Genomic DNA, 62,144 nt, shown 5'->3' on the forward strand with positions numbered 1-62,144 from the left:
TAGTGGAGGAGGAGTTACATTTGTACCCCTACCTACCCTTCACGAATTGACAAGTCATGATGATAGATAATTGTTATTTTAAATATCTGATAGGACTAACAGTTATCACATGGTGGTAAGATAGCGATATAGTTAAATAATTGCGACTATATTCCTTAACATTTTGCAACCATTTGTGCTTAGTATTGGGATTAGGCAATATTTCAATAAAACATCTTGTTTGATTTCTTATGAAACACGATATAATTCTCCAACTCAAAATAAGCATAACGTCATTTGTCAAATCAACGTAAGACAGACACATAAAAGAAAACAGCGCCTCTATCGGCCGACAACAAAAAGTTCTCATGAACAAACTACTTTATAAAATTATATTTTATTTAACACTTAGTTTATAATCAAAGTAGGATAATGGAATTTTTGCCTAGGTACAAGTGACTATGCTGAAATACTAATCAAGGGATTATAACCAATTATCAGGTAATATTGTGGACTCATTGTTTCACAGCACATTTTACTGATCTGCTAATACGAGGCTTATCTTATTTCACATGCATTTACATACGCGTATGTTTGTCCGATAAGTTAATTGTTTTCCCACAAAAATACACTTGTTATCATTCATTATGGTGATAAACGAATTTAATTTATCAAATGCCGTATTTCGATTTCGACGCATCAAAGTTTTTAGGATCTTACGAAAATTTAATTTATTATGAGCCGTAAGATGTCTCAGGAGACATCATACTGATGAGTATATTGCTGAGTGCTTGACTGCACGGTTGATGCGGTGGCTGGGCAACCGGCTGCCGCGCAACGTGTAGCGGGTTCGATTTCCGCACGGAGCAACTCTTAGAGTGATCCACAAATTATGTTTCGGGTCTGGGTGTCATGTGTATGTGAACTTGTATGTTTGTAAACGCACCTACGACACAGGAGAAATGCTAGAGTAGGGCAACGTTTAAAAAAAAGTAGATTGAACATAAGCCTCTCTCCATTATATTCAGATAGGCCGACACAATATTGAAATTAAAATAAAATGAATATAGAAATCTTTATACATACATCTATCTAATAATAGTTTAAGAAAGTGTCCAGGATATTACATTACATCTGTACCACTTGTTTTTTCAATATCTTCTCCAGCCTTGGGTGAGGCGGGAGGGAGTGTCAGACTCTTACTGATTAAAAACCACCTAGTTCCTTCTCCTGCTTTTGGCCGGAGCCCAGGTAACATGTTACGTTGTCTGCAGCTAAACAAACCAAAGTTAAACAGCACTGAGATTCTTCAAAGAACAGACAACAGTCATCAGTCATCAAAAATCGACCATTTAATCTAGAGAAATTAATCTTTAACGTTAAAATATAAACGCATTTACTCCAAACCATGGAGGATGGAGTAGCCACCGTGTTTGGAGTATAAATCATAAAATTCTGTAATTTTTGTACTTTTCACGATATTTTGACAAAATACTATGCTAATAATAATATCAGTTATCAACAATGTGTGCTCTGAGCTGATAACAGATTAGGTAATACACTACGTGGGGTATATACACGTATACATATTGGAGCAGTTTATCATTACATCTTCTAGAATTTCTTTTAAATGCTTTGTTTTTTATTTCAAATAGGTTATCAACAATGTGTACAACAACAACAACTGATAACAGACACACACACAACGTCACGCCTTTTATCCCCGAAGGGGTAGGCAGAGGTGCACATTACGGCACTTAATGCCGCTATACAATGTACACCCACTTTTCACCATTTGTGTTATAAGTCCCATGTAATAGGGGGTGAGCCTATTGCCATATCCTGGACACAATTCCAGACTTCGTGCTACTACCGAGAAATTTTCGAAAATCCGAAAAAACCCAGTAGTACTTTGCCCGACTCGGGAATCGAACCCGAGACCCCTTGTTGCAGTCGCACTTGCGACCACTCGACCAACGAGGCAGTCACTGATAACAGATTAGATAAAATACTGCGTGGGGTCAATGAACCATTATATAATATCTTCTAGAATTTCTTTTAAAGGCAAAGTCATTTATTTCAAATAGACTGGGAAGGCCGTTTTGAACGTCAAAGCAAATATTACAATATAAAAAATATGTCAGTATGTCGGTCAGTCCTCTACTGAAGCTAGTAGTAGCTCGTTTGAAAGCGTAGATTCTTATGGAGAAGAACGTACAAGAAACTCCATAGGTTACTCATTTACCACAGATATCAAACGTAGTATATTATTATAATAAACCATTGTTTTCATACACAAATACTGTTAATTTTATGTACTTCTTTTTTTTATAAACACATCGGCAAAACTAGAAATAACGAGTGAAAACTAGAATTCACCGTTGATATATTTCATTTTATAGTAGTTAGCCGAACTTTAGTTAAAACTAGTAACTTTCCGACATGGTAGGCAGATAGAATAGAAGTAATAGTTCACTCGCTTATTATAAAAGGAAGGGATATATAATAATCCCTGAAGAAAAAAATACGTTTCTGATGTTTCAAACCAAACGGACATTAAAATAAAATTTAGTCAACATCCCTCTTATATACAGTTCTAATATATCAAACATTCCGCTGACATACATATCCTATACATCGGCGTATACATATTGAAAAACTGTTTTGTTGTCTCAAGGTCGCGGGGTCAGGGTTTTACCAAACTACTACTGCATCAAATAGAAAAATAGTTACCGACTTAAAGAGTCGTTGAAAATGAATTGGGATTTCACCGACTTTTTGTATTGATTCGCAATTTATTTTTGTATTTTGTATGGTTTCCTATGAAACAATAATATGTAATAAACCACTTACTACACGTTAAACAAATTAATATTGTTTAATTTGTAAGTTTATTTGAGTGGAGAACTCATTCTGCACGAGCCCAATAAACAGTTTTAACAATCAAGTATAAAATAATATAGTTTAGGTTACACAAATTTAACAATCGAGCGTTATCTGAATGGACGCGAACTTGAATCATAGATCAATGACTCGAGGCTAGTCTTAAACCAGACACCAATCATGTCGGACGCGGAGCAAACGTTGCGCAGAGTGCTCGACACAGTCGTCGCGAAGCTGCAGTTGCCACATGCAGACATATCCATCAAGAGCCTGACTAGTGGAGGGGCCAACTATACATCAGCTCTGTACTCCGTCACCATCAGCGCGCCAGACCAAGGTGACTTGAAACTCTTCGCCAAAGTAGCTGATGTCAATGTAAATCTCCGAAAGCAGATGAACATAGAATTACTGTACTCGACTGAGCAGATTGTGTACAATCATCTGGTTGGAGTGTACGAGAAAATACAGGACAAGTACGACATCAGCCCTGAGCACAGGTTCGTGTTCCCCAAGTTCTATGGAGGCGAAGATGCGGTGGGACAGGAGACGGTCGTGATGGAGGACATGACGGCGAGCGGCTACTCCCCATACAGCCGGTTCGATAGTATTGATTGGGAGCTCGCAGCCGTAGCAGTGGAGGACTTAGCCAAATTCCATGCGTTATCCTTCGCGTACCAAAAGGAAGATCCAGATAACTTTGCTAAGGACAACGACAGGTTGAGATTTGTGAAGGATAAAATAGACTTTACCAGCATGAAGGACACGTGGGCTCAGATAGGTGCATCAGCTTTGGAGGTAGTAAAGGAAGAACACAAAGACAAATTTTCCAAGATAATAAGTGACTGTGCGACACGGGATGTGTTCTATAAGTTCAGAGGACCTCTGAGCACGAAAGTTCTGTGTCATGGCGACTACAGAGTCAGCAACCTGTTGTTCCGGCGCGTGGTAAGCATCCGTCATATCATTATTGAGTAATAAGCAATTTACAAAAGAAAATATAATTCGTTTTATGCCAAGGTCATGTGTTGTATGTGTGTATCATCGTGGCTTACAGTTGATTGAGCGAGCGTATCCGTGTGCGCCTCGTGGCTGTGTGTACAGTCAGAGCGTTGTGTACACATATTATGTCATCAGTGATAAGAAACCAAAATAAAATTAGTAGTTTGCGCAGGCGTCGAGCAATGATGTCGTGTTTTTGTAGTACAAACTATTTTGTCAGTTTCGTAATGAAGATTTATAATTAGTTTGATTATATACTTATTGTTTGATTATGTAGACTATGTTTAGTAGGGTGAACAGCATCTATAGTGTACTTTTAATAAATATTGTCCACTTTTTGCTTATGTCAATCATTAGCTACAGAACAGCGGACAATTATTGAGATTTTTGAAGTCGAAAGCGGTTCTTTAGACTTCAAAATAGTAACGAATGACTGTACTTTACTTTTGATTTAACCAAAAATAACAGAAAGATTTGTTTTTAAGTCTTCTAAGCTAATGTCGTATATTGTCGTACAATATTAGTAGGTATCTACACATTCTGCGCTATAGTACTCACATACATAAAATTAGTATATTATTTGAATTTTGCACTTCCTACTTGTGAAACGTATTTGCAATATATAATATCGGTCGGTTTGTCAGAATTAGCGCATTTAATGTCAGATATTGCTAATGATATGCTAATATAACAATAGAATCATCATAATGAGGACTCACGAGATGTCTTCTGCTGAACATAATCCTCTCTAATGACTTACCTGATGGTAAGCAATTGCCGCTGCCCATTGACACCCAAAACACCGTTACAAGCGTTACAAGTGCGTGGCCGGCCTTTTAGGGATTACAAATTTAAGGGTTATTGGGGAATCGGGGATTAAGTCGGGTAATTGGGCCTCCGGTAACCTCAATCACGCAACGAAACACATCGCAACATACACCGGTTGGCACTGTTAAAATAAAAGAAAACAATAAGAATCGAAACCTGAATAACTAATAATAGTGTTAAAAAGTATGTCACGTCCATATTATATAATTTCCCTAGCATTGTGGCTCACCGCAAACACACAGAGGACTACTAACAGTTACCTGCAATGTAAAGGCATTTAAACCAAATTCCATTACGATGTTTTAAATACAAATAAAATGAAGATACGAGATATTTGAGTGTACCTAGATAACATAACAAAAATGTTAACGTTATTTGAATCGAACAGCATTTATGGTCATGCTAACTAAATGTGTCATGTCATACAAAATTTCAGCACAATCGGTTGAAGATATCTTCTTTAAATTTAGTTGCAAGATTCCACTTCATACACATACATACTTCTGTATAATTTATTCTTCTGTGTAATTGATATGCAGACACAATTGCATTTTTTTTTTCTTAAAAAAATGTTGCCCCACAATAGAATTTTTTACTGTGTCGTGGGTCTCAACAACAACAACAACAAACAAATATCACACAGATGTCATCCAGACCCGAAACAACAATTTGGGTATCAACCAAATCGTTGCTCCGTGCGGGAATTGAACCCGCTACCCGATGCGTGGCTGCCGGTTGATTCACAATTTTGTCCGCTGGACTTTGCCCAGCCTCCACATCAACCGTGCGGTCAATCAAATTAATTTAATCTTTACAAACAATGCTCAAATTAATGATAGATATAATCACAAATTGTTTTAATTTAAATATTATGTATAATATCACGGTTATTTTTCTCCTAGCCTCTAAAATTTTAAGGAGTTCCTGTATTTTGGCAACTTATTATTTGCTGCTAAAGGTTTAATAAAAAAGTATCCATAAAAGTATTTAGGAAAATCTAGTTCTAACCAGGTAAAACGCGTTCTATCTAATAACTAGTCTCAAATTGTAACATATACGGCATAATTATATTAAACCTATACAATAAATTATTTTCAACATTCTACATAAAAACAATCCTACTTCAACTTCCTTCTTTTTTTGAAGTCGGTTAATAATAAAGTAAGTTATTGTGCTAAACCCTGTTACTGTATTAAGTGTAGCAAAAATTATTCTGGAAACTGCATTAAACTCGGTTCAGCCAATCGCAAGATAATCGTAGACAAGCAAACATACATAGTAAACATATGTACGGAATAAACTGAAACCTTCCTTCTTTTTATAAGTCGTTTGGTAAACTGATTTCTTATCTCAAGGTCACGGGGTCAGGGTCTTACCAAGCAAGGAACTTTGTCAACAACAAATTATTACTTACCTCCTTAAAAAAATTGTTGAGAATATGTTATTTACCCACTTATTTTGATTGATTCGCGTTTTGTTACTGCATGGTATCCTATAAAACAATCACAATGTTTTACACCACTTACTCATTTGTTAAATAACTTATTTTTTTTAATTATGTTTTCTTATAAACATAATAAATATGTGTTTTTTGTATCTCTTCTGAATGGAGAATTTTCTACCTCATCTGCACGAATGGAATAAACAATTATTTATTTAAACAAATAACCATAGACTAATCTAGTTTCGTTTGTGCACTTGGATCATATTTCAATGACCCGAGGTCAGTCTTAGACCAGAAGCCAAACATGTCGCAGCAAATATTGCACAAAGTGCTCGCCAGAGTCGTGAAGAAGCTGCAGCTGCCACGTGCCAACATCTCCATCAAGAACCTGACGAGTGGCGGCGCCAACATAACGTCGGCTCTGTACTCCGTCACCATCAGTGCGCCAGACCAAGGCCACTTGAAACTCTTCGCCAAAGTAGCTGATGTCAACTTAAAGCTCCGAAAGCAGATGAACATAGAATTACTCTATTCAACCGAGCAGATTGTGTACAATCACCTGGTCGGAGTGTACGAGAAAATACAAGACAAATACTACATCAGCCCTGAGCACAGGTTCGTGTTCCCCAAGTTCTATGGAGGCGAAGATGCGGTGGGACAGGAGACGGTCGTGATGGAAGACGTGACGTCGAGCGGCTACTCCCCATACAGCCGGTTCGAGAGTATTGACTGGGAGCACGCAGCTGTAGCAGTGGAGGACTTAGCCAGACTGCATGCGCTATCCTTCGCATACCAAAAGGAAGATATAGAAGGCTTTACCAAGGATACGCAAAGATTAAGATTCGTAAGAGAAAAGATGGACTTTTCAGACATGAGGAAAACGTGGCGTCAGATAGGTGAATCGGCTATGGCGGTAGTAAAAGAAGAACACAGAGAGAAATTTTCAACGATAATAGATGACAATTCGACACAAGAGGTGTTCTTCAGATTCAGGGCACCTCTGAGCACGATAGTTCTGGTTCATGGCGACTACAGAGTCAGCAACCTGATGTTCCGGCGCGTGGTAAGCATCCGTCATGTTATTATCCAGCAATAGACAATTTACAAAAGAAAATATAATTCATTTTCTGCCATGGCGGTAGTTATAACATAGCATCTGAGACATGATGCATTTTTATATTAATGTTATTAGACAGTAACCTAATTTATTTAAAGTTTTGAGTATCATCGTTGTTTACAGTTGATTTAGCGAGCGTATCTGTGTGTACCTCGTGCCTGCTATACATATATACAGTTAGAGCGTCATATACACATATGTCATCGATGATAATTAATTAGCCAAAATAAAGTTAGTTGCTCAGGCGCCGAGGAATGTTCTCGCGTTCTTGTAGTGCAAACTATATTATCTTTATTACTCGTATCTGAAGAAACAATGACATAACCATACAGCTGTACAGTAGTTGAACTAAGTTTTATAAACACCCTCCTAAGAAGAATTAAGTTTACTGTCGCACTCAGTGACAATTTTGCATTGAAAACAATTTGCTAAGAAATGGGTTAAGTAACCATTACATGAATCTGAGTACGGGGGATAGTCTGTTATAATAGGGTAGATAGTACTGAGTGAGTGTACCTTTAATATACCCACTTTTGATTGCCAATGTGAATCTATTATTGCTAAATAATGAACAATTATTGAGAATTTTGTAGACATAAGAACCCTTTTTTTACCAAATACAATTAAAAAGATCAGAAACAATATCATTCAACTACTAACCGCCGTACTCAGAGTCATTTAATGGTTACTTAACCCAGTCCTAAGCAATTGTTTTCAATACAAAGTCGTTACTAAAGAATAGTTTATGTACTCATTCAATAATGTCTCTTAGTAGGACAGTAAGACTATTTGTTCTATACTCTCTCTAAGCTGAATCGAATGGTATATTTACGTTCAATACTAGTATCTACACATTCTACGCTGTAGTATTCACATACATAATATAATTAGCATGTTATTTAATTCTCAGACTTCCTACTTGAAACGTGTTTGCAATATATATTGTGTTAGTCGGTCTGTCGGTATTAGCGCATGTAAATGTTAGATATTGTTAATTATTATACTTGTCTTCATTTGTTGCGTAATTATTGCCAGTAGTCTTCCTTAGCGGCTACCCTATTGATCTTTAGTTTTATTGCATATAATGATTCCATTAGCTATTTGTACCTTTAGTACACGTAAAACAAACGCTTTACGTGTAAATTAATAGAAGCGTGAGCGCATTCGGCGTTCTGATTTGCTGGCTCGAATAAACCATCCAATCACAGCGTCGAACGCGCTTTCATTTCGATCTCCTTAAACGTAAAACCAACTCGTATTAAGGTTACAGTAGAATCATCAGTAGTTATTACTTTTTTCACATATCTTTTGTAGTCTTCTTGAAGGTAGATAGAAAAAATAATTTTTAGTTCTACCTACTCAGTCCGTTACGTTTTGAATTATTCATTTTGAAATACCCAGATTTTTCTTAAAATAGTTTTTTCATTCTCTCTTCTATCATTCCACTGTTTTTTTCGTAATGAATCCTCATTTAAGCCATTCATAGGTTGTTCTTTTCGTCTATCTTTTAAAGCATAGTACTTAGTAAATAAGTATCTGACGAAAAGAGGGTATACGTAATTAATTATCTCACCTCACATACGGTGGAAATGTACATTCATTGTATTAAAACCTTTTTAAATATTAAATGAAGGCTGTTGATTACATATTATGTGTGTACTTAGTATATATTTACACACGTTTTACTGCATTCTGCATATTGCTTGTATGAGCATTAAATTGTTTAAAATTGTTCTGACTTGTTCAAATATACGTATTTGAGGACAACTGTGTATTTCTCAATTGTGTGGTTCTTGCTTCTTCTTACTTATTGTGTGTAAAGATAAAACAGTACGAGTTTAGTACGAGTTTACCTTACGTTAATCGAAAACGAAACGAGAGCGCGTTCGGCGCTCTGATTGGCCGACGCGAATGAACTAACCAATCAAAGCGCCGAACGCGCTCTCGTTTCGATCTCCTTAAACGTAAAACAAACTCGGATTAAGGCTATTGATATTACCATTTTCGATTTACTAAGGATGTTAGTACTGTAAAATGGGGTGAATAGGGATCGAGAGGTGAATAGAGACAGAAGAGGGGTGAATAGGTATAGGGAAATTCTTCATAGTATCTATTCACCCCTCTTCTGTCCTTATTCACCTCTCGATCCCTATTCACCCCGTTTTACTGTAGCGTTTTTTGTGTTTAGACAAAGTACGAAAATATACTGCCAAGGCAGAATTTATGCGGTCTATTGTAGCTGGTCGTTTTCAGACTGTACCTTATAAAAATGTAGTTTAGGTGACAATGAAGTCTATTCGGTGTATCTATTAATGTAGGTAGGTATATAGATGTTTGTTACAAAACGTCAGATGAATAGTAAAAAGCGTGGAGGTAGTTGCAATAATGATGATTCTATATTTTTTGTTTAATTACATCATAACTTATGTCTAGATTAAAGAGAAGTATTATACGTATAGGTACTATATTATAGTATTTTGTGCATACGTCAACATCATAATTTCAACTTTGAGTTTTTTCCTCTCATTAGGTCCCCACAGTGGAAGGTGTTAGACCACAAATAAACGATCGATCGGAACCGTCACCGTACCGTCAGTTTGGTCCGGCGGTCCGGCAGTATCCGTTGAAAATGTGTGGCGGCCCGTGCGCCTCACGATCGAATATGGTTCGGAGCGCACCAAGTTCGTGGACCGGCCCGAACCAAGTTCGATCGTCTGTGAGTACTTTTAAAAATACATTATAGTAGGTAAAGTTTACCCTTGAGATTAAAATAGTATATATTGTATATAGCATATCCAAATTGTAGAATATTATTTTTCCCTATTTAACATCGCGATTGTTATCCTCTAAAGGGCTGGTGATGGATGGACTTATAATATAACGTGGGTTAAAACCATTTCTTGCATGTGTATGTACATTATTACCAACTTAGAATGTCGACAAAAATATGATGTTGATCCGTGTATGTTTTTATTAAGCAAAAAACTCTAGCTTTTATCTTGCGACCTCCAACTTATTAGTAGGTCCATCTATATATAGTCCTCTATTTAGACGACTACAAGATTATACAACTTCTCGGAAGGTAGATCTAAAATAACGTTTGGTAAAAAACTAAACCGAATACCTCTTGTCTCCTTTTCTCACGTGCAGTGCTAGAAAGGGACGGATACATTCCGGTATTTAGGTCAGCGTCTCGTGATTTTTTATTTGTTTTCCTTTGAACGCTTTGAAGAGGAAGCTTTAACTGGATTTTAGAGAGAATAAAAATTGTCGAAACTGCCGAATTACTCGTAGTTGTTGACAAATTGAACAATGGCCATGACAGGTCGTTGTGGCCTGGGCCAACGAGCCCAAGGCCACCGGGGGCCATTGAATCTATTGGCATAATACAATGGAATTAGGGCGCCACAACCTAGCGGAAAATTCTCTGACCGTGGTTGATTTTTTTGTGAAAACAGTCGCATTGTGGTTTCTAATCTATACATTTTTTTTAATTTACGTCATTGAGTACCAATATTTTTACGTGCTTGTGTTACGCACGGGTACCTACACGAGGCTTCAAATTATACAAAATTGCGTTATAAGTATTTGAGGTTAGAATTCGAATTTGAATGCCAATAAGTAGTTATAAGATACCGTTTAAAGTAAAATGTTGAGGGTGGTTATAGGACATAGGACAAAAGGAAATATATTTAAAGAAGGTGGGTTCTGTACTTTCAAATGTGTTATACTAACGACATCTTTAGACTAGTTGGAAAAACTGTAAGGTTTGGATTTAGAATAGTACCCACGGCGTTCGGTTGGGTTTTCACATAACATTTTTTTTAAACATTTTATAACTACATTTTAATAGAGCTATTGAAGAATTTTTATTAAAAAATCTAAAACACTGTAACCGTTTTGTGTGTAATTGAGCATCACACGTTAATGATACAACTAAACTGTATTTATCTTCTGAATACTTAGTACATGTTTGTGGAGTAATTGAAATAAATTGCTCTGGCTTTGACCTTAAACTCTGGTAATGATAGGAAGTGTGTAATGTAGGCGCAGTGGTTAGATTGTAACACGCTAGTACCGTCCTAAGAAGGAACAGCTACATTATTGTCATAATATACTTCGTGTCACTCGTGGAGGCTTGGAGATTTAACACGTTTTTCATGCAAGAAGGCGCGAATTTGAACCATACCAACGTGATTTTTTCTGTGTTATTTATGTACTTTCTAACGCCCGAATACTCAAATGTTACAAAATTTTAAGTTGTACTTAAATATCGTGCTATCACCGTCATTTTATAAATAATTGATAGTGATAAAACTACATTTGACAGCGTCTTAAAATTGAGTAGCGTTTGAGTATTCGGACATAAGATTATTTACACCGCATTGACAAACGATTAAGAAAAATATCTGATGATCTACATAATCTTCGAATTTATCTAGCTAATTTCCTAGAAATAGGTCTGCCGTCATCAGACTTTTACGTTATTTGACGTAAAAGTCTGATGACGGCATAACGCACTATTTCATACAGCAATCATAGAAAATATCGTTTCGACGTTTCGATAAAAGTATTGAATTTTACTAGTAGGAAACTAGACTATTGTCACTTGGTTCTTGATGATGATTAAAAAACTATTATACCTAAGTACTTACCTAGATTATAGATAACTGATAGTTATTTTTCATGACTATAGTAAACATGGTACGTGACAGTTATTAAAGAAGTAATTACATTAACGTGACAAATATTTTACTCGTGTCCCATCTACACATGGGCAATAAAGTTGTAAGTCATGAAAGTCGTGAAAAAAACGACGTGAACTATTAAGTAGAAATAATTTATATACTATGTAACAATTGGATACAAACGTTATCCAAATAAATGTATGAAGACCTTATTGTTTTATAAATACCTATATGTATACATATTTTTACTTAAATGTTGCTTCCCCCACTCAGGTGTGTTATTATCGGTCGATAATGCATTTTGTATCAAAATGTATTATCAGTCATGTAGTTATACACTGCTACGATAATAAGTCAATAATATAAACGTCGCAAGAAGTAGGACGTTGCGTTTTTCCGTCCTGCGATATTCTGATATGCGTTCTAGAATGTTTTGTACTGAAGTATACGTATTCAATTTAAAGGCAGAGATAGCCAAGTCAAGATATTTTAAACCTACAAAAGTTTTCAATATATTTTTAGAAGCATTTAATTAACAGGTAAAGTATAATATGTATAAGTATGTAAATATGTGTGTGTGAAGTGGAATGATACAACCATGAAGTAGATTTTTATCTTCAACCGATTGAGCTGTTTTTTTGCATGACTATAAATGATAAGCTACAGAAAAGTTTGACTTTAAAATGTTTTTAGTAATACAACTTCACTTCAAACGCAATAAAGTATAACCTATCTTCAAAGCCCGAGTGAATAGGTTGCTTATGGGCAGACGTGCTCCATCGTAAGCCGCATCATCACTTGCCATCAGGCGAGAAAGCGGCCAAATGTCGGCCCATTAAACATTTGAAAATCGATTAACATAAAAGTAGTCTATGTGTGTCTGTATCTACGCAGCGAGACATCCCATTAGATATGTAGATATAGTACGAACATTTGTTTGTAGCGCCGCGGTACACGAGTACCGAGTCCGTATTTACTTAAAAAATATACGTTCAAGGCCACGTTGTACAGAGGACTTAGTGCAAGTTTGTGTTACGTAGAGCGAGATTGAAACGAGTTCCCGTTCGGTGCTCTGATTGGCCGGCTGTAAAAGCAACTCGTACTAAGCCCCCTGAACGAGGAGCATGTGATCAGTAGGACAACTCCAGTTCTCGAATGCGAAGTTTCGTTTAACCTTCGGCCGTAAGTTTTATTGATGTACTAATAGAATTACTGGAAATAACGTTTTATTTTCAATATCATAGCATAACCTATATATTTATCTTCATTTCATTCGATCATTTTTGTTCACAAAGGTTCGCAATAAATGGAATTGTAGTACGAAATCTACGAAGTTTCGGACGAAACTTCGTTTTTCATTGAATTAGAGTAGGCCTCCTGACCCGGACGTTATTTGTCAAACACCATTCGTGCTGTCATTGTAACGAAGTTAGATAGTTATCAGCCATTATACAGGTCGGTGTATAGGCATACTAGGTACCTGGAATTGTTATGAAGGTGACATACTGCACCTTCCGTAAGACAAGAGCTGAGGTGCTAGATATCATTAATATTTTTCAGGACAGCCATTTTAAGGTTTTTATAGGAACTTTGGCATATGTAACTCATTTTCGGAAATTTTAGCACTTCGATCCATGTCTTATCGAAAGTGCGATATACTTAAGTATTGATAAGAGTTTTTTTATCGATATGACATTTTAGCACCTAGTAATAAAATGTAAAAGGTTTGTCATCTCAGTGCAATACACAGAGATAGGTTTAGGTATGATCTGAAATAAGTAGATGATGATTGTCATGTATTTTTTATCACAGTGACGCGTGTGAAACAGCTTTTATGTAAATATTTTTTTGGAGTTGCTCATAAAAATAAGTTAATTTGGTTCTGTTTGCATTTTGCGTGGTTTCTGTTATCTCGAAAACGTTACTGTTACGTAAATCCAAAATATGTAATAATAGAGTTTATTGTACAGTGTGATACTGATAAAAGTGTGATTAGATTATTATTTTATATCTGAAGGTTTTATTACTGCATGCCTACATACTACATTGCAACAGTGTGTAAAGTAAAATTTAGTAAGAATTTAATAATTTCAAAGAAATCAATTACAAATATCAATTGAACGTATCTCGGAGCTGCGGACTACCTGGCGTTATCGGGGCTCCGGCTCGAAAAGCAGCAATAGGAAGGAGGTGGTTTTTAGTCCGATGTTTGTGGTTGACTGCACGGTTGGTGCGGTGGCTAGGCAACTGGCTGCCGCGCAACGGGTAGCGGGTTCGATTCCCGCACGTAGCAACTCTTTATGTGATCCACAAATTGTTGTTTCGGGTCTAGGTGTCATGTGCATGTGAACTTGTTTGTTTGTGAACGCACCCACGACACAGGAGAAAATCCTAATGTGGGCAAAAGTTTTTTTTTAACGTTAGAGTCTGACACTCCCTCTCGCCTCGCTCAAGGTGAGAGAAGACATTGGATGATTTTCCTCAAAAAAAAACCATATCTACCCACAAAACACATTTCTCTATACATATACCTACCTCAAACTTTTCATCCCACCAAGTACCTTATGACAGTTAGATTCTGATGGCTTTACCTTATTATTCCAGAATGGCGTCCTGCAGCAGATTGTGGTGGACTACCAGACCGTGCACAGCGGCTGCCCAGTCACCGACCTGCTGTACCTGGAGTTCCTCGGCACAGACCAGGCGTTCCGCAAGAAGCACCACAATCGCCTCTACGACTACTACTTCTCCGAACTCACTAAGGCGTTGGACCGGTTCGACATCGACGTGAACAAGGTCTACCCCAGGGAGACGTTTGAGAAAGAAATTAAGGAAGTAAGTCATTTTTTCCTTTAGTTATGTAGGTACTTGTTTCTCTTCCAAATTATTCCTCTGGTGTTGCGGGTGTCCGAAGCGGGGTTAATCCCTTACCACCAGGGTCATCTGATAATGACCACCTTAAAAAGCCACTTATTCGTAAAAAAAAGCTTGCTGCAATACTGGCGAGAGTATAAAAAGACAAAAATAAACCTTAAATCAATGGCACATAAGTTCTTGTATGTTATAATTGATAATCCATTAGCACAGTCTAGAAAAGATAAAGAAGTCTGTTGTCTGTCGTTCTGTCCAGTTCTTAATAGAAGGTAATCAATCATTCGTACTGACTCTAATAAATAACAAAAAAACTATGGTGTTACCTTGAGCTTGAAAGAGAAGAATATAAAGCGTAACATACAATTATTATAATTGTAATTTCCTGATTATGTAAATCACACTTAGATTTTTCATGAACATGAAATAATATATATATCGTAGCAGTGAATGATTTTGCAGGTTTAATTTTAAACACACTTCCTGCCGTACTCAGAGCCATTAAATGATTACTAAAACTATTCCGTAGTAACGATTTTGTTCCGAACACATTGGCAAGTGACTGTTAAATGACTGTGAGTACGGCGGTTATTCTTCAAACGAGAGAGTGATAATTTTGAAATTGATACACTCACTTTTCACCCGTTGTAATTGGTACATAATATAAGTTCTATCGTAGTAATAACTAGAGGTGACTGTGTTTTGCCAAACAAGAAAAAATGGTTCTACATTACTTGTTACTGATATCTATCTATTGACGTTTCAAAAGTGCCTTATTTGACGTTTCAAAAGTGCCTTATTTAGGATTAATTGAAATAAATGCTTTGACTTTGACTTTGACTAATTATACAATGTTCTAATTCCAGATGTACAGTGTAGCCCTAACTATCGCGATGGTGGTGCTGCCGCTGGTGCTGGTGGACACGGAGCGCGCCCCCCTCATGAGCGAGATCGAAGGAGTCAACGACTTCGCCATCAAGCCCTCGCAGCTGTTCGCCACCCGGTTCAGGGAACTCGTCAGCGACTGCATCGAGTGGGGAGGTCTATAACGACACTTTTAGATAATTTAATGACCAATACTTAACTTTGACATAAAATTATTAATTAATGAATTATAATTCCCAAAATAATTGTTCGTTATACAATATCTTTTGCTAGTATAGTTGATGCACCCATTCTGCTCCATTTGTTAATCAGGTTCCCATTCTATTTCCCATAATGTTGTTTTTTGTCATTTGACATAACTATACAGGTATAATTTTTTTGACATCAATATTTGCTATAATTGACATTTTCTATAATTGACATTTGCTATAATTGTTTTTGGTATAATTTGCTGTACCTTGTCCTTACACATAGCGTTTTAGTAAATATATATCACTATGTGAAATGACTGGGTGTCAGTACGTTAAGCTTATCTACACTTAAATAAACTACGGTTCAAATAAATTATGCCTGTGACTAACTTGTTATGTATATGTTATGTTACACACTTAAATATTAATGTGATTTAATGGGAACCTCGCTAAGTCCATGTTACAGGCTTGCTTTGTGCTTAGGACCTTTTTTAAAATTACGCTCTGGACATATATAATTATTAAATTGACCAATATTTTTTATGTTAATTAGAAATATCATGGCTAAGATAAGGTTTCTTTATTGCTATTTAAATGTATCATATGTAATTAAACGTTATTTCAATGGCAGTTTGGCTCTGGTTAAGCGATAATTTGAAACAATAATAATTATGTGACGAGTATTATTTTAGTTAACATAACAATAGTTTTAAATAATGTATTGATATTTTATTGATTGTGATAATTATAATAATTTATATTTTTCATTCTTTCTGAACGGAAAGAATTAATGATTATAATTAAAACGATATTTAAGGTGGCAGTTGACATAATGTGATCGATTTTAAATCTAAATGTAAGAGTACTGTTTTACTCGTAGAAAACCTTGCAATAGAAGATAAATTTAATTGAAAATAATGGCTTACTCGCGTGAAATATTCGGGATAAAACTATACTAGTTTGGTTCAGGTGAGTGAGACGTAGTTTTCAATTATACAGTACGTATAACATTATTATACAAAAATTAGAGCTGCAAAAATTGTAAAAGAAGAGGAACATTTGAGCACATCATGTATACCAATGAAATGAATATATTTACATATATTGAAAGGTTTTGTACCAATAAAACATATAGTACATAAACTATCACCTAGAAAATAATTTTATTCATATTATACAAACATTTGACTACAATTTTGATTAGTTTTTAAATATTTTAGTTACCATTCTTCTTGACATTACGGCTGGAATCAAATAGATGGACCGTTTTTTTAATTAAATTTTGAAAATTGAACTTTGTGATGAACCTTTTTTGTTTTTTTTTTATGTGATACAGAAAGTTATGCGTCAAACCGACTGGGGTACACATTATACCTGTTTTATGTATTAATATTTTTATTTTAATATCAAAACAAACTAGTAGGTGAGACGCTGATTATTCTGTGAGCCACAAATTAATGTTAGAAGTAAGTTATAAGGAGACGAAATGTGATGTTCACGTTTATTTGTACCTAAATATATTATACATAGTTTAATGTTAATGAATTTCTTGCGATAAATAAATAATTATGATGGTCATTGTTGATTGTTTTATTTTAAGGTTTAGAATTTGTTTTATACTTAATAGGATGGCGTTTGGCAACCATCTCGCCTGGTGGTGAGCTATGATGTGGCCGATGGTGGAGCACGCCTATCTATAAGAACTGGGTCACTAGGCACTTGAAGACAACCAAGTTGTATTTTGTAAGAAACACAGACTCCGGCAAGAAGTTCCATTCTTTAGCGGTTCGCATACGGAAACTTGAAGCAAAACGCTTCGTGCGAATTGGTTGCATTTAACAAGGATTTGTTTTAAATCCATAACACTGGCGTAACTGGAATGTACTTACTAGGGTAATCTCCTCGAAGAGTTACGTGGGTAGGTATAACAGAATTAAATTATACAATAAAATTATCTTGATCCTTATTTTTATTACCCTTTGACAGTATTCATATTTAAAATCGTATTTACTACCTAATTTAAATAATTTAGGCTTGGGGTATAATTAATCCATGAAGATTTATGAAAGTATATTTCCAGAGTAACTTTTAAACACAAATAGCAATATTTATTACGACGAATACTACCGAAAACGGATAGCGCCTGCGTTATGTATCTGCGACTTTTTTATACTGTAGTGATTTTACATATTTTTTATGGCAGGTGTTTTTTAAATGGGGTAAAATCATCCAATGATTTCTCTCACCTTGGGTGAGGCGAGAGAGAGTTTCAGACTCTTACTGAGTAAAGACCACCCCGTTCCTACTCCTTTTCTAGGAGCCGGAGCCCCGGTAAACCCGCTAAGTAGTCTGCACTAAGCAGCAGGTAACCTATTACCTCCTGGGTAGTCCGTAGAAAATAATATGCCTAGGATATTTCTTTCTTTTGACCATGCTACCACACTGGTGAAACGACGTGTAATTGTGCAGATAAATGAATAGGTACAGATATTGTAATTGACTTACGAAAAACCAATAGCAATATGTTGAATGTTGATAAGTTGCGGTTGTTTTTTTCAAGACGGCCGTTATAGTACGTAAATTCAGTTAATATTTCTTTAGTTGTAATTAACCGATTGAGTAAGTATTATTACTTAAAACAAGGAAATAGGTACGGGGTGATGTTTGTGCGATGTAGAACTTGTTTTGTCTATCGTTAAATATGACTAATTTAATGTCAGAAGTCGGACTTCTGGCATTTGTCATGTTAATTTTTGAAAATTAATGTGCGTCGCCACATTATTATTAATTTTCATTTAAATAGAAATATATATTCATAAATTCAGTTAAAAAAAATATCTTGTTGGTTGAGCAGTCATAGAATATTTATTCCATAAATTATAGCGTATCGTTACGCCTTCCTATACCCTATATAGGCGTAGGCAGAGGTGCACATTAACACCCACGTTTCACCAGATATGAGACAGGTCCCATGTAATGTAATGGATGAGCCTTTCGCCTTTTACCGGACACAATTCCAGTGTGCATTGTTAATGAGTGTTTTAAAAACTGGAAAATACACCAACCATCATTTCTTTGTCCGAGCCGAGAATCAAATTCGGGACAATGCTACTGAGCAGTGTACGTACTTAGGTTTTGACCTACCTAAGTAGGTAGGTAGGTAGCCCGGTCACCAAGGTGAGTGGAACCGGCGAGAGATGTCGCGCGGTGTTCCACAGGGTTCGGTTTTGGGGCCGCTCCTGTGGAACATTGGTTACGACTGGGTGCTGCGCACCGACCTCCCGAACGGCGTCAGCGTAGTCTGTTACGCCGACGACACGCTGGTGCTAGCGCACGGGAGGTCGCACCAGGCGGCGGCCAACTTAATGGCGAGAGCGTTTGCGACAGTTGTTGATAGGATCCGGCAATTGGGACTCGAGGTGGCGCTCCACAAGTCCGAGGCCATGTGTTTTCATGGCCGCGGGAACGCACCACCTCCGGATGGGTCCCAAATAACGGCAGGAGGGGTTACCATCGGCGTCGAGACGACGATGAAGTACCTAGGACTCGTCCTCGACAGTCGATGGAACTTCGTGGAGCATTTCCGACGTTTGGCTCCTAAGTTGGAACGGACGGGGGCTGCACTTAAGCGGCTCCTGCCCAACCTCGGGGGCCAAATGCCTCCTGCCGGAGGTTGTACGCGGGGATCGTGCGGTCCATGGCCCTCTACGGAGCCCCTGTGTGGGCGCCGACCCTGATGCGGCGACCAGCTCGGGCGCTGCTCACGTCGCAGAGGGTCATGGCCATCCGGGTGATCCGCGGATATCGCACGATCTCCGGAGAGGCGGCTAACCTCCTTGCCGGACTCCCGCCGTGGGATTTGGAGGCGAAGGTGCTCGCGCGCGTCTTTAGTTTGCGCGCCGACGCGCGTCGCCGGGGCGAAACTCCACTGCCGCGCCAGATTAGTGCGTGGCGGGATGAGCTCCGGCGCGATCTCATGGCGGAATGGCAACAGCGACTGTCGCAACCGAGGGCTGGGCTTGCTGTCATTGCAGCGGTAAGTCCCCTCTTTGAGGAGTGGCTAGAGAGGCGCCACGGCGTCCTCACCTACCGCCTGACGCAGGTGCTTACCGGACATGGAAGCTTCGGTAGGTTCCTGTTTCTGATTGGGCGGGAGGAAACGCCCGGGTGTCATCACTGCGAAGACCGCCCGGAGGACACGGTGGAACATACGCTTGCGGTCTGCCCTGCGTGGGCTGAGCACCGCCGTGTCCTCAGGGATGTGGTCGGCGACGGCGCCCTCTCGCGTCCGGCACTGATACAAGCCATGGTGCGTAGCGAGGGGGACTGGGATGCCGTCTCCTCCTTCTGCGAAGCAGTCATGCTAGCTAAGGAGGAGGCGGGGCGCGTGAGAGAACGAACCTTTTCACGCCCCAGCCGTCGCGAGAGACACTCCGGGCGTCGGGGATCGCGCGACGATCTCCGGCCACCGTAAGTGCGGGTCTGCGGACGGCGAGCAAGGGTAGCTCGCTGTCCGACGAGAACTAGAACCGTGCGTGCGGCGCGTCGCGTTCTGCGCGCGCCTCAAAGAGCCATCAGACCACCACAGATGGGGCCCAGTAGGGCTGATGCCTAATCCGGAGCTGCGGACTACCTAGCGGGTTTACCGGGGCTCCGGCTCGACGGGCAGGAGTAGGAACGGGGTGGTTTTTAGTCAGTAAGAGTCTGACACTCCCTCTCGCCTCGCCCAAGGCGGGAGAAGTCATTGGATGATTTTCCACCCTCTCAAAAAAAAAAAAAAAAAAAATAGGTAGGTAGGTAGCTATCTAAGACCTTAGTAAAATACAGTGTACCTATAGAAAAACTAATCTGATTTGTTTCAACATTATTCATACTGCTAAATCAAATCCAAATTTTAATCCCACTCAACACTTTATATCGAATTAAATAATGTGTGATGTGAACTTAATTAATGTAGTTATTCTTGTACATAAAGAATCTGACAGATTACCTTAATAATTTGGTTAAATAATGAGTCGTGTTTTGAGTTTATATAAACAAGAAAATTTGTCAACTTGGATAATTTACTATATATTTTATATTATTATCCAGGATTGTATCTAGTACTTGGATGTATACCAATTCTAATAAACTGGATTCACAGCTCACTACGTCCGCGATGCAATTTGCGACGAGTTCACTTAAAAATGGAGTTACAAATAGAATACGATTAGTTGAAACTGGTCTCATAAACAAAGGAAGACAACAAACCGCATTTTTTTCTTATTTCCTCGTACTGAGTACTGAGGCTAGTTGTTTGTACCTTATTATTATATTTATTTACTTATGTACGCCTATTATGTCCCACGATAGTGTGGCAGCGTGGGTATTCTCGACAATTAAATCTAGTATCATGCGCTTGAATGCCGCTTATGTTTTAGATCATACCTAGGCTAGGCGCTATGGCTCTACGACACAGGAGAACATCCTATTGTAGGCATCGTTTTTGTTAAAAATAAGACGAATTTTGGTATAATGTCAGTTAAAAGATTTGTCTTACATGGCTCCGGGTTTGTTTGTGATTAATAATATTTAAAAGTACTTTATGTTTTTAACCCGCCACTGGTGACGTGTATTTGTCTTACATAGTCAGTGACCCTGGTCCCCTGCACCGTGATTTTGTTGTTTATGTATTATTTTTTTATTATTATTAGATTTGTTAGATAGATATTTTGAATTAGAAACGATATAAAATAGGACATTGACATTGGAAGGACACAAAATGACATAAATATACAAATAGAAAATAAAAGAGATAAAATGGCATGGAAAGGAGATAAAAATACAACGCCCGCATTGCTGTTGCGGGGTGGACTAATGGTAGAGGGCGTGTAGTAAGGCAGCTACTCGAAATCGCAACCTAATTCGATAAACAGTTTAAAAATTATACTTAGTTTTTAAATTACCCGGTCTCATAGACATATAGGTCACCAATGGCGGGTTAAATAACTTATCTAGTCTGACCATTTTCGTGTTACAAAAAGTCTCACTTCTTGTAGTACGGGCTGTTAATTCACTATTATACCTAATTAAAATTTATGAGCCATATTCTCGATTTTTCTCAAATAAAAACTTGGGCTGACAAACAAACAATAAGACATTAAGAGCGACGTCGCGGCGGTGTGACGTCCTAGGTCAGTTGTGCAAGTAGATCAAACAAGGATATCTTGCGGCTCAATTGACCGGCACATTATATTGTACCACGCTCGTGGTAGCCACACGTCACTACTTTAAAAAAACTCTTCTTCGTTAAAATGTGTTAACGCAAAACTAATCAAAAAGTTTTTATTACTTCATCAACATTTGGCTGAATAGAACGTTACCTTTTCGGCAGTAATTAAAAAAATATTGTCAACATTTTCGCGGGAAATGGCGACATTGTTCTAAGTTTAATTTTTATGATGTGCACGTAACATTATAATTGAGAATGATTTTAGTTGAAATAAATTAGTTATTATATTAATTTAAGAATATTAAAAAATATATTAATATAACCTGAGGTGCTTTTGTCAAAATGTTTCCTCTATTCTTGGTGTTCTTTCTCTTCTTTGGAAAGTCTGCGGGAGTGATCTATAGTTTAAATGGTAAGTTGACATTTCTATTATAACAATATTTATAAGGTTTTAAAATTTAATTATTTGGCTAAATTCATCGTCCTTTGCTCACTGATGAAGGAAGTCCTGAATATGATGTACCCATGTTTGGCAAATAATTATTGAGATTCTACCGAGTGAGTTTGTTATTAATTAATTAATTAAAAAGAGCTTCGACTTCTATTCCATGTTAATATAAGATTTGTTCTTCAACTACCCATACTATAGGAGCATACATGACCATCCGTGACTAATGCGTAACATTAGATAGACTAGATAATGTTATCTAAGTGAAGTGAAGTTTAAACTAGACAGATTCTAGACTACTAAATAAAATTTGATTGTCCGTTTGTATTTTTGAAATAACCGCTTTTTATGCATTTAGCATATGAATACACCTTTCTGCCTGTCTGCCTGCCTGTCTATCTGTTTGTTCCGTCTAATATCTGAAATAGCTAAATAGATTTTAACGGGACTTTTATTGAATGATGTACTAAGCAATAACTTAGGCTTATTTTATTTTAGAAAAAAAATATAATTCAAAGAAGTCATTTTGTTACGCGGACGAAGTCGCGGGCAGCAGCTAATATTATTATAATAATGATAGTTAGCTTAGGAGACTATCACTAAGTCTGTAATTATGGAACTTGGTACTTATTTAGTAAAACAAAAAAATTATCTATATCTTCCAATCTCAAAGTAAAGTAAAATAAGAAAAAAAGAAAATAAACTTCATAAATGTGAAAGGCTGCCATATTTAATAAAAGGCGTCAAGCATTCCAATATTATTTAACTTGGCAGCCTTTCGAACATTTATGTTTTGGGTGGGATGTCCTTATTTCGGCCAGTCTAGACACGTATCCATCTGAGAAATATCTTGTAAAAGTTATTTATTTGTGGATAAAAATAATAATAAAACAAATGTCTCAAGACTATGGACCTGTTTCGCAATATTTAGAATCTAGATAGCAATCTATAGGTAGTAATGAACTATCTGTCACATACAAATTACTTCAAATCTTGGTACATAGCGGCAGCTTCATATCGATGTGAGAGTTAACCAGCCGCTAAAGGCTACTAATAAAATTAGAACATAAACTAAAAATTCTTCTGACATAAGTACCTACTATGAATGCATTTTTTTAAAAAGGAACTAGTATTATACATTAATCCTCAAACTGTCCACAAAACATAACCATTTAAAATATCTAAATACTAAAGTATAATGTAAGTAGCAGTAAAAATTCAGACAGAATTAGTTTACGTAATACGGATCAAAGAATTTCGCGATCCGCACCTTGGGGCGGCCATTTGTATTCAAGTGAAGTGCATCATAACCACCTGGATAATCCGTAGTTTCTATAATACCTTTTGCGCTAGATTTAATGACTCAGGAAGTTTTTCGCGAGGTAAATAACGCGTCCAACGCGTGACACTGAACCTTGGTTCAAGTTTAACTTATAAGTGGTGTGGAGGAAAATTAAGTGCATTATGAATAGGCATTGTGAGGTAACTGCGAACTTGTGTAACCTGAGCGAAGTCAGGGTTGTAAGTAGTTCTCGTGTTATGATCATTTTGTTGGCGTTTTGCCGAATAATTTCTGTTGTTTAGCTAAGGAACTATTACACCAATATGTAATGTTTTATTTTAGCATGTTTTATCAATATTTTAGATTTAAAATCTTCTTTTCAGAAATTCCTGTGTCGATTAATTACTACGTCATTGAATTATTTCCCCACTGTTGTAGTATTTTTACTTAGAAATGTTTTAGCTTGCGATTTAGAATTTTTGTTTAAACACATATGTAGTTAAAACATTTCATACTTTAATTAAGACGGCAGATCTGTGGCGTAATTCTGTATATTATTATATTACTAGCTCTGAGTCAAAATGATATCATTGTTTTATTGCTTTTGCCCTTCTTTTTTCTAGCGGCAGGCTTTATATGACAAGTATTGTCTAGAATGATACAAACCTTGTGGAGACGGCGGATGCGGCTCGGCAGAGGTACCCTTCGGCCCAGTTGGTGTTACTGGGGGACTTTAACGCCCATCACCAGGAGTGGCTGTTCCCATACCAGTGCACTGACCATGCTGGGAGGGAAATGCGTAAGCTTGCGCTAACGCTTGGCCTGACCCAGCTGGTCCAGGAGGCCACAAGGGTGCCCGATGTCGACTCGCACACTGCCAACTGCCTAGACCTTCTGCTGACAACTGATCCAGACAGCTACTCGGTGTCAGTTTCTTCACCCTTGGGTAGCTCTGACCACTGTCTGGTGAAATCCGTATCCACGTACTCCCCACCGGATCCTTGTCCCAGAGGATCTCGGCGGATGTGGCGGTACAAGTCAGCAGATTGGGATGGGATGCGATCCTTTTTTGCATCCTATCCTTGGCGGCCTGTCTGCTTCTCTACTGAAGACCCGTCAGCTTGTGCGGATGCCATAACAGGGGTGTTGCGTCAGGGCATGGAATACTACATTCCATTCTCGGACGCGACATCTTTCGGTGGGACTCGTCCATGGTTCGATGCCGACTGCAGACGTGCTGAAGCGCGAAAGCATGCGGCATACTTGGCATGGGCGGATGCCAGGCGTCGTAGGGCTGACGACACTCTTCAGAGGAAGAGAGCCTATAACCGGGCTGCCAAGTCATGCAAAAAGGCATTACGGATGGCCCGGTTCAACCACATTGGCCGAATAGGGAACAAACTGGCTTCTTACCCAGCGGGTAGTAAAGCATTCTGGTCCCTGGCCAAGGCGGTTGAATCGAACTTCTGCCGCCCTTCACTCCCACCTCTCCTGGGGCCTAACGGGACGCTGGCACACACCGCGGTAGAGAAGGCAAACCTGTTTGCTTCTCTATTTGCGGAATCTTCACGTCTTGATACTGGTGGCGCTATACCTCCTTCTCTAAATAACGTATGCGAGACGAAAATGTCGAAAATTCGCATCCGACAGAAGGAGGTGTATAAGACGTTGCGTAATCTCGACGTGAACAAGGCCAGTGGCCCCGACGGAATCCCGGCCGTGGTTTTAAAAACCTGTGCGCCTGAGTTGTCTCCAATCCTGACACGCCTGTTTCGACTTTCCTTGGAGACTGGTCAAGTGCCGGTTGCATGGAAGCTGGCCAACGTGCAGCCTGTGCCCAAAAAAGGTAGTCGTGCCGACCCTAACAATTACCGACCAATCTCAGTCACGTCCATACTCTGTAAGAGTATGGAACGTGTACTTAACAACAAGCTCCTGGCATACCTTGAAGGTAACGACCTCCTCAGCGATCAGCAGTATGGGTTTCGCCACAACCGATCCACTGGGGACCTTCTTGCGTATGCCACCCACATTTGGAGCGAGGCCATAGAGAAGCACGGGGAGGCAATAGCGGTCTCACTCGATATATCGAAGGCCTTTGACAGGGTTTGGCACGACAGCCTTATCGGCAAGCTTCCTGCATATGGACTTCCCGCTGATCTGTGCAGATGGATTGCAGACTTCCTGAGGGATCGGTCAATTCGAGTAGTCATCGATGGCTGCTCGTCTGACCAATTTGGTATCAACGCCGGAGTCCCTCAGGGGTCAGTACTTTCAGCAACGCTCTTTTTGCTGCACATCAACGACCTGCTTAAGCCCGGTATCTTTGGGTATGCAGATGACAGCACAGTTGTTGAAAGGTAAGGTAAGAGAATCCATGGTCGAACGGTTGAACTCGTCCTTGAAGGCGGTCTCCGATTGGGGTGACGCCAACTTGGTCAAGTTCAACGCTACCAAAACCCAGGCGTGTCTATTCTCTGCCAAACGGAGTCAATTTCCGCTGGCTCCTACTTTCCGAAATGTATCCGTTCCAATATCGGATCATCTAGAGCTTCTGGGCGTAACTCTATCGCCAACGCTAAACTTCGGCTCTTATATAGAGTCGAAGGCGCATCTGGCTGGTAGGAAGTTGGGTATCCTCTCGAAGGTGAGACGGTACTTCACACCGAAACAACTGTTGAGCCTGTACCAAGCGCAGGTTCGGTCATGTATGGAGTACTGTTCTCACCTTTGGGACGGCTCGGCTAAATGCCAGCTAGATGCGCTCGAACACATTGAAAGGCGTGCCAAGAAGCTCATCAACGATGATGCGCTTGTGGAGGCCCGGCTTCAAAGCCTTGAACACAGGCGCAAGGTCGCAAGCCTTTCCGTTTTTTACCGGATACATTTCGGAGAGTGTGCGGGGGAATTGCACAACTTGATTCCCCCTAGTCCTTTTCATCATCGAACCACAAGACAATCGGCGAGGCGTCACCGCTTCATGGTAGATATCCCACCCACTCGCACGAAGCGTTTCGCTTCAAGCTTCCTTGTGCGAACTGCTAGGGAGTGGAACTCCTTGCCGGAGTCTGTGTTCCCTGATGGGTATAACCTGGGTGTCTTCAAGGCCCGAGTGAATAGGTTGCTTATGGGCAGACGTGCTCCACCGTAGGCCGCATCATCACTTACCATCAGGTGAGATAGCGGTCAAACGTCGACCCATTAAATGTAAAAAAAAAAAACTAAATTATCTATGGGTTCATAAATAGAAATCTCAGTCCACTTCGTGATAGAGCTCTGTGGAGTATTTTGCTGGTTTTGACCGAGAGAAAATTAGACATGAAAATGTCTCAAAGGGCAGGCATACTATGTAAGTATGTATGCTGTCACTCAAATCTTAAAAGGCACCAGTCTCCAGCAAATTTGGTCTTTGACATTCACATTATAATAGGTATCATTTTTCTGATTGTAATATTATTATGTAGATTCTACTTAGAATGTTCTGTAATTATAATCCCATCAAAAACATCCTGTAAAAAACCCAAGTCTCGCAGCTCAGTCTTTCTACCGTCAAAAGTTGTGAGATCCATGTAATACCAAGTCGGTTAATCTATTTAGTGTCTACTTGAAGGACCTTCTGTCTTAAGTTATTACATAAGTTATTATCATGCCAATATTAAAAATATTTAACGTTTTAAACAAATAGATCGACTTGGACATCGCTTGATTTGATTATTAGTATGTATCACACTACACAGCACGACGGGCCAGCGACCAACAGGAACGAGAGTTTCAATCGCGTGAGGCGCGAGAGACTAAAGAATCTAATATAATATTGTAATATTCATTTTGTTTTCATGCGATGTCCAAGTCGATCTATTTGTTTAAAACGTTAAATATTTTTAATATTGGCATGATAATAACTTATGTAATAACTTAAGACAGAAGGTCCTTCAAGTAGACACTAAATAGATTAACCGACTTGGTATTACATGGATCTCACAACTTTTGACGGTAGAAAGACTGAGCTGCGAGACTTGGGTTTTTTACAGGATGTTTTTGATGGGATCTCACTTCTTTTTGTAGAGCCTTTCTTTTTGATACCATCTACTTCTAACGAATTTTGTTAAAGGTCTTATGATATTTTCTTATTTTTATATGTAGTCTTCCTCTTTTTCTTTTCCGGTACTACTTCTTGAGCTTCAGCCACAGTTTTTCTCAAAGCCCACTCCCTGTCTCTATGGGCTTTTCTCGGAGGCTTTGATGTCTCAATTACACGTATATTTTGCTTGTCAGTCATAGAGTAAAATAGAGGCCAGTCTGTCTGTAAGGAGGCTAGTCGCGCTAACAATTTATATATAACAGATTTAAATTATAATATATTGTTTTATTAGATTTTCGTACTTCAAGACATGTCCAATCATGTGTTTTTCATTACGTCGACCATTTTACAAGTAATAATGTTGTTCAGTTTCATGGGCTAAACACACCCTTACCCACCCTATACCCCTCCCTTGCCTCATATGGTAGGTACCTATCTACACCTATTAAATTTATAACCACCACCAACCACCAAGTGCATAAATAACTTTGTAATCCCATATATTTATATGGGATTACAAAGTTATTGATGCAGTTGGTGTATTTGGAAAACTGGACCGAAATTACAAAATATTTAAGTTTTCCCATGATTAAGACACTAAACTCTATATGTATTCCAAATATGAAGCTTCTAAGTCTGCTAGAAGTGCCTTGGACTTTTGATGATCGGTGAGTCAGTGAGTGACAAAATTTAGAAACTTTAACAAGTTGTCATTCTTAAACTACTGGTTCAAATTGACTGAAATTTTAAATATTCCGTGTTTATACAATGCCGGATTAGTTACTGAAGATTCAGGTTTCTTGCTTTATCCACAACCGAATTATAGGGGGTCGAAAAAGGCCCGAATTGCTTCGAGAAAAGGATGGTACGGCCGTGCCGCTTTTTTTTTGCTCGACTTGGCGGGGGCACTGCCGTGCCCCCAGATGTCAAACGAAAAGGTCAATATTTCAATATTTCTATTATTTACGTAAAAAGAAAAATGTGAAATAGAAAGTGGGGCCTTGATGTTACGAGTTTCATCTGATTCTCATTCTCTCATCTCCTTCACTCATGCCCGAATCTGTGACCTTAGATGAAATCTATAAGTAATTAGGTTAGTAAAGTTTCATTAAACTCTAATTGGCTTTTAGTAGTTTTGGTATTATATAGACGTTGACACACACTTGCACAGCACACATTTGTACAGTGACGTTGACGAATTAACTAGGATATAGGAATACACGAATATAGGAAATTGCCTAATGCACACTATTACTGCTTAACATAATCGGCAATCTCATTACCGAATGATAAATAATAATTGGATGTGGCAGTATTATTATTTTTTCTCCTCAAAGTCAGAGACATTGTATTTGGTCACGACAAGTTACTGAGAAAAAGGCATAACAATTTTTTTAAACGTATTACTCTAAACGTCTCCTTATCACTAGGCCTTCATATAAAAAGTCTCTTTATGTGTAATATTGTGTATAAAAAGACCAGTAGCCCTAATAAACATACTCGTATCGAATAAAAACTGGCTGACAGGTTACTGTGCCACTTTTTGAGAACAAACAAATCGATAACAAGAGCCCCATACATGTACTGAATCGTTTCCTCCCAGTAAGCACAGGTGTAGTTGTTCTATCATTATTCTACACCCACTTCTTTCCAAGTTTATTCGTGTGCAATTGCAGCTACCATGTTTTGCTCAACTATGGGCCTTTTCTACTTATAGTGTGGTATACAAGGACTTTGTCATAATCTCTCACCGTTCCGTTCCATTCCACCAGTCGTATTACATTACAGTATCACGACGGGGGCAAATTAAAACTAAGACCGCTGGACTATAGGTCTTAGGTTAGACTCTAAATAATGCATTGTTCGCATTGCGCTAGTACTTTAGTCGAGTAGCGAGTACTTAGTAGCTCTCTTTCACTTCTGGCACAAAATCGAAGAATAAAATGCTAGCGTATTGCAAACAAGGCATAAGGGCAGGTTGCTATAGTCTCCATGGTTGGCAGGAGGGTTGATGATCACATAGGTATACCAGAGGGCGCTACGTACAGTTTCTGTTAAATGTACCTACAAGAAAAGGCAATCAAAATGTTCTCAACTTTACCGCCATCATTTTATATGATGAAAAATAAAATATATCACTGACAAAATATGTAGTAACATAATGTACACAATTGAGTTTTATGTCCAAGCGCACATTACAACAGTTTAGCTTATGTTACAGGCCTTGTTCGCGTGTTTGTTGTTTTATTACATTTTTATTGAATAATAACCGCGTACACTGGTAGCACTCACATAAAACCATTACTATAAAGAAAATTAACTTTGTCTTTAATAAAGTTTTACTTGAGTCAATACTTGTTAATATAAAGGCATTAACAAAGAGTTCTTACTTTATAAGGTTCTGGGCACTTTTGTGTCTAAACTATACTACATGTAAAATTATACCCAGTATATGGCAATAGGCTCACCCTCTATTACATGGGACTTATAACACAAATAAATAGTGAAAAGTAGATGTACATTGTACAGTGGCTTTACGTGTCGTAATGTGCACCTCTAACTTAAGCAAACACGTAAATTACATATGTAAACAAACTCTTGTTAGTTTCATTTAAAATATAATCGATTTCAATAACTTTCAGTTAGCAGATATAGCTACGAGGTTACAAGAGAAAATTCTGAAATAAAATGTTTATTTGCAAACATTTTTGTACATCACAGGTGGTCAATTATTTTATCAGCTTCTCAGACAATTCGCTAATTAATAGTACGTAAAAATAATTGTGTACATTATAATACAAGTTAATAATAGTGGTATGTCAAAAACGTCAATTAGCAATATCTCTACCGGCATGTCAAGCACTCGTCAACTGTCAATAGTAATTCCAAATAAACTGACTCTGTGGCCATTTATAGTTCTTTGATCAGAAAGAGTGACTTAAAGATCAAAAAATTGTCCATTGTGGAACTGTACGAATGATGTTTTATTCATGTTAACTTTTAAATTGTTATTATTTAGCCACGAAATACCCTTAAAGGGCCCAGTTAAATATCAATAACCACGTGGACCGTGCCACTAGCGCGTGGCTTTAAATCGTCAAGAAAATGTCTACACTAAATTAGGAGGAGCAATCGTGTGGATAGAACGAAAAAATCGGAACGAAAAGATTACGGAAACATGTGTCGCATGTCGCATATATGCGACACAGGCAGTTAAAGGGTTGACATTCTCATCTATTTCTAATGGGTGTCCCAAAATTAACGCAAGATTTGAATTTGCCCCCATTTGTGCAGTGAAGTGTTGGCAACCCTGAAAAACAAGCAATTTGACAGCTAACAGTATAGGGTTATTAAAAATGGAGCGTTACACGATAGAACAACGTGTCTTCATTATTAAAGAATATTTTAAAGACATTTCCAGGTCGTGTACTCTCTCGTTTTGGTGATCAAAATTGGCCTCTTAGATCGTGTGATTTAACACCATTAGACTTCTTTTTATGGGGTTATTTGAAATCACAAGTATGTCAACAAGCCCACAACCACCCGTGCATTAAAGGAGGAGATTCAACGCTGCATCAACGAAATTCAGCCACATTTATGCAGAATGGTCATGGCAAATTTCAACAAAGCCGTGAGGCCATTTGTCCGATGTGTTATTCCATATATAACCCTATCCTATGTACTTTACGAGTCAATAAAAATATAACTATCAAAAGACTAAAAACGGCGTTTTCTATTTAATTCAAATCTTGCGTTAATTTTGGGACACCCTATATATTATTTAATCATTTTATTCACTGTAATAACTACTGCAATATCATTCGCAAACAGCGAATATAGTTAGTAACATTTGGTAGATCATTAATGCATAACAGAAATAATAATGTTCTTGTTATACTATCTTGTTATTGATTCTTAATAACGTCAGATTTGCATAAAACATATTATTCTTCGAATTTATTTTAGTTATTGTCGCATATTGCGTTCTATTTGAAAGGTAAACTATGTATCTACTTCAGTGCTACGTGAAACCCGTACATTACATATTTACTTATCAGAATATTGTGGTTAACAAAATCGAAAGTTTTGCTCATATCGAAAAACATAGCAAAGAAGTATAAAATAGATACTATATAACTTAAAACCTTTTAAAAAAATAATTAAGGTAGTTAGCAGGTAAAACCAAAACTATCGATATGACCTAGGTATCTAGTTTAATATTGAGATGTTTTGGTGATATATTTCCTTAGGCATCCATCCAGATCTGTTCTCCTCAGCCACCAAAGGTTAAGCATCTCCTTTTTTATAGTTACAATTTATTATTAACTAGCGACCCGCCCCAGCTTTGCATGGGTGCAATGGTGATATATTATACCTGTATTATACATAAAAACCTTCCTCATGAGTTACTCTATCTATTAAAAAAACCGCATCAAAATCCGTTGCGTAGTTTTAAAGATTTAAGCGTTCATAGGGACATACAACATGACAGAAAAAGCGACTTTGTTTTATACTATGTAGTGAAGTGATAGTACCGTATCAATACTTTGCCGGATCAATAAATATCAAAAGTATGTACTTTGTTAGTAGGTAGCCATTTTAAATAATAAAATAACTTGATTATGAATTAGCATAGGTGACGTAAATGAAACTACGTAGTTATTTTATTTCGATTAATTTATCTCGTGTGGTTTTAAATCAGATGCCACCAGATTTTCCGGTAAGTCAAAACTTAAAAAAATAAAAACTCTCAATTTACATAAAATGAGATCACGATCATTTATAATCATAATATTTAACATAAAAATAAATAAAAAATCGAAATTGATATTATTAGCGGTTCATCATGGCTAATAGTTCATTAAAAGTCAAAGTCAAACTAAATATAATGTAAACAGAAATCTTAAATGTTACATAATTTATTATGTCGTATAATGTCACATCCAGGGACTTAAAGGTTACACGTGATATTTCGTTTATTTTAATTAGGTAGGAAACCACCGAAGCTGTGGTGATATATTTCTACTCGAGATATTGGTATGCTACATTTGTATAATGTATCCATTAATTCACATAGTATAACCCTCGCATAGATGACTCCTACCTATATATTTCACAAGTACACTCTTGTTATCCTATAAAAAAGACAAAAAGGTCTGAAAAACAAAGATATATTACACTAACCCTTAGTAACTTACGATGAGATAAAAGATTCGATCTTTTTATAATAACTTATTACTGTAGTGAGAAATACTAACCTAAAAGTCACGGTTTACTCACAAAAATTAATGTAGAAAAGTTCTACTAGTTTCGAGTCACAGAGGGACTCTACATCATGAGCGGCGTGCGCAGACGTGGTGACGTCGCGCAGCCTATACTCAATCCTATCTTTCTAAATGTTTTTTTTTTGCTTTGCTTTAGCGAGCGAGTACTACAAAATGCCGGCCCTGTACGGGCTGGACAACTACGAGACGTGCGTGGTGGAGCCAGGGTGGAGCTACTGTATGGTGGATGTGGATTTACACAAGGGTAGCAATCCTGAGCTCATGAGGATGATACAGGTAACAAGGAACATAATAACATTTATTTTTGTGGTATAAGCCGGTAAAGGAGCAGACGGATCACCTGATGGTAAGCAATCGCCGCCGCCCTGAACACCAGAAACATCAGAGGCATTACAAGTGCGTTGCCGGCCTTTTGGGGGTTAGGATTTAAGAATTATTGGGGAATCGGGGATTAGGAAGAGGGATAATTGAGCCTCGGGTAACCTCGAAACACAACGTAAGCGTTTTTTCACGTCGGTTTTCTGTGAGGCCGTGGTATCACTCCAGTCAAGCCGGCCCATTCGTGACGAAGCATGGCTCTCCCACACTTAAAATTCAAGAACAATTCCAAAGTTTAGGATAAAATTATATTTGATTTCAACATTCTCTTCAGCCTTTCGACAGTAACACGGAGTTTAGAATTTGTGCCCATTACATGCTAATCCAATTATCACCAAAATTGTATAGTGAGTGCAAGAAACTGAAATAAAAAGTGTAAAAATAAAATAAAAAAGTATGTGTGTATGAACGTCAATATACCTTGAGACTTGTCAATCGATGCAAAAACTATCATTATGCAAGAATAAACAGATGTCTTGTGTCACTAATTATCATTTCAAGAAATGCGTTTGTGATACGATATTGACAGAAGTAGAATTTAATTATTCCTTTGTTTGTTCGCCCTACAATTATTCTAGTAAGCTATGTAATTGTATCAACAAACGTAAATACATACGATAATAAAAAAACGGTTCACTTCCGAACTTGTCTATTGTGAACATCTTCATTTTTTATTACAATTATTATTTAAAAGGTTATCATTGCTAGGATAAAAAGTAGCCTAAGTATGTATTATTCCAGACTATTATCTACATCCAGAAAGATATTTAAATTTTATCCAAATCCAAATTATAACTTACAAACAAACAAGCTACACTTTAGAAAGAGCACCTATCTTCACTGACAGACAGACTGACGGACAATTCAATTTAACGTTTCAAAAGTGATTAATTAAGGATTAATTGAAATACATACTTTGAGTTTGACTTTACTCGAATATCCTCAGAAAAGTATTACATTGATAATATTATGTCAAGATTTCAGGTTTTTCAGTGACATAGAACGTACCATTACATTAAGTAAAAAAAGATTAGAAGAATTTTCTTTATTATCTGCCGTAAGCTATAGGGCTAGCGATTAAAAGATTAACGTAATTATCAAGTCAGTAGCCTAAGTAAATATATTGCTACCGAGGTTTGCTGTTATAATAGTTTCTCGTTATACATAATTACATGTTTACGAGCTGTTTTCCTGATGATTAATGGGAAAACCGGTAGTGCTTTCTGCAAACGTTTATAGCAACTATTAAAACACGTGTAGGAATTAAGCCATACATATATTATGTGTATACTTAAATGACCTTAAAGGCTGGCATTTTAAGGTGTTTTTTTTACTAAATAGTATTTATGGCATTGATATCTAGTGATAGCAAGGTTTTTTTTATCGTCACGCCTTTTATTCTAGCCTTTTGCCATATACCGGGCACATTTCCGGATTCCGTGCTACTACTGAGAAATTTTCGAAAAACCGAAAAGAACCTAGTAATACTTCGCCCGACGCGGGAAACAAACCCCTTGCCCGGCAGTCACACTCGACCAATGAAGCAGTCTTGTGAAGTAATACGGTGGTGTATCTTGATATATTTATTTAATTCAAATGACATAGGACTACTGAAAAAAATGATTTAAATTGTTGTTAATATGTGCACTATGCACCTTGTTACATCACTTAGAAGAGAATTAAAAGATTCAACTTTATAGTTTTAGAAGAAAATTCTAAATACTAATGTCCTAAAGTATTGCTATTGTTATAGATATTCATAACTTACAGTTAAATAGACCAAGTAATATAACTATAACCGTAAACTATAACTTTATTACAACTGGTTAAGTACTTGTAATAAATATATTGATAGAGTATAATTAAAGTAACTGGTTTTGTCTTGTCATATTATACTACATTCTTACATTGACATAAACTATTAAATTGTTAATTAATCAACGATTCAAGAATGCGTTAATTCGAACTTCTTGACTACGGATACAAAATAGAATAGAATTTTAACATTAGGATTTTCTCCTGTGTCGTGGGTGCGTTTACATACATACAAGTTCACATGCACATGACACCCAGACCCGAAACAACATTTTGTGGATCACACAAAGAGTTGCTCCGTGCGGGAATCCAACCCGCTACACGTTGTGTCATCTAGAAACATCTTATTAAATCTACAATTATTCTATTTTTAATTGTTTCAGGAATATTCAGATCACAGAATGAAACACTTCAACCACACACAAATACACCGAGGCGTATGTGTCACACACACTTGTAGAGAATTTATAAGAGATTCTCACGCAAATGAAACATCGGACCTAAGTGAGGTCCTTGAGGCATGCCTCAATAAATCCTTATATTCACAGTATGGGCTTGAAGGTAGACTAGCTAATGTACACTATTGTAAGAAGGATGGAGATAAAGTGATCATAGATAATGGTGATATTGCCATGGCTGTGGTTTATGTAGTTTTAATTGTGCTCAACGCTGTCGGAAGCCTGTACGATGTCTGCGCGTATGACAAGGAAGATAAAACAGGTCCGTATTTGACTTTATAAATACATTACTAATGGTTCACTAATAATGGTTAAGTCTTCAACCATAATTAATGATGTGTCTTTTATTTCAGGGAATCCATATATTTTGGCGTTTTCAATACGCAGAAATTGGCGCAAACTGACAGCACCAAGCAATTCTGCGAGAGACCCTCGATTAGAAAGACTGAAAATATTTCATGGCCTAAGGTAAATCTGGATGTAATACAAATGTTTACTAGTAGGACTAACACACATGCATTAGACTGACTTTTATTTCCCAAAATCATCTAAATGTATCGTCTCATTTTCGCTAGTTATATTTTACATTTCGTGTAATAAGAGTTAACATATTGTATTAATATTCAACAATTGTTTTCTTTTTCTTTCAGGGCCATGACAATGTTTTGTGTGCTCTTCTCGCACACGACTCTTGTTATGTCGTTTTCATATGTAGATAATCCACTCTACATTGAGACGGTAAGCTTTTTACATAAAATACATAACCATAAACCACTAAATAAAGAAAAAAAACTACATGCCTATTAGATCAACGTGACAAGCAGTTAATTTTTGTTCAAAATAAAAAGAACTCTAATCTTAATTTAAATAAGGTAAAAAATAAAAAATCATATAGATAATTGAGGAAAATAAGTTATTATAGTGTACATACGTAAATGTAGGTTCTTCACCTGCAATTATGTGCATACATACATACAATTATAACATAACCTTGCCCCCTACAAACTTTGCACCCCATCCCATTGTTTTTATTTAACACGGTTGTTACGACAGTAATTAGATCATTTTCTGTAATTATGTCAACACGAATAATTCGCTCAAGTAATTGTCTATTCTGTTCATTCTTGGATTTGAGTTGCTGCGTAACATAAATGAGGTTCTTGGACATTATAACCCTTAGTTCAGAAGGGGACCTCCTGTGGTTGATATGATGATTGTGATAATGATGATAAAGGAACAACCCTACAGACTGACAGACTATTATTTATTTCTTTTTTTGTTGACGGTTCAAAAGTACCTAAGTATTTATGGTTTAATAGGAATAAATGATTTGACTTTGACTTTGACCTGTATGGATTCCACAAATGCTTTTTCTGGGTCTGATAGTATTGAAACTTATGTCTTAAAGTGTATTTGTTTCAGGCATACGACGATCCTCTAAAACAGATCCTCTTCAACGGCAGCTTGGTGACTCACACCTTCTTCGTGATGTCCAGCTTCCTGCTTGCCTACAACTTCCAGCTGTACGCAGAAAAACACAAACCCAGCTGGATACAACTGCCGAAAGGGATCCTTTTGAGATGGCTACGGTGAGCTAATTTGATTATCACGAGCATTTTTTTCATACTGTTTCATATTGTATTAGATTTATTTCCAACAAGTTTTACAGCTTCCTGATTCCAGTGTTCATAATTGTTTTTAAACACCAAAAAAGTGTTTCTTTACTTTATACTTGAATCTTCATTCTCTACTAAGCAGTAGTAACTACTATTTCAACGTCTTAAATAGCTGGCGCAGGAGTGATAATTATCATTTATACATATAATAATACGAAGAACATATTTTTAGGTTTCTATATTTGTTCTATCAATTTTTTTCCCTTATTTCCAGCCTAACTCCTACGTACGCTCTGATAATGTTCTCTATATCGACGTGGATGCGCCATGGCTACCAGGGTCCGCTGTGGGGCCTGGTGGTGTCCAGCGAGGCGGACGCGTGTCGCCAGTACTGGTGGGCACAACTGCTCTATATCAATAACTACGTGTACGACGATGCCTTCTGCATGCCCCAGACATGGTAAGATTCATGAAACACTTTTATTATTCTTCTAGATACGTTAGCTGCGGTTTTTTTCTTTCATTTTTCTCTGTAAGATATTACCACATCATCAATGCCCCTCTGTTTTATTGTACGCACGAAATAATTAAAATTTATTCAAACAATTTTCAATTAATACATTTAACAGGTTTTTGATAAAAAAAAATAATGAGACTGGTTTTTGTAGACTTTGATTTTCAAAGCGAAAATTAGTTTTTTTTATAATGATTTATTTTATGATGATGATATAACGCATCAAGGCAAATAAATCCAGCGTATCCTTTTCAAAAAAAAAAATCTAATCTCGTAAACATTCAGGTTCTTTAATTCAATTCAATTAATTTCATGTTCATTAATTCAATTTGATATTTTTAATCTCCTATGACACAGCTCGTTATAAGGAAACTTAGCTCAGAAGTCACAGTTCCAATATAAACTTGTTCAATGATCATAATATCAGCCACGAGAAGTCCACTGATGAACATAGGCCTCCCCCAATGACTGATGACGATGATGAGGATGAACTAGTCTACCTGGAGATATCTGAAGATAGACTTGTTCTATATCTTTGATGATACTAATTTCATAATCCCCAGGTATTTAGCATCAGACACACAGCTGTTCTGTCTAGGGCTACTCGTGTGTCTGGTAGCTCGCAAGTGTAAGACGCGAACCATCCTCCTGTCGGTGTGGTTCGTCATAGCTCTCGCTATAGTGGCTGGTCAGACGTACTTCCAGGACTTGGACGCCGTCGTCATTCAGGCACCAGAGTAAGTGATTGTTATTATGTTATATATTTTTTTAATATTTAATATAGTTAAAACTAGTTCATATAATGACATAAAGCTTCCAGTCTTCAATCAGAACATTTCCTATAGTACATGCTTTTGTCTATTAATGGTTGCATACATCGACTCCTTTTTTTTTGAGGGAGGAAAATCATCCTTTGACTTTTCCCGTCTTGAGTGAGGCGGGAGGGAGTGTCTTACTGACCAAAAACTACCCCGTTCCATCTCCTGCTTTGAACCGGAGCCCCGGTAGTCTGTTACGTTGACCGCAGCTCCGGATACATCGACCCCTTCAATTGTTTGACGTAAAGGAGTAACAAACAAACAAACATAAAAACTTCGCAATTATTACATTAGTATAGAATATTTCCCTACCACCAGAGCGTACCGCAACCTGTACGCGACGGACGCCACGTTCCGTCTGCTGTACGCGCGCGGGCACACCAACATGTCCACCTACATCCTGGGCATGGCGGGCGGGTTCCTCGCCTACCGCTGGCAGAACGGGAAGGACATGGACAAGTACAAGGTCAGTGCTTTTAAAAAACGTTGGTACTCTGCTCTTCGTATCCAACCACTACCAGTCACCTTGCGGATATCGTAACTCCACCTAGCTGGAGGGCGGCCTACACTACGCTTGCTTAGACGCAACTCTTTGTGTGATCCACAAATGTGTGTTTCGGCTCTGGATGTTATGTATCTATATGTGAACTAGTATGTTTGTAAACGCACCCACGATACCGGAAAAAACCTTAGTGTGGGGCAACGTTTTCTTTTTAAATAAAGCCTAATTAAATATTGACCAATATCTTTTCACTTTACAGAAGTACCGTTTTGTGGTGTGGTTGGTATTCCCGCTGGGTCTGGCGGTGATCCTCTCTGGAGGTTTATTCTACTCCGACGGCGAGAGGGCGCCCGTCCTCCTCAGAGTGCTGTACGCCACCCTTTACAAGCCTTTGTTCCAATTCCTGATGGTATTACTCATTCTTGCCTGCGTCTTCAAAATTGAATGTAAGTAAATCTTTAATATTTTAATCGGAACCTATTTCATACCAAATAGCCTATTCGCATAACTTTTAATGTGATACTCACTTTACTCTAAAAAGTATAATCTATGACAACTTCTAGGCCACAATTGAGAATCCCAAGTACTTAAAATTTAATAATATTTTGCCCAACCATAGCACTGTGATTATTTTGTCAACCATTTAAATTAACAATGAAAGTTTTTAAAATATTTTTATAGTCTTTGACGGCGGAATAGATTTTTTATCCTACCTAGCTGACCCGGCAAACTTTGTACCGCCTCAAACATTTAGTTCTCACTTTTTAAATCATCTCTGGACTTCCACAAATAATTCAAAACCAAAATTTGCCAAATCAATGCACCCATTCTCGAGTTTTAGTGAGACTAACGAACAGAAATTGATATTTAAAAAATAGAGGTAATCATAGAATCATGCAATTGCTCAGTATATTTTTTACAATGAAGCCGTACTGACCAATATTATTTTAACACGTCAAACGCCATGGGGGACACCATGTGGGCCCCGCTAGCGGAGGAGTTGCCTTCACCAGTTTTCTATTGGCAGTCAAAGACTTAATAAGAAGCTAAACATTACCTTTATACGGCAGCGACGTACCGCTGCCTGCTGGAGTGGCGCGGCTGGGCGTGGCTGGGCCGCGTCACGTACTGCGCCTTCCTGCTGCACACGCTGTTCCAGCGCGGACTCATCGGCGCGCAGCTGCAGCTCGTGCACATGTCCGACTACTCCGTGGTATGAATACTATACTGCTGCTTATTATAGACTAGCAAACCCTACGAACTCCGTTTCACCGCCAATAATTTTCCCTGTTTTTCTGCTTTTCTCCTGATTTTTTCCTGAATATTCTATAAACCTCACGCAGCCCAAGACCTTTCCAACGAATCCAAAACCGTGGAAATCGGTTCGTGCGTTTTAGAGTTATAGCGTCAAGAAGGAAAACCCGACTTATTTTTATATTATAAGTAGATTAGTATCAAGGTAGCGCAACGTAACTGCAATATATTAATAATTTAATATGAGACACACTAAATTAACTTCAAATCTCAGTTCAAATGTTTGAAGAAAATGCTCTACTAGTTTCGAGTTACAGAGGGGCTCTTCATCATCAAATATTTAGCCAACATTTATTAGAGATTGAATAAATGGACGCACTAGTACCATCGTTGTCTGTCACAGACAGTCTGTTGTTTTTTTTTTATTATGGGATAAGCTAATAAAGTAGGCGGATGGATCAGGTGATGGTAAGCAATCGGCGCCGTGCATAGACACCCGAAGCACCAGTGGCGTTACAAGTGTATCGCTGGCCTTATAGGGATTAGGAATTTGAGGGTTGTTAAGTATCGGGGATTGCGGAGGGGGGTAATTGGGGGTGTCCGTATTTCATAAATTTATATGCTTTAATAACACACATACACACACACACACACACACACACACACAACGTCACGCCTTTTATCCCCGAAGGGGTAGGCAGAGGTGCACATTACGGCACGTAATGCCGCTATACAATGTACACCCACTTTCCCCGTTATAAGTCCCATGTAATAGGGGGTGAGACTATTGCTATATCCTGGCTTTAATAACTATGTATTTCCTACAATTTACAGATGATATTACTAGCTGCGAGTATCTTCTTGACATACATGTGTGCGTGTGGCCTGTGGCTATGTGTGGAGGCCCCTATGGGCGGCATCATTAAAGCCGCACTCACGCCCTCTCGCGACGACACGGACAAAGAAGACACTACTAAAGTGTAAATAAAACTAATAACTTAATACTATGTTTTTATTTTATTTACCCAACAATTCTTATTAATATAACTTAAGTTACTACTCCTTAATAAATAAAGGAATTTCTAACATTTGATTGGACTTATGTACAAAGGTTTTCCTACACCATAAATACAATTTTATTAATCTACTTACGTATTTAGTTGAGCAGAAGTAAATACAAACACGTTCCGTGTATCAGTATTTTTTGTAAGGTACAAGCCGGTAAACGAACCGGCGGATCACCTGATGGTAAGCAATCGCCACCGCCCATGGACATCCGAAGCATCGGTGGCGTTACAAGTGTGTTGCCGGCCTTTTTGGACTGGGAATTTATTAAGGTTTGTGGGGAAATCGGGAATCGTGAAGATTGGGGAGGTGGGTAATTGGGCCTCCGGTAACCTCACTCTCATGATGTCAAACCCTATCATGTTTTATTATTCTAATCATAGTCTAACATCACAATTTGTTCTCATAAATACCTATAAAGTTCAAGCCACACATTGGCACTTGAAGATTCCACTAGACCTCAAACTCTAGAATTTTCATACTTAGGACCATCACTTAGTATTTCCCGTAAAGTCTTCAAAGGAACAATTTTCTCGATGGCAACAATTTCACTGTCACTCAACATTTTCTTAGGAGGACTTTCTTTTCCATTCTCTTTATTGTCACCTTCCTTCTCTCTTGGGGAGCCCATCAGGAGCAATTTGACCAAGTTGCCGAATGGAGCTTCTACTATCAAGAAGAATGGTAGCGCAGTTAGGAAGGAAGCCAACACGAACCCAACCGTCATTTGTTGCTGTAGACAAACAAATTTATTGTATTACCATTTATCGACTACTGAACTTAAATCTAGTATCTATACATATATCGTCACGCCATTTATCCCCGAAAAGGTAGGCTGGCTGGCTGGCTAGGAGGTAGATGTGCACATTATGGCACGTAATGCCACTGTACAATGTACACCCATTTTTCACAATTAATGTTATAAGTCCGATGTAATAGGAGATGAGCCTATTGCCATATACCGGGCACATTTCCAGAATCCGTGCTAATACTGAGAAATTTTCGAAAAACCTCTATAATACTTCGCCCGACCCGGGAATCAAACCCGAGACCGGCAGTTGCACTTGCAACCACTCGGCCAACGAGGCTGTTTAAATCTAATGTAGCACGTATACCCGTACTATTACTAGTAATATTAGTAATATGTATGTACATACAATTAAGTACCCGTATTATTAGTAATACATACAATTAAGACGAAGGTGGCGTGCCAAGTGGTAGTCTGGTAGGAGACGAAGTGTCTGATGAAGGCGACGTGCACCAGGTACGCGCTGTACGAGATGCGGCTGGGCACCGTCCAGCCCTGCCACTCCAGTAAATTGCGAACTATGTCTGTGGGAGAAACACACGATTGGTACAAGAAAAATACTTAAAATGGAAGGTTTTTGAGCAGAGAATATAATTTTTATTCACGTCAAACTAGTATGGTAATTAACTATGCATTTCTACAATTTTCGCACGTAGAGACAGTGTTTGAGTTAACTCGACTAGTTTCAAGATCCACGGCCCATAGTCAAGGGTCTTGCAGTTTCGTGAAAAACATAATTAATTATTTGAGGAAAACCCATCAATACTTTCTGCAGTATTTTAAACACGCAACATCACTATAGTTTGTATATACGATTCTTAACAAATCATATTTACCAATCATACTACTCTTTGGTTGTTCTTTTCATTTCATTGGTCTCACATAAACGAGGAATATTCATATATTATCACAAACATGAATTACCTACTAATCAATAGGGTGTAAAGGATAACTTACCATCAATTTTAAATATAAATGTGATTAATCCCAATCCTATTATTAATCCGAAAATTGGCTTGTGGAGACTGGAGAAGATAACTCTGATGAATAGAGAGTGACGAGGGACGTCCTCGAAGAAGATGCTGGCTGTATAGACCACAGCAGTGCCAAGCACCACGAGCAGAGGAACCCCGAGACGATATCTCTGTAATAGAAATAAAAAATAAAAAAAATATTTTTTTTAATAGAAGTAGTTGTTTCTTAATAGAGATTAAGAAACTGCCGCACTCAAAGACATTTAATGATTACTTAAACTATTCCTTAGTAAAGATTTTGTTCCGAAAACAATTTCTAAAGACCAAGTCTTAAGTAACCTGAGTAAAATGACTCTGAGTGTGGTGGTATCTGTCTTATTTTAGTAGTCCCAACTTATATTGGAGCCAGTAATTCTACCAGCGCAAGGCCTTGTCTTGTACATGCTGAACTGGTCCCATTTCACCGCAGACAAAATACATTCATTGTCAATTTTTTGCTGTATCAACTTGTTTTGTTTTTTGCGTTTATATATAAATGATTTGTCTTTCTTTCTTTCATTTTATATTTTTATAGAGTATAACGCGTTACGTTATATACGAGGAGCAATGTAGGTGAAAAGAAGGTGTCACATTAAGAGAGTCTTGCTCTTAGAGTATTATTAAAACGACGGGACATTGTTGTAGTTGTAGTAAAAAACAAAAGCAGTTATACAGGGTATTTCAACAAGAACTTTGTTTTTTAAAACAAAATAAAATAAAGAATTTGGTGGAAAATGAATAAAATTTTTATTGTATTAAAAAGAGAAAAGTTTGGCAATTATGAATGAAAAATGATATCTGACAAATGTCCACCAGGACCACGCCGACAGATGCTGATTCTTTCATCAAAATTTTTAATCACTTTCCTAACAATCACACCTCCAGACCACATAGCACACCACACAGGGACACGTTGAGCATGCAAAGGCTTTTCAATAATTGCTTTAGGATTTTCAGAAGCCCAAATGCGGCAATTTTGCTTATTGACATACCCTGACAAATGAAAATATGCTTCGTCTGAAAAAAATGATTTTTTGAGAAAAACCAGCAGGTTATTCTGAGCAAATCTACGGCGATTTGAATCGTCGGTCAGCTTCAATTCCTGCACCAGTTGAATCTTGTAAGGCTTCAAAGCCAAATCCTTTCGCAAAATTCGCCATGTTGTGCTTTTGGATAACCCAATTGTTGAGAACGTCGTAAAATTTATAACTTTTGGTCTTCTTCAACACTGTGGCTCACGACAGCGATGTTTTCTGTTGGACGACCCGGTCGAACACGTGTTGGCGTTGGCACATTTTGTACCGAGCCTGTCGACTCAAATTTCGCGACCAAATTCTTGATAGCGATCTCAGAAGGACGATTATGTTGCCCGAAAATATCACGAATTTTACGAAATGTAACTTTAACAGAACGACCATTTTCATAGTGAATTTGAATTATTTTAATGCAATTTTTGAGCGAAATTGAATTCATTGTAGCAATTGCCAAAGCACCTACTACGAATACCGCCAAAAATTAAATGCCAAAACCTGCCACGTTCTTGGTGTTGCTCTAATTAAAAACAAAGTTCTTGTTGAAATACCCTTTACATACTTAAAATAGTATTGGCTACCTATCATGGCTAGCAGGCCTAGAACATGAGAAGAGATGGCGGGATGAACTCGATGCCTATGACAAGGATTGGCCACAGAAAGCTCTACAAAGAGACGAGTGGAAGGAGGGGATGCCTTTGCCCTGCAGTGGGACGACCATGGCTGAAAATAAAAATAATAATAATACCTACCCTGAACCTGGTCATGTCAACCCCTTTCTTCTGCCAGTGGTAGATGAGGTAGCCGATGGAGAGGCCGATGGTGTACCCAGCGAGGTTGGTGTGGCCTCTCCGGTACGTGTAGTTGAACGTAGCCTCGTTCAAGAAGATGCCGTGGATAGCCCTGGAGGAAATGATCAGGTAATTAAAGTTTAGCTGTAAAGCAAAAACTTTAATGTGTTTTTTTATGGTATAAGCCAGTAAACGAGCAGACGGATCACCACCCCACCCTAAGTAAGTTTGTTTTACGTTTAAAGTAATCAAAACGAGAGTGCTTTCGGCGCTTGATTGACGGGCTCGAGTAAACAGCCAAACAGAGCGCCGAACGTGCGCTCTATTCGATTGCGTTCAACGTAAAACAAAAATGCTACTAAATGCTTCATTTTGCAAAGTTTAACATTTTACTCAAACTCAATTTAAAGTTTTTAAATGTGTGGTGCATTCTGGAAGTCTTGCTCTATCTATTTATTTCAGTTTGACATATCAGTCCTCGGTAACTAGTGACACACAACTATTTATGTATAAACTCACTCTGGAGATACAATCAAGGTCCCATCCAGGTTGCGCATGTAAGTGATGACCGCGGGGATGATGAGGCCCGCTATGAACAGGAGCGGCAGCACTATCTTCCGGGACCGAGGAGTGGAGCACAGCACGAAGACCAGGGCACCCATGCAGTACAGCTGGGTGTCCGTTGCTATGTACCTGTGGTTGTTGGAGAATATAATAGATAAATCGGTAAGTAATATCACAGACTTTAGTTGGTGCGGTGGCTGGGCAACTGGCTGCCGTGTAAGGTGTAGCGGGTTCGATTCCCGCACGGAGCAGCTCTAATTGTTGCCTCGGCTCTGGGTGAACTTGTATGTTTGTAAACGCATCCACGATACAGGAGAACATCCTAGTGTGGGACAACGTTTAAAAAAAAGACTATTAAAGTGTGTGATCTATTAAACAAATAATGCTATAAATTTCTGAAGCGACAACGACATCGTAAAAACAAAAAAAGAGTATAATTGTATAAAACCTATGAATACATGACTTTTATGTAAATATGTCTCATTGTCAAAGGTATCATGTGTTTAATTTTCTATGCTACAATGTTTGTCAGTAACAAAAAAATAGAATCTATTCTATATAGCGGTTACTCGGACTTACCATGTATGCTGCATGCACTGCGAGTCGTCGAAGTAGTTGTTGATGTACAGCAGGTTGGTCCACCAGTACTTCCTGCAGTCAAACACTTCGTTGCCTATCACCTCCTGCAACACAACGGTTGCACATACATAGAAATTCAATAGATTTAATGTCAAAATAGATTTGAAACTAAAAATGCATTGAGATGGATTTGAGCCAAATAATTATACTCTTATTATATTGATCTTATTACAAAATAAAAGTACAGTCATTAAAAATAAAGAGGAATTTTTGGTAGTGAAACTGACCTGCCACAATGGACCATCAGTGAGGTACCTCATCCAGGTGATAGTCAACCCTAAGATGATTGCGTAAGGTGGTGTCAGTCTGTAAACAGATAAGTATTGTTTATATTAATAAACGGCTTTATTTATAGTTCGCGAGGAACATATGAAGTTAACATGTTAATAAACATTGATAGAAAATCCCAACGAACAACAGTTAGGCAGAAAGCCCGGTGTGCACGATCGCACACTCGCCTGGTCGAAGCATCCTCCTTTTCTTAGGGAACGTTACTCTCTGTTTCCTAAACTTGTGTAAAGAGGGTTGTACTGTATAATGAGCACCTCTACAAACTCTTCGGGGATTTTTTATGGTAATGAGCCGGTAAACCGGCAAACCGATCACCTCTTGATAAGAAATCGCTGCCGTCCATGGACACCCAAATTACCAGAGGCGTTACAAGTACGTTGTCGGCCTTTTGGGGGTTAGGTATTAAAGGGTTGTTGGGGAATCGGAGATTGGGAAGATTGGGGAAAAGGGTAATTGAAACCTCCGGTATCCTCCCACAACGAAGCACAATGCAAGCGTTGTTTCACATCGGTTTTCTATGAGGACGTTGTCACTCCGGTCGAACCGGCCCATTTGTGCTGAAGCATATGGCGCTCCCGCACTTAAATTAATTACATTACAAGATTCAAACGATGTAGTTGCTAGGTTACCTGAGCCATCTCAGAATGATGTATTTAGGGAACGTCATCAAGGTTATCTGATTCTTCTCAGCGTGCAGCAGCGAGTTGTAGACGAGCAGGAAACCAGACATGATGAGGAAGGTCTGCATGATGGTCATACCATTGAAGATCACCTTCAACGAAGGGGTTTTGTACAACTGGAAGAAAAGAATTTATAGAACTTTAGTAGAATTAGATATGTATATAAGTAATTTCGGAACGAGAAAATAGCTTCACTAGTGGACTGACCGATAGACAGACATTTTAATATTTTGCTTTGACGTTCAAAAGTGCCTTCCAGTACCCTTAGCACTGTTTAGTATTGGTTAGTTTATTCGAGCCGGCCAATCAGAGAGCCAAACGCGCTTTCGTTCCCATTACTTTAAACGTAAAGCAAACTCATACTAAGGGTACTAATCTATTTGAAAATTGTTGAATGTGGAAAAAATCTTTAAAAAAAGTTAAGAATTACGGTAGCTGGAATCAATCTCAACTTAATTGTGACGTAATTTAATAATTACAAAAGTAATACAAATATTTTTGTAAAATATAAGAACAACATTCCAAAACCATTCAAAATTATGCCTGCCGTACTCTCACAAGTTGTACCTAATAATAAAACTAAATACGCTTAACTCACCGATTCAAAGTAGATGGGGTTGTCAATATACGCCACGCACGCTATGATCGAGTGGGACATGATGACTAGTGCGATTGACATTGTCCTGAAAACATACAGTAGCATTGTAATACAATAATGCTAGGTGTCAATATCAGGATGATATATTAAAGAAGGGCCAAATTAAAAGTACCTCTAACCGACGAGCATGCATGAAAAGACTGATGACTGTTGATGAAACGAAAGAGGTGTGTAATAACCGTAGCAATTGGCGTTTCATAGTCTCTGCCTATCCCCATAGGAGAAAAGCGTGAGGCTATGTATGTATGTATAGGGTGTTTTTTATTGACTCGTCTGAAATTTTTCTTCTTCTATATTAATATCAGTCCTATGAACTGATACCGACCCACTACACTAAAAACTGCCTACAATTAGTTTTACTGAAGGAACATCTCTTACCTTATACCATGGATACTCTTAAGCCGCCTCATACGAGGGTCCTGTCCTCTACCGACGGGACTCATCAGCTTCCTCCAATTGTTACGAATTGAGAAACAGACGAGGAACCTCGACACTGTAAATGAAATTAACTACATTAAGAAGTTTGAAAAGTGTAACTATTAACACTCATTACAATCCCTATAGACAACCTTTAAATTCCTACTTCTTCCACTTGTAATTCCATTGGTGTTTCGGGTGTTTATGGGCGGCGGCGATTGCTTACCATCAGGTGAATCGTCTTCATTGGTTGGTATGGTATACCATAAAAAAAACTAACGACTCACTCAAAATTAACAATATTACTTACAAAAATCCTTTCGCTTCCCATGGAAAGGCTCGTAAATAGTTCCAGCAATGTTGGCCAGGATTATGACAAGGCACACGACAGCCATGGCATAATCCAGTGTATCCAGAGGCTTCTCCTTTGGGGGCTGGTTGCAGAAGTAGCGAATCACGTTGACCTTCAGCCCGTAGTCTTTGGACAGGGATTCATTGACACAGGCCCCTATGGCTACTCCCCTCTCTGTGTCGTTGGTGGAGGCTGCTGTACCATTGTAATAGTGTTTGCATGTCTGTGTGAGACACACTCCTCGCACCACCCTCGTGTAGTCGAAATGCGTTGTGTTGTGTGCTGAGTATTCCTGTAATTGAGAGAGTAGGTAGCGTTAACATCGTTGTATGATACAGTAATGCCTTTAGTGGATGTAACACCAATATTTGTGATCATTTTTGTAAATTATATGTATTTAATTACTGTTTCTATTTTATGTATTTTCACAGCATTCTTATATTTTGCTGTCTATTTGTTCTTTTAAGTTTGTTATTGTTATTATTTTGTATTTGGTAGTGTATGTGTTGTTAAAATTTTTCTTACTTTCATTTCTTATCAGTATACAGTCTAATGTAACTGAGGCTGAGCTAGAGACTGATCACCATATCAGAATCACATCAAGAGTGTGTCCACTTACATCTGGACTTTGGACCTCCTGACCTCCTCAACATGCAGCAGCAGCGCTCGCCGATAAATCTAAATTATTTGAGGTCACAATTTAGATTTATCAGCGAGCGCTGCTGTCCAGTTCTTAACGTATGTATAGTGCCTTAAAGCATTAACTGCCGAAAGAAAACTGTTGAAGGCAAATGTGGTAATCGCCTCTTACAGATTAATTAAACTATACTTAAATCCTTAGTAACGATTTTGTACCGAAAACAAGTGCTAAGGACTGAATTAAGTAACAATTGTAACCATTGTAGTAAATGACTCTGAGTTAAAGAATTAATTAAAGACTTGAGTTTAATGTGAGTTGACTCATAATTTCTTCGGCCATCAGCATATATTATCTACTCAAATTTTAACTTAAACAGCCAATAAATAATAATTCTGGTTTTGGCCGCTCGAATACTGATTTAGATTTAAAAACAGGGCCTTGACATTAAGATTTAATCAAAATGGATACGTCATATTGCAATGAAAATTAATAAGCTACTCGCTTCAAAACTGCAACCGCTTATAATATGTATATTTATATCGAATTAGTCAAGTTTAAATTTTTATAGTTTCTAGAAAGTCGTTTGAGTAGAAGGAATTTGATGAATATTTCTAGTTAGACAATACACTCAAAACTCTTAAAAGTGTATAGTATGAATTTGTGAATTTGCCTCCGGGAAGAATATAGTACCCTACTAACAAATTATGTTCTATAATTACTATGTGGTCACCCCACATGGCTCTCTATTTCAGCGTCACCACATTTGAAACGTCACGCCTTTTATCCCCGAAATGGTAGGCAGAGGTGCACATTACGGCACGTAATGCCGCTATACAATATACACTTTTCATCATTTGTGTTATAAGTCCCATATAATAAGGGGTGAGCTTATTGCCATATACCGGGCACAATTCCAGACTCCGTGCTATTACTTTGAAATTTTCAAAAAAAAACCCACATCTGATAATTGATTAATAAAATGAATAGATAATTTATTTATTGGAAAATCCCAATAATATTTATCATGGCCTCTCTAAGGCCTACGACCTCTGTAGCAAGCTCTACAATGATGAAAAATGAATATAAAAAAAATTATGTTCGGCACAGTTACCTTTGCGAATATTTTAATTAAATGTACAAATCCGTCATCGTGTCGAAACATTAGGCAAAACTTTTTTTACAAATATTGCGTCAAACTTGCGTAAATTATACAAGAACCGATCAATCTTTAAGTGGTTTATATCTAAGGTGATTAAATAAGCCCGCTTCTCATACACGAGAGTACGGGTTCAAAACCTACCAACGGCAAATACGATTGTTTTTTTATTTATTTTTTTGTAGTTTCTAGGATAAATAAAGTTTTTTTTTCATCGTGATGACTTATTGATTGGCTATGATTTCTAATTATAAGGTTGAAATCACCAAACCTGTATTGAGCAAGCGTGGTGATTAATGCTCAAACATTGTCCGTGTGAGAAGTCAGCAGTGAGCGCTTATAGGCTGTTGATGTGATGTGAAACAGAGAGATTGTAAAACGAAACATTTTTTTGAAAAGAGTAACGAAGGAGTTACTGACGGACAATGCAATTCGACGTTTCAAAAGTACCTAATTAAGGTTTATTTGATATAAATGCTTTGACTTTGACATTGAACATGCTATTATTATTTATTTATAATTAATTAATTAAAAATGCTTTTGATTTTGAAGAAACTTACTTGTATCATGGTGAGTAGAGGGCTGGGAGTATCGGAGACCAGCCTGAGCTCCGCGATGCAGTAGACTGCATCCTCGTCCCAATGACATTTGTCGTACGAGTCCCCCTGGTACTTGGCCGGCATTCGGTCATACTCCGTAGCTGGGGACGAAACATAATAATTAATAAAATACTTTTTACAAAAAAATAAACCGACTTCACTAAAAAAGTTAAAAATAACTTTAATTTCGGAAGTCGGTGTTTCTCGGTATTATTTGTTTGTTACACCGACTTCCGAAATTAAAGTTATTTTTAACTTTTTTAGTGAAGTCGGTTTATTTTTTTGTAAAAAGTATTTTATTTCACACTTTTTAGTTGCGATACTCAGTATCGCAACTAAAAAAGTCGGTTAAAATTCTCTATCTCAATAACTACTTTATTTATTTGTATTGTCACAGTCACTTAATTAACTTTATTGTGATTTCTATGTGAGTATGAAGTTCCATTGGCCATTTCTGGTCTTCTTCATCAGTTCCACCTCTTCAAAGTTTACTTTTTTACTGTAAATGCTTCAATTCTAGATGAATATACCAAAATCACTATATAGTTCCCTATAATATTTGAGGAGTTCCCTCGATTTCTCTAAGATCCCATCATCAGATCCTAACTTGGTGACAATGGGACCACCTCAGAACTATCTACTTTCGAACAAAAAAAGAATTTTGAAAATCCGTCGACAATTGACGGAGTATAACTTTATTGTGATTTCTATGTGAGTATGAAGTTCCATTGGCCATTTCTGGTCTTCTTCATCAGTTCCACCTCTTCAAAGGTTACTTTTTGACTGTAAATGCTTCAATTCTAGATGAATATACCAAAATCACTATATAGTTCCCTAAAATATTTGAGGAGTTCCCTCGATTTCTCTAAGATCCCATCATCAGATCCTAACTTGGTGACAATGGGACCACCTCAGAACTATCTACTTTCGAACAAAAAATAATTTTGAAAATCCGTCGATAATTGACGGAGTATTCAATGAACAAACATACAAAAAAAAAAAAAAACATACAAACAGCCGAACATAGTACCTCCTCCTTTTTGTGAAGTTAAAAAGGAGTTTTCAACTGGCTGGATGTTATTGAAAAAATCTTATATATGGTTGAAATTAATAACGTACAAGTATACGTATTACGCATAACGTTATCGAAACGAGAGCGCGTTCGGCGGTCTAATTGGTTGGTTCATTTGCACCGGCTACGTAATACAAACTCGTAATAAGCCCTCTGGAAGACGCGTTTGTCGCACACCAAACAAAAAACAAATTTAAAAGTGTCAGTCTGTCTGTCAGTCTAGTTGCTCTATTTGCTTGTTCCGAAGTGTAGATTCCTATGGAGAAGAACGAGCAAGAAACCACTTCCACTATAAGTCAACAGCTCCATCCACCCAAAGGTTGCCTGGGAGAGATCGCTGTAAGCGATAAGGCCCCCACTACCATACTAGGATTTCCTCCTGTGTCGTGGGTGCGTTGCCCAGCCACCGCACCAAACGTGCAGTCAATACTATAACATGTACCTATGTTTAAATTTTAGAAAGGTGTAAGGTTTATTTACCTTATCTTATCTATATGGTATACATAATGATTACAACTTTGGGCTCAATAACTTGATCTGACTTAGAAATGAAACAGGTTTGTTGATCCGGAAGTAAGTACCAATGAATGTATGTAGTTTACCTTACCATCATAGTACGTATCTTCACGCTTGTTTTTGTATGTTAGGTAAACAGTGATAAATAGTCGAGCTTTGCTACCTAGCTTTACTGACAGATAGACTGAGGACAATTCAATCTGTCGTTTCAAAAGTGCCTAATTAAATGCTTAATTAATTGACTTTCGACTGTTGATTCTTTTTAAGAAAACTTCTCGTGTATATTGGTGTGGTCGCCTCCAACATATACCCAGCAAGGCGTCTCACATTCGATTCCTAAGACAAGGCAAAGCATTTTTGGGATTAATCTGTTATATCTGTTATACCTTTGAGGATTTTTTTCGTGATTTTTTTTCCTATAATGTTATGTTATGCTATAACCTTGCCTATCATTCTAAACTAGTTTGAGACTGGTACGCACGGTTACGTCAATGCGTACCTAACATAGATTTACATAATATAATTAATATACGCACATTATACATGTCAAACTTCAACAATTTGTTTTTTTTCTTCTTTTTTTTTCATGATTGGCAACTGACCCTCCAATAACCAATTTGTATATATTTTTTTTTTTACATTCCTATCATATATTTAATTTAAAACGTAGTCGAGATTGTTACATACCAGTTTATGACAAGAATTTATGACTTTTGTATTTTTTTTAGGGGGAAAATTATTCAATAGCTTCTCCCACCTTGGGTGAGGCAAGAGGGAGCGCCAGACTCTTATGCCCGAATACTCAAACGCTACTCAATTTTAAGACGCTCTCAAATGTAGTTCTATCACTTTCAATTCTTTATAAATTGACAGAGATAGCCCGATATTTAAGTACAACTTAAAATTGAGTACCGTTTGTGTATTCGGGCGTTACTGACTAAAAATCATCGTTTCTACTCTTGCTCTTCGAGCCGGACCCCGGGAAGGTCTTACACTGACGTCACAAGTTCACCTTACCCTTTAAATTCAGGGGTAGGGACCCCTACTTCTGCCTCTAAACCTCCCCTTATCCTTTCGCCTAGAACTACCCCTACCCATATCCCTACCCCTTTATGTATCTTTTCGGGTCTTCAATAACATGGTATAACCGTATAACAGTCACGTGTACGTCACGCGATATTTCCAATAAATATATCTTCGATAGTATTTGTATTCGTAAGAAAAAAAATACGTGTTTAACATTTTCAAATAATTTACAAGACGGACATTAGAATAAAAATTAGTCATTTACTCTATTGTTGTTTTCCTTAAAAGATCTGTCAAAATAAATATAAAAAAGGCATTCTCGAAACAGTTCCGTAAACCTAGACGTAGTGCATACAAAATAAAACGAGGTAAAATCTAAAATTATTATAAAATGACTGCACTTTTAATGTATTTAACGAATTTTGGTGGGTCTGGTTACGGTCCTGTGGTTTTACTTGTGAAAATATTTATCGCTTATCCTTGATAAGTTAGGTTGTTAGGTTCATTACTCAGGTCGAGATTTGTTTAGAAACAGGGCTCATCTTCCTCGTATCATCTCCGGGAAAAATCATTAATAATACTACATTCTTACCATATTATTCGCTAATAATATAATCACGTTATTTCGCCAGCTATCTAAAAGAAATTCTTCAACAACTGTAAAATATTTGTTAATTTTGTTTATTAACAACAATTTTAGCACGTGAATGCAATTAAATTATAAAAACAAGGTCCTTAAATTACCTTTACAAATTAAAATCCTATTTTCGTATATTTTATAGAATAGAGTCAGGCGTTACTTTATGGAAATCCATGCTACACTACAATGTTTTTTTTTTGTTTTCATTCAGCTTGTAGATGTATTTTCAGCACGTGGTGTGCAGCTCCATCCTCTAGTTTGCTGCACCTCCAGAGTGCTTATTGCATGTCACGTGTGTGTGTTTTTGTGTTGCACCTCGTGTTGCATGAGCATTTAATTCGGCTTTACTCTTTAGTTATAACACTAGCGCCCTTTGCATCCGTTTTGCATAGATATTGAATGAACTAAATGGTATTAAGTTTGGCTTTATATTCCGTACTCTGAATATTATTTATTTATTTATTTATTCAATTTCCATATAAATTACATTACAATATACTAAGCCCCACAAAACCGTTAACTAAATAACTTTGACATTAAATAATTATTGAGATTTTATTGGATTGACATTGAGATGAGTTTCAAGAGTAAATGCCCAGATATTAGTCAGCGTGAGAAAATATTTCATATTTTCCTTTACCTACCAGCATTCCGATGAGAGGAAATGGCAGAAATATATGTTTACACAACATTTTTAAATCTTTTTTCCTTTTTTCGGTAGTAGCACGGAGTTTGGAATTGTGCCCATTATATGGCAATAGGCTCACCCCCTATTACATGGGACTTATAACACAAATTGAGAAAAGTGGGTGTACTTTGTACAGTGGCATGACGTGCCGTAATGTGCAATTCTGCCCACTCCTTTGGGAATAAAAGGCGTGACGATAAAATCTTTTTTTTTATCTTTACTAAAACCATATTTAATTATTTGTAAACGTATTTTTATTAATATTGCTTTCAAAATTTAGGAACCACTACCCGAAGCATATTGTTCGAAAAATAAAGTAAAAATCGAATTATCCATTATATTTTAGTTACCTGACAAACATTTCTCGAAACCTTTTCGTTTTAAAATATTAAATCAAAAACTAATAATTACTGTATGATAGTACTTCGCATTATACAATTGATTTTTTGGATGTTTGTCCGCCAATCACGCTGAAACTACTAAACGGATTTTGATGAAATTTGGTATACAGACAGGGCATGACATGGGTGATAGGATAGTTTACCCGGTGGGAACGCGGACGAAGCCACTGGCAGAAGGCAGTCTTAGAATAAATTAACAATAAAGACACAGCTTAGACAAATATTAAATTAGGATTAAAGAAATCTTTAATCAAATCTAAAATAGTTTTTTTTATTTGTGTTTTTATGAATAGTTTTATAATAACTCATAATAAAGTTTTTTTTAATCGTGAGAAGACTGAACGACCTTTGAATATTTAACTTATTTTTTTAGTCATTATTTTAATTAAAGGCTTCAATTTGTCAAAGTCATAGTCAAAATTATTTATTCAAATAGACTAGGAAGGCATTCTTGAACGTCAAATTCGTTCGTTTTGGTTCCCTGCTAAATATTACAATAATATAATAAGACATTTAATTAACACATATTTTAATTAACCAGATACAATTCTTCACAGTTAATATATAAAAATACTTTGCCCAATCTAGGTATCGTACCCACAATCCACTACGATTACGTGGCAGTTGCGAAAATCCAATAAATGCAATGCCCGGATTTACACGTCAGAGACAAAACATGTTCTCTTTCTAAATAAAATGCTAATCCGCAAAAAAACTTCAAAAATAAATGAAATTACGATGACGTCACGCCCGAAATGACGAGGTTAGAAACCCAGCGAGTTTTGTTTCTAGTTTAAAATTATATTTAAAACCACTTTACAACATTGAACCATTTTGAAAATAAAACTAATGTCATATTATTAATAACTCCTACTATTATAATAAAACCTGTTTTTAAGGGGGAAAACCATCCAATGACCTCTCTCGCCTTGGGCGAGGCGAGAGGGGAGAACGTGAGACTCTTAATGACTAAAAACCACCCAGTTCCTACTCCTGCTTTTAGAGCCGGAGCCCCGGTAAACCCGCTAGATAGTCCGCAGCTCCGGATCAAGCATCAGCCCTACTGGGTCCCATCTGTGGGGGTCTGATGGCTTTTTGAGGCGCGCGCGGAACGTACGGCGCCGTACGCACGGGTCTGGTTCTGGTCGGGCGGCGAGCTACCCTTCCTCGCAGTCCGCAGACGAGAGAAGGCCGCCGTCATCATTAATAAATCCTAGTGTAGTGAAACGTTTAAATCAAAACTCAAAAACTGGTCTAGCCGGTACCAGTTTTTATGATAAGCAGAACAAGATGAGTTATATATTGAAAAACTGAAATGCATTTTGAAACAGTTTCAAAAACAAAATACTGTGTTTTATATCTGTAGATTATACAAACATACAAGTTCACATACACATAACACTCAGAACCGAAACAACAGTTTGTGGATCACACAAAGAATTGCTTCGTGCGGGAATCAAACCCGCTACACATTGCTCGGCAGTCAGTCGCCCAGCCACTGCACCAACTGTGCAGTCAAGTTTGATGCTCGGTTTAGACCATGAAGCAAATACAAATGGGAGATGTCATAACTGGATTTCCCTTTAACATAAATTTGACACTTTAAAGAGAGCGCGGGAATAAGCCACACCCCTCTCTATTTTCTATCTAGCGGTCCTATTCTACAAAAACGTTGCCAATAGTCTACATGCTAATGGTCCACTTTCTGAGCGCTTATCTAAGTATGCCTTATTTATTTAGACAAGACTTACAATATATCTAAGTACATCTTATTAATTATGTATTTAGATTTTGGGCAGAGTCGATTTTTTTGTGCATAACCACATTAACAGCACCTCCTCTTTGTACTTGCTTCATGATGTAGACAAAGCTCCATAGAACGGAGAAATTTCTGTTGGGTTGCAAAGCACAGTTTGTTGAATATTTCGGTCGTTCCAAAATACAAATAACAGTTTTTATTAATGCATGAAGTTCGTTTTGTAACGGACTCAATGGTAATAAGATTGCCTCTCATTGTAAGATCGTCGTAAACTAACTACTTTACTTACAAAGTAACTACTTTATGAGTTGTAATGAGGATTACAAGGGCAAGGGGCGGCAGGGCACACAATTAGATGGATACATAGTTGTAATCTACACTTTATACTTAATCTATAATATAAAAATAAGTCTTGTTTCCTTCCTGACACTATCTGCCGTACTCAGAGTCATGTAATGATTACTAAAACTATTCCTTAGTAACGATATTGTATGGAAAACAAATCCTAAGGACTGGGTTAAGTAACCATTAAATGGCTCTGAGTACGGCGGTATAACTCGAGAACGCAAGAACCGATTTCCACGGTTTTGCATTCGTTGAAAAGGTCTCTGGCTCCGTGAGGTTTGCCTTTGGTAGGTTTCGAACCCGCACTCTCATGCATGAGAAGCGGGTGTCTAAAACCTCCGGGCCACCACGACAACAACTATGTCACATGACATAGTTTTGTATCGGTAATTTGGATTAACCCACAATATGGTAATGTGAATATTGAGTAACATTAGACTAGAACAATCTATATAATAGTGAGATGGAGCTACTTTTTCAGGAATAGGGAGGAACATTTCTTTTCTTTCTCGATACAGGAATCAAAGCGAATTATCAACAATCGTGCTGGCTATTATATAATTTTATATAATTCTTAATTTAAATGAACCACTAATCTAACAATAATTAAAATGACTTAAAAATAGTCCTATCCTATCTTATCGTAAACAATCTAGTACCTAACTGCTCTCATAAATAAAAATAATTTATATAACAAAGTGGTACTTACCATTTAAGTTATATATAACACCATAACAGCTATGTAACAAACACAACAGCACTATATATTTCTCCATTTTATTTTTATAAACTTTAACTGCACATTTATAAACACTTAATAATTATCTTCTATTTAGGAGCTCAAGTTACTGCTATAAAACCATGATCGTATAAATTCTACTATTTATTAAAATATATTAACTATAATTCGTCAAGTATATGCAGCTTGAGGACAACACAGAAACAAATATATTTTCCGCCAATCCGTTGTATCGAGTTAATCTTCAACGAATGAATTCAACAGTACCTTTTGAATAATTTACATAAGTATAAGCTGACAAATATAAGCGTCGTTCACAAAGTCAAAAATGTTATTTTTTCTATGACAATCTCAACGCTCCACGTCTCGTATCGCATCTTGTCTCTTTCTAAAACATTTTGAAACGTCGATGTGTACACGGCTTTACATTTGTTGTCTAACGCGATCAAACCAGTTGTATATGTAATAGTATTTTACAAAGTGGTACAACTTCGAAAAACCAAGGGAAGGGGTCGGGCGCTCGGCCAAAATTGATACAATCGACCAACGTAGGTAATTTGAACGGCTTTTATTACGTAAATGGACGAATTATGTTATTTAATCTGTGTATGATAGTGTTAGAATGGTAATATTTGTTGGATAGTTAGTTTTAGTTAGATTTTCTTAGAACTACAATATCGGGCGAGTGATGTATTTAATATCTTATAGACATAGGAATGATAGAAACATGCGTGCAAAATCTGGAATCTGGTAAACTGTTTCTATATCCCAATATAATAATATAGTATAATACAAGTCCAACCCAATATAATATATCCGGAGCTGCGGACTATCTAGCAGGTTTACCGGGGCTCTGGCTTGAAAAGCAGGAGTAGGAACGGGGTGATTTTTAGTCAGTAAGAGTCTGACACTTCCACTCGCCTCGCCTAAGGCGAGAAAAGTCATTGGATGATTATCCCCTCTTGAAAAAAATAAACTGATATAATATAGGCCATGGTTATATTAGGTATCATGTTTATAGGAGCGGCGCGACAGTGGCCGCGTCGTTCTCCTCTAGCATGTCTTGAAACTAGTCGAGTTCCTCGTCAAATATGTAGTTACGTAAGCTAAAAAACATAATAAAAAAAAGATAGAAACCGATACTAATCCATCAACCAAAGCATTTGAGACTAGTGACCCACTAAATACACTCTCGATCAACGAAGTCAGTTAGACTTACAATAAGAAGTTTAAGTGTGGGATAGCCATGCTTCGGCACGAATGGGCCGGCTCGACCAGAGTGATACCACAGCCTCACTGAAAACTGGCGTGAAACAACGCTTGCGTTGTGTTTCGTTGTGTAAGTGAGGTTACCGGAGACCTAATTACCTTCGCAATCGTTCCAATCCCCGATTCCCTAACATCACTTAAGTTCCTACCCCCAAAAGGCCAGCAAAGCACTTGTAATGGTTTTGATGTTTCAAGTGTCCAGTGGCGGCTGCGATTGCTTACCATCAGGTGATCCGTTTGCTCGTTTACCGACTTATACCATAAAACTGCATTTTGCCGATTGATCTAACCTAAAAAAGCTTCAAATTGACTATCTACGGTAAAATAGACATTAAATATGTTGTAGTTTTAGTTTGGCCTTGTTGCAGTTCCTCGTAACGAATTCATTAATTAACTAAGGTCAAATTAAGGCCTTCCAAACACGCACTAAAAAAATTATTTTGAATATATCAACGATAAAATTTACATTTTCAAAACTACACGCTTTAAAATGACATGTATAAATATTTATATATTTTTATATTGTTCTATTCAATTTAAAGCAGAATGTGTCTTTTTATGGAATATATTTATGTAGTTATACTATTAGGGCTCCTACCGGGTTTACCGGGGCTCCGGCTCGAAAAGCAGGAGAAGGAACAGGGTGGTTTTTAGTCAGTAAGAGTCTGATACTCCCTCTCGCTTCGCCCGTGGCAAGAGAAGTTATTGGATGATTTTCCCCCTTAAAAAAGCCTATTAGGGCTATTACATTATATATTTACTAAAATAGACGTTCACAAATTATTCAAACCTTAATTTTAATCCTATGTATTCGATATGTTTATGCAAGCCTTGTAGTTTAATAACCTACATACATACTTTATACAACAAATATAAACGAAATATTTAAATATACGCAAACACATAAACTCAAGAGTTAATCAATTTTCTTTACGTGAATCCTTTAACCACCAATATTTGCCTTTAAAAGTCTAAAGCATCGTGAAAATATAACCAAACATTCTCAAGGTTTATAATAAAACTCCATTAATACACTTATTAAAAACATATTATGAGCCATTAAAACTATAATAAACAAATCGTAACATCTCGACAGGTTGTCTAATTATGTAATTATGGAGACTCTGACCCTATAGCCCGTAAGCACCTTGCTTACCAAACAACCTCTAGTCAGTCATGGTGAGCCAGAGATTCAGTTCTATGGTCACGGTCACGGTGACATGACCATAGAATTCAATGGGTTTTGGATTTTCCATATACAGAGTGTAAACGGAACGCTCCCAAACGTCGCAAACAGGTGATGGTAAAAAACGTGTATTATTTAAAAAAAATAAAGAATTCAATGTTTATTTTAAGTAATAATAGTTGTAATCTAATGCTGAATGTTAATATAGCATGAATAATACAAACACAAAAACGATTAAAATTATAAAAACATAAACAATTTGTGGCGTTTTTCGGGAGCGTTCCGCTTACACCCTGTATAAGGTGTTCTAAAACCATCTGCTTCGGTTTTAATGGGAGGTAGTGTTGTGTTTGAAGATTACAATAGTGAAGAAATTCCGTACCTCGGAGCAGTTAATTCATAGAACATAAAGAAGTTTAATAAACAATGACTCTACTCTGCATAATATGGTTCACAAATACGCACCATGTGTGACTTCATCAATGAAAACGATTTATAGCAATGGTTTTCATTGACGAAACGACAGAGACAGTGAAAGAGATAATAGCTATTTCATAACAAACTCACACGTAATATTTTTGTGCGACAAAAAATTATCTAATTATATTAACTATTGTAATCTTCGAACACAATACGACCTCCCATTAAAGCCGTGGCAAATACGTTTAGAACACCTTATATATTATAATCCGTCATCATGATCAATAACAACCTGATTAATCAAGATTTTTATGCATATACTCATTGCAATCAAGATTTTTATTACTTCTTCGAGAAAAATCTCGGGTTTTCCCGTTCCCAAAACTATAAAGTTCTCATTCACAACACTCAACAAGGAGTAATCGGCGTTTAACTTTGTAAAGTCTACATCCCTTATTAAGATATATTTGATATAGGTTCTTTTATATAATGATTAAATAAAATAAAGATTAAAGTAATAGTTTTATTTAACAGGGTGGCCATTTCACCTGGTGGTAAGCGATGATGTGGCCGACGATGATGCGTACCTACGAGTTAGCCCGCTCGAAACTTGTAGACATCCAAGTTATATTTTCAGGAAATACTGACTCCTGCTTGGGTCTTTTACCCCGAAAATTTATTATACAACTACTGAGTAATGATAATAAGAAAATGTGTGACGATAACCAACACACATTTTAACCAAGGTATAGAATTTGTGAACTTAGGGTTTATGGAGTTAGGTCGTATAAAAGAAACTTGGTCTTACAAGAGATGTAATAAGTTTTTGATA

At 37.4% G+C, this 62,144-nt stretch overlaps 3 protein-coding genes and 1 long non-coding RNA gene across 4 annotated transcripts; 2 read left to right on the top strand and 2 right to left on the bottom strand.

The window, feature by feature from the left end:
• The first annotated feature begins 6,402 nt into the window (after positions 1-6,402).
• LOC118266009 (uncharacterized) lies at positions 6,403-17,463 on the top strand. Its single transcript, XM_035579345.2, has 3 exons — positions 6,403-7,196; positions 14,543-14,773; positions 15,676-17,463. Exons 1-3 carry the CDS (start codon positions 6,438-6,440, stop codon positions 15,856-15,858), a joined length of 1,173 nt encoding a protein of 390 aa, XP_035435238.2. The 5' UTR covers positions 6,403-6,437; the 3' UTR covers positions 15,859-17,463.
• Positions 17,464-22,109: 4,646 nt separating this feature from the next.
• LOC118266008 (nose resistant to fluoxetine protein 6-like) lies at positions 22,110-41,549 on the top strand. The gene is made up of 12 exons (XM_035579340.2): positions 22,110-22,508; positions 33,329-33,468; positions 35,769-36,105; positions 36,197-36,311; positions 36,494-36,581; positions 37,266-37,432; positions 37,734-37,919; positions 38,537-38,710; positions 39,110-39,257; positions 39,553-39,739; positions 40,364-40,506; positions 41,382-41,549. The coding sequence occupies exons 1-12, from the start codon at positions 22,439-22,441 to the stop codon at positions 41,529-41,531; spliced, it is 1,905 nt and encodes a 634-aa protein (XP_035435233.2). The 5' UTR covers positions 22,110-22,438; the 3' UTR covers positions 41,532-41,549.
• Positions 41,546-58,708, bottom strand: LOC118266052 (nose resistant to fluoxetine protein 6-like). Its single transcript, XM_050695197.1, has 13 exons — positions 58,408-58,708; positions 51,213-51,352; positions 48,815-49,148; positions 48,466-48,580; positions 48,028-48,112; positions 47,379-47,545; positions 46,686-46,764; positions 46,399-46,502; positions 45,775-45,948; positions 45,217-45,367; positions 43,378-43,564; positions 42,802-42,944; positions 41,546-42,345 (listed from the first exon to the last, which is right to left on the bottom strand). Exons 1-13 carry the CDS (start codon positions 58,472-58,474, stop codon positions 42,073-42,075), a joined length of 2,019 nt encoding a protein of 672 aa, XP_050551154.1. The 5' UTR covers positions 58,475-58,708; the 3' UTR covers positions 41,546-42,072.
• LOC126910897 (uncharacterized) lies at positions 51,443-52,188 on the bottom strand. Its single transcript, XR_007705495.1, has 2 exons — positions 52,013-52,188; positions 51,443-51,728 (listed from the first exon to the last, which is right to left on the bottom strand). It is a non-coding gene; the product is annotated as an uncharacterized LOC126910897 (long non-coding RNA).
• Positions 58,709-62,144: the final 3,436 nt, after the last annotated feature.

This window comes from Spodoptera frugiperda, chromosome 7, assembly GCF_023101765.2.
Source record: "Spodoptera frugiperda isolate SF20-4 chromosome 7, AGI-APGP_CSIRO_Sfru_2.0, whole genome shotgun sequence".
NCBI classification, from domain to species: Eukaryota; Metazoa; Arthropoda; class Insecta; order Lepidoptera; family Noctuidae; genus Spodoptera; species Spodoptera frugiperda.

Coding starts and splice junctions, on each gene's coding strand:
- LOC118266008 (XM_035579340.2), top strand. CDS start 22,439: ATGTTTCCTCTATTCTTGGTGTTCTTTCTCTTCTTTGGAAAGTCTGCG. Junction 22,509..33,328: donor AGTGATCTATAGTTTAAATG/GTAAGTTGACAT, acceptor GCTTTGCTTTAG/CGAGCGAGTACTACAAAATG. Junction 38,711..39,109: donor GTCGTCATTCAGGCACCAGA/GTAAGTGATTGT, acceptor CCCTACCACCAG/AGCGTACCGCAACCTGTACG.
- LOC118266009 (XM_035579345.2), top strand. CDS start 6,438: ATGTCGCAGCAAATATTGCACAAAGTGCTCGCCAGAGTCGTGAAGAAG. Junction 7,197..14,542: donor ACCTGATGTTCCGGCGCGTG/GTAAGCATCCGT, acceptor TTATTATTCCAG/AATGGCGTCCTGCAGCAGAT. Junction 14,774..15,675: donor TTGAGAAAGAAATTAAGGAA/GTAAGTCATTTT, acceptor TTCTAATTCCAG/ATGTACAGTGTAGCCCTAAC.
- LOC118266052 (XM_050695197.1), bottom strand. CDS start 58,474: ATGGAGAAATATATAGTGCTGTTGTGTTTGTTACATAGCTGTTATGGT. Junction 48,113..48,465: donor AAGAGTATCCATGGTATAAG/GTAAGAGATGTT, acceptor GTATGTTTTCAG/GACAATGTCAATCGCACTAG. Junction 47,546..48,027: donor ACCCCATCTACTTTGAATCG/GTGAGTTAAGCG, acceptor CTTTTCTTCCAG/TTGTACAAAACCCCTTCGTT.